The following is a 72,089-nucleotide window of genomic DNA, read 5'->3' as shown; positions in this document are numbered from 1 at the left end:
AAAAAATGAAAAATCTGTATATGTTAGGGAAGTTTGCTTTATATCACTTTTTTCCCCAATGTGTTTGATATATAAACATTTATTTAACATTATGGAATGCTTTTTGTATCTATTGAGCTGATAATCAAATGTCTAGTCTTTTAGTGTAGTAGATTATACTAATGGATTTTTCTATATTAATATATGTTTTAGATAATTCCATTTCTTATCCAATAGTTTTCTGGGATATTTTTGCATCAGAGTTTTTGGTATGGTCTTATTTTATTTTCTAGTTCTGTGTTTATCTGTGTTTGGTGGTAAAATTATACATCACTTATCAATTCTTATGATTTGAGTTGATACCTTCTTCCACACATAAATTTATTTCTTTTTAATGGAACTATTTAAGTATCTAAAGAAAGGGAGTAACATCATATTTGTTTCTTAAAAAAAATTAAAAAATATATATATATATATATATATATATATTGATTTTTTACAGAGAGGGAGAGAGATAAAGAGCTAGAAACAACAATGAGAGAGAAGCATTGATCAGCTGCCTCCTGCACACCTACTGGGGATGTACCCACAACCAAGGTACATGCCCTTGACTGGATTCAAATCTGGGACCTCTCAGTCCACAGGCCGATGCTCTATCTACTGAGCCAAACTGGTAAGGGCTCATATGTGCTTTTTATAAAGATTTTTAAGATATCAAAATAGCCCTTAGTGGTTTTCTCAGCGGTTAGTGTTGGCCCATGGACCAAAAGATCTTGGATTAGATTCCTTTTCAAGTGCATGTACCTGGATTGTAGGTTTGATCCCCATCAGGGCCCATGAGGGAGGCAACCAATTGATGTGAGTCTCTAAGATTGATGTTTCTCTCTCTCTCTCCCACTTCCCTTCCATTTACACTAAAAATCAGTAGGAAAAATATACTGAGGTGAGGTTTAACAACAATACAAAAAGATATCAAACTGGAGCCAGGGAAAGCAGTTGTGAGAATGAGGAATTTGTTTTGTGTTTTGTTGTTCATGGTATGAATTTAAATGACACAGCACAAACAGAGATAACAATTTAAGAGTGGTCAGTAAGATAAGGTAAGATTCATATAATGTAGGGGCCAGTAGACATGTGGGGCAAGGGCTAATGAAGTTTACAAAATCTGGTTGGGAACCTATAAGATAAAGTCATTGCTTAGGTAGGAAGCATAACACAAAAATATTGGTCACAAAAATGGTTCATGATACTGTTCATATGCCTATGACAGTGGTAGTCATTTAGAATTTACAGGTACAGGGCTCTGAGGGAAATTTTATATATATATATATATATATATATATATATATATATATATATATATAATTGTATATATATATATATATATATATATATATATATATATATTGATTTTTTCACGGAGAGGAAGGGAGAAGTATGGAGAGCTAGAAACAGTGATGAGAGAGAAACATCTACCAGCTGCCTTTTTCACATCCTCCATTGGGGATGTGCCCACAACCAAGGTACATGCTCTTGACTGGAATCGAACCTGGGACCTTTCAGTCAGCAGGCTGACCCTCTATCCACTTGAAATAGGATGAATTCAAATTTTAAGCAAGGTTACAGGCAGAACTTCTTTTTTTTATTTTTTATTAAAGAGCCAGCCCTATGTGCACTTAGTGGTTATCTCGATGCTGGTCTTGAAAAACAATTCTGTTCTATCCAATTGAGAAGGTGCACCTGGCATGGTATTGAGATTGTGGGCATATCTGGTCTCTGGCCTACAAGGTCAGACAGCTAAGTTTATCTTCATCATTCTTCAAACGGGCTAAAGCAAACTAGAAAGCAACATTTTATCTATGATAGGAAGAAAAGCAGAAAATTCCAAACAACAGTTTGTTGCAAAATAGGGGTTTACCTTCTCAGAACCTTTAAAAATAACTACCTGACCCTAAAAGCCTCGCAGTCATGTAGGGTCCACATGCATGTGGTACTCTTGTGGCTGTCCTGGCCAGATATTTCAATAAATCTTTGCCTGCTTTTTTTAATAAATCATCAGCCTCTGGTGGTCTTATTTTGAACCCAGGGTTCGAACCCACAACACACTGAGCCAAACCGGTTTTGGCAGGGAAATTTTATTCTAGATATTCCTACCTAAGAGAGGCTACAGATCATGAATATAACCATAAATATAGATGAAAATATTCAGCTTTCAGTTAGCCATTGGGTAGGAAATGAGAGTTCTGTGAATTGAAAGTAAATTACAGAAAGTTGTGAAAACTGTAATTTAACCTTGGATTTTATTTATCTTGCCATAACTAGTTGCATTACTTCTTACTGAAGCCTATTTCAGGGTCAACTTACTAGTGGTTCCAAATCTGAGACCTCAAAATGAGGACTTTAAGAAATCACCCAAATTCACTGCAACTGAGTGGTATCAGCTGGTAACTGGACTGCGGTCTGCCCTCCACACAGGCACTCTTGGGTTTCAGGCTATGAAAGAGGTACCTTAACAGATGAGCACAAATGGGATAGAGGTTTGTTTTGTTTGTTTGTTTGTTTGTTTGTTTGTTTTTGCAGCCCAGAGGTCTAATTTAGGGCAGAATTAGTTCTGGAGGATGTAAAGGACACTAGTATAAAGGGTAAATATAAATGCATGATCTTGTTTAGGATTCTCTGCACCTTTGTATTACAGAGTAATAGATACCCTCCTAGGATTGTCATGCTGGCAGGGAAATATTGTTGAGTCTGAGCACAGCTCTGGTATATGCCTTTGTTAAATAGTTTTACACCTTGTTATATAAAGAGAACCTCATCCCTATCTTTACAAAAAAAAAAAAAAATGTATCCAAGCAATTCTTGTTCTTGTGCAAATGAACATTAATGCTTTATTCTTTAGCTTTCACCTGCAGAAGGAGTATCTTGTAAGTGGCTTTCATTTCTCAAAGTGGCTGCTATGGAAACGAGTCCCGATATGTGACAGAGGAGGAAAGCTAGCTGCACTGAGCTTAGACAAAGGAGAAATTTCCACTAGATTTCCTATTGTGTGGGGAGCCAATAAAGAAAGGACTGGGAATTACACCGCACAGAGCCTCTGAGGAGGAGATTGCTAATTCAGCCTTGCTGGCTACCATTTCTCAAGGCCCATAATTAAAAGGGAGCTTCAGGGCACTGAGCAGAGATCAAGTTCCTTCCCAACCTGAGGGGCTTGCAAATTGGCTGCTTTTGCAAACTGCTTCCCCTCTTTTAGGTCAAGAGGGGAAGAACGAATACCTTTATGTGGTGGAGAAATACTCCCATAGTGCCTTGAAAGATTTGCCTCCACAAACCTCTAAAATCACGTAGAAAGGGAGTTTTGGCTTTGAAAGAAGTGCTTGCTGTGAAAAGTAACAGCTATACTAGATTACATCCTTTGCCACATGCCCTTTAATGTACCTGCATAATTTGGAGCTTACCAAAAATAGTTATTAGTTTTTACCCGAAAGCCTATACCAATATATAATGTAGGCAGCAGAAGTTATCTGTATGCTCTAAGAAATGGAGGTTTTCTCAAAATTCCAAGTCTTGGAATCAGTTTCTTTAGGACTGTGGTCGGGAAACTGCGGCTCTTTGGCCCCTCGAGTGTGGCTCTTCCACAAAATACCATGGCCTGGGTGAGTCTGTTTTGAAGAAGTGACGTTAGAAGAAATTTAAGTTTAAAAAAAAAATGTGGCTCTCAAAAGAAATTTCAATCGTTGTATTGTTAATATTTGGCTCTGTTGACTAATGAGTTTGCCTACCACTGCTTCAGGATATCACAGCATTGGTTTACAATCTAGTCATTTTAATACCCATAAACCATTCTGCTAAGCTTCCATCTCTTTCTGATACAGTGCATCTCTGTGGCAAGCAGTTTGACAGGAGTACAACACAGACAGCTTTTTAACTTTGGCTTTTCCATTGAAATTGCTTTCTGAGGGTTTGAGCAGGACCTTTTGCTGGGTAAATGAGAGCCTGGGCTTGGAAAATAAGGGTCACCTGGCAGTTTCTAATCTTCCTGGAAAAGGGCAACAAGACTTTCCCTCAGGGTCCAAGGGGCTGCCTATGTCTGGCTGGCCCAACACAGGCCACCAGGAATCTTTTCTGATCCCTTTAGGCAGGGCTCCCATCTAAAACACCTTTTCTACATATTCTTTAAGGTCCCTGAAATCAGTAAGGCAACCGCTCTCAACATCTACACTCCTTTAACCACCCTTTCTTTATTTCCAACTTCTATGAGAGCCTCAGAGACATCAAGGGGCGACTGCTCTCCTAGGCATCCTAAGGGATCAGGGCTTTTGGGAGCATGAAAGGCAGGGCAACAAGTCACTAGCCCAACAATTGGAAATGAGAGTTGCAGGATGAGTTTTCCATCTGAGGCCACGGAGATATTAGGTGCCCCTTGTATGGGCAGTTACGATGGGGGTTGGGAGGGAGGTACTCTGGTAAGGCTGGCTAAGTCCAGAAACAGGCAAGCAGGGACGCCTCACTTGGGATTTTGATAGTGTCCACCTGTCTGAGCAGAATAAGTATATCATTGCAACTGCTGATAAGTCTGCCCTCGGGACATTGAGTAAAACTGTATGGCTGGGTGGCATCTGAGTGCCAGGATATGCCCATGGAGTGGCAGCCATCTGACTAAGCAGAGTAAGTTGGTCCTCGCTGTGACTGGCCATCACGGGGATCATTGATAAGCTTACCCTTAGGACCCGGGGTAAAACTCCATGTCCCAGACATGCCTCGGTAAAAAGGGACCTGAGCTGCTGACAGCCCAGGGCAGCGCAGTGGCTAGCTGGAATGCCTCTAACTCGTGTCTGGAACCTATCTATCCCCCTGTAGATGGGGAACCAGTCCACAGTGCCTTGAGATGTCCCTTGGGTTAAATTTGACCCTAAATTCCTCAAGCTTCTTTCGCTCAAAGAGTCTGTGGCAATGGTTAGAAAAACTGAGTTAGATGTATCCTAAAAGTCTTTCCTTCTAAAATGTTATGAGACGAAGTTCACAAAGAAAAAAACAAAAGCATTGAGAAAGAACCACTAATCTAGTCTCCGGCCTACCACCCTGAGCTCGACTGATCTCAACTGATCTCAGAAGCCAAGTAGGGTCGGGCATGGTTAATACTTGGAAGGGAGAAAGAATCCCTAATCTAAATGTAAGTAAAGCTTCATTGCAATTTCATTAGTAGTCTTTTTTTTTATTAATAAGCTTTATATTTTAAGAGCAATTTTGGTTCGTGGCAAAATTGAGAAGAAAGGACAGAGATTTCCCATTACTCCCTGTTCCCACAGATGCACAGCCTTCCTTCCCCACCATCAGCATCCCAGGACCCTGTCATAGTTCATTTGTTAAAATGAACACATCATTATCAACTAAATGCCCATGTTTAACTTTCATTCTTGCTGTTGTCAATCTATGGGTTTTGACAAATGTTTAATTACCTGTATCCACCATTTTTAAGAATAGTTTGACCAGTCTAAAAAAAATAAATAAATATCTCTGTTCTATTAAAACTTCATTGTCATTCCATTAGTAAACTTTTAAAAAATGAATCACACTTTAAGTACATTTCTAGTTTAGCTTATACATTGGCATCAGTGAACTCTAATGTTTTAGTCCTTGTGTTTGACATGTTAAGCAAGAACTTGGACAATTCTAATGAACCCACATTATCTTTTATTATATAATAATAGTGCTATGTGGAAATTTAAATCAGATGAAGTTAATTCACTAGACTTAACACATCAGTTGCTCATCATTTCAAGTTTTTAGCTATGTAGACATTTGAATACCACCAAAAAAAGAACAACTATTATTTTTGATCACATAAGATATGATTTTTAATTTTCAAAAATTTCTCAAGTGTTCTATACAAAGTTTCTCTAGTTTTCTAAGAAATTACAGCCAATGTGTTCTGATTGATAATTGATAAATTGGAATTGGCTAATTTTGAACATTGCAGTGGCCCTGTAGCAACTCCTAACTCATTTTATTGTGCTCTGGTTACCAGCTGGACAATGTCACACTCACTTCAGCGAATATTAGTAAATAAACTCTCAGGAAACAAGGATATCTATCTGGAAGTAAAAGAAGTCTCTAGTGTTCTCTCACCACTTTCTTTCACTTTCATATCCTGATCTTTCCCCCATTTTATTACTCATTGTCATATTGTAAAGTTTATATTCAATTTAACCTAAGGGTACTAAAGATACTTAGGATACTAAAGATTGGCTCACACTACTTAGTACTTTGACAGATATGCAAACATAGTAAGATTATTGACTCGTAGTCTGGAAATGTGGTTTAAGTATACTCACATGAATAATGAGAATTTTGGGCTTTGATAGCCTTTAGAGTGGAAGCACTCTGTTTAGAAAACAGCCGGTTTTAGAATTATACTTTCTGTGTTCATTTCTTATCTCTATCCCTTGATTGCTTTTTAAACCTGGGAAAATTATTTCCATCCTCTTATATCAGCATCCTCATCAGTGTAAAGAACATGATCATTACGGCACATACCTCGTAAGGTTTTTTTGAAGATTAAATGAATTAGATTAAGTAAGAATGCACAAAACATTGCCTCTCATATCCACAAGTTTCAATAATTCACTATGTAAATTGGGCTCAATTTATTTATTAATTAAATATAAGGTTTTGGATATCTTAAGTGCAAGTTACAATGAAATTGCTAATTATAAAATGTTACTAAAGGTGTTTGTGCGGTGTGAAGTATTCTATTATCAGTTTTGTTTTGTTTTTTTCACTGTCACATGCAGTCCTTCTAAAAAGTTGAAGCCAGACTTTATTTTAAAGTACTTTAAACATTTTACTGAACTAATTTAATGTATTGGTATTAATGGAATTCTTATGATACAGAAGAATAAATGGGCTGTTAAGAATATTGAAAGAATTAGGGAGCTGTGAATTTAAAGTGCTCTCTTCAACTTTTCTCAGACGTTATAAATGTAATCATTAATATGCCATTTCCAACTAAAGTTCAGCATACTTGAAAGATCTTTTTTTATGATTTAGAAGTGGTGGTTATAATATGTTGGAGAATAAACTTTATTTATTTTTATTTTATATAATAAGCAAGTACTCCCAAATCATAACTGAGCCAATTTTTCCTGTAGCTCTAAATTACCTATTTAATGTAAAACCAATGAAAAGTGGCATACAGAACTGGTGAAGTGTCAGTAAATATTTTGGAAATCTTTTCAGTGTATAATTGATAAGTATATACTAGGTTGCTTTGAGAAACTATAATACATTAATTTTTTTAATACCTATATACTAGGATGCTTTGGGAACTATAATACATTAGAATTTTACCTTTGTAATAATATTACTTATTAAATATATATTGCATATAATATTACTTATTAAATATATATCACATGCAATATATATTTAATAAGTAATATTGCTTTTTAATCTTATGTAATAATAGGGGCCTGGTGTACGAATTCATGCACCAGTGGAGTCCCTCAGCCTGGCCTGTGGAATTGGACCAAAACTGGCTGAGAGTTGAGGGGACTGGGTGCCCCCATCTTGTGGCTATGAGCACCACCATCTTTGAGGGTGTGACAGTCAATTACCATATTCCCTCTTTATTAGATAGGATTTCTTAGGCTGTACTTTACATCCCCATGACTAATCTGTAACTACTGTAACCATTTGTACTTCTAAATCTTTTCACTTTTTACACTCATTCCCCTAAACCCTTTCCCATCCGGCAACCTTCAAAATTTTCTCTGTGACTATGAGCCTGTTTTGTTTGTTTGCTTATTTTGCTTTTTAGGTTCCCCATAGAGGTAAAATCACCTGTGATTTGTCTTTTTCTGTCTGATTTATTTCGTTCAGCACAACACCCTCTAGGGTCTATTCATGTTGTTTCAGTTGGCAGTATTTCCTTCTTTTTTAATGGCTGAATCATATTCCATGGTACATACGCACCATTTCTTTATCCATTCACTACTGATGGATACTTAGATTGAGTCTATTTATTGGCTGTTGTAAATAATATTGTAATGGACACATGGATACACATCTATCTTCAATTTAGTGTTTTGGGTTTCTTCAGATAAATACCTGCAGTGGAGTTGTTGGGTCCCTTTTATCTCTTGTTATTGCCTTTGTTTTAAAGTTTGTTTTGTCTAGTATAAGTATTGCTACCCCATTTTTTAAATTTTGTTTTGATTTGGTTTGATTTGATTTGCATGCAATATCTTTTTCTATTTCTTTACTTTCAGTCTGCATTTATCTTTCAGTCAGAAGTGAGTCTCTTATAGATTTGTAAGAATCATTTGTTATCCAATCAGTTACTGTATGTCTTTTGATTGAAGCATTTAATCCATTTGCATTTAAAGTAATCATTGACAGATATGATTTATTGCCATTTTATTATTCATATTTTTATTAATTTTTCATTATTTTAAAGAAAACCCTTTAACATTTTTTTATATTTAATACTGGCTTGGATTCTATGACAATGAGTGTCAGCTGCCTACATTTCTTCAAAACTCTGTTGAAAGATTATTGTAATGAAGGATTGTGATTAACACAAGAAAATGAGTAATACACACTAGCTAAAAATATGTTTCTTACTACAATGTTATAAATCTAATGGAAAATTACTGTATTCTATTAGAAAGGCTGAAAAATAGTTAAATAGAGTAAGTGTGCAAAAACTGGTCTGATAGAAAGAGCTCTGGTCTGAGAGTCAGAGGATGAGGGTCTTTCTTATTGTCTGTTCTGCTTTGACTCTGCATTTCTATCCATAAACACAAGTGTGTATGAGATCATTGTAGGAAACATGTGATTGCACCCTTGTATCCACATTTTTCTTTTCCCTTTGCAAAAAACTCTAGGCATCTCTTTGACAATTCACAAAGTTCTGAAGAAGTTGACCACATCACCAGCTCCAGGGACATGGCATGTTATCTTTCAAATTCAGACAGTATATTTCATCTCTTCTGGCCACACGTATAGGCATAAGGTCCAAGCCATACGAATAAGAATTAATGTTTATCATTTTTGCTTGAAATTTTAGGGATAATTACCTTCTCTATTTATTGGAATATGTAATATTAATATATGCAGGTAGGGCCAGGAATTGCATCAGATATTTTGGCTACTATTTAAAAAAAATGCAACTGAGTAAAGGTCTTATTAGCTTTTTTCAACAATTCACAAATTGGACAGCATACGATTGAGCAGAAACGAAAGGAACTCCAAAGAGCTATCCTATATTATAAAGAGGTAATATGCAAATTGACCCTCATGCCATAATGCCATCACAAGATGGCAGCACACTCATATTACCTCTTTATTATATAGATTAATGCTAAGTTAAAAGATTTCCAAAATTTCTGGGCTCAGTGTGGCTTTCACACAGTATTTCACATCTCTGATATTGTGTGTATTTGAAGAACATGTGTAGACACTGTTCACTTCCAAGGGGCCCTAATCACAAGTACTGAGAACAAAATTATCAAGTTTGCATTTCAGCTGGAATTCACTTCATTCCCCCCAAGCTAATATCCCTCTGAATTTGTCAGAAATTGCTCTGTTTTGCCCAGTGTACCTCAGTGTAGTCCTAAGCTAATAAAGGCCTGACTCAGGGGCAGCAAACAGCAGCCTCCTTGCCTAATGATCTAACTCTTTGGGGTAACATGTACTCAGTCCCCCCTGGATCTGGATGAGGTCAATCATAAGTATTTTCCTTCCCATTCCCTGTTACCTCATCTCCCCTTCTCCATCGATTAATCATGTGAATAAGAATCTGCATCTCCACTCAGCTTCTGCATAACACTTTTCTCAGGATGCAAGAGTATCTGCCTGGGGAACATGCCAAGTTGTCTAATCTCCTGAAAACTGTAACCACTATTTGCATTTGGCAGTTTCTCTGGAATTTAGATCCCAGTAACTTACTACCTCTTTCTGTGCTTTCCCATTTGTTTCTCTGATGCTATTTGCTCCTGGATTCTAAGTTATTAGTTAATATTTGCTTTATATCATGAGGTTGGGCCCAAGAGAGCCTTAGTCCAGAAGAACGGATTTTAAAAAATCATTTCAAATGCTACTGTGTTCTCTTGGGAGAGCTCTATGGCTCTGATACTGAAATGATTGTAGAAGTAGAGATAAAACAGTAGAAATTTAAACAAAGATTGTTAAGTGTCTACTTATTTTCCATCTATATGTCATGTACTGGGGAGGGTACTTTCCTTCTACTTGACTAAGTGAACTATTTCCTAGAACTACATACTAAATGTCTGTGTCTTTGCTGACACCGTTTTATTTTTAATGATGAAGTCTCTTACAGTTGGACTTAGAAGGCACTGAAGGTAATTACCCCTCTGAGGGATTCTTCATTTTCTTCTTCTTCACTGTGTGTTTGTGTACACAGCATAAGGATATAGATCCACCATCTAGCATCATGCTATGTCGCTGCTGTTGTGCTTTCTTCTGCTCTTGCTTTACTTAAATCCAGGATGCAAAACATTTATAGGAAGTAAATTTGGGTTAACATAAGCAACAGCTTGCCAGTAAGAGTTTTTCTAAGTGGACGTACTCTGTGTGGTGAAGTAGATAGGAAAATAAGCCAACATTTGAGTGAAATAACGTGAAAGGGACTAAGCCATTAATGGCAGCACCAGAATGGGTGACCTTAATGCCCCTTCCAATTCTGAGATTCTCTTATTCCCTAAGATGATAGAGAATAAAATAGTAAAGATTCCAAGTGGGAAAGCAGGGTTATTTTTATTTTAAGTTAAATAAAATCTGAACATTTTCATCTTTTATATTTCTAACAAATAGGAGATTTGGTGACACTTAAGTTTGACCCAAATTTCTTAAGTCTTTTTATATTTCTCTTATTGTGTTAACTTTTTTTTTTAGCTTTCTTCAATTTCAAGAGGAACCCAGAATGTTTCTGATTATTTTTCCCTTAAAGAAATGATGTACTTTTAGAGAGCTATATTGTGTTTTAAAAGGTCTGATAGAGTTTCTTATTAATTCTGTGGAGAGTTCTTTTTTGAAATAGGAATTCATATTTCATCAGTTCTTGTACTGAATTTATTGTTCTTGCTTATATAACACTTTGCTATCTGTGAGAAATTCTAAAATCCTTGTTGTTTGATCCCCCTCTTTGTGTTAAGTCACAGTTAACTCAATGAGTATTTCCCTTTTAAAATAAACAAAACTGAGATGCAAACAGGTTAATTAACTTTGTAAAAAGCCACAAAAAAAATGGTAATGAATTTTAAAAATGCAATTAATTTACTTCATTAATTAATACTTCCAGCTTCTGGGTATAACAAGTTACTTTCCAGGTTTAAAATGTAAAAGATAAAAAAACATGCAGGTTTGAAACTGGGAAAAATACTTATAAAGTATATTTTTATGTATATAAAATGGGTATATTTACTTCTTTTACATTGTGAAATGTCTCAAGTTTAATTTCCACTTCTGACTTACATTGGCACAGCATTATGTTCTACAAATAAACATATACAGCACCTTAAAAGAAGCATACAAGATATGTCGATTGAAATAACTTTTTATATAAAATATTACAAGCAAAACACTACAACTAACATAGTTATAAAAATTTTAAACTTTTTTATACTTTAGAAAATTATTTTACTATTTCAAGGTGATGTCTGTGATAAATATATTATTTTTCTTCCCTCCTTTTTTAGAGTAGAGATAAAAACAAACAAAAAAAACCAGAATAGTTAAGAGCCTGGCACAAAGTCACATGAAATTAGACTTTAATTCATGTTTTGTCATTCATCCATGTATTTATTCATTAAAATTCATACTTATTGAGCACCAATCTTGCATCAAGCAATAGATTGTTTGAGATTCCAAGAACACTATATTTCCTATTCTGTTGAAACATAACAAACTGTTCAGATGTTCTAGAACTTGAATACTAGGGACTTTTTTTTCTTCTCACAAGAAGTCTCCAGAAAAATAATAAAGAAAAGATTTGCTAAAACGAAATCATAAGGAAATTAATTTATCCCTCTTCCTCATGGACAGGGCTACTGCCTGATCCATGATTTCATTACCAACACATGGCCTATTGAATAGACTCCTAATTTGTTTTCTTGCTTCATTTCAATCTCCTATGCAGTTCAATTTTCACTGAAAACTCAGTTATTTTCAGAAATATTAGTACAATCATAGCACGTTTATACCCTTGGTATCACCTATTATATAAAATAGAAGCCTCCAAGTTATTAATCCAGGATGTTTTAAATTCATCACACAATAATTCCAATCAGTTTTCCAATACTTTCCTCAAATAATTGAAGTTGATATATTATGATATATATTTTGACTCAAATGGCAGAAACTGATCCATAATATCATCTTTTCTGAATGTCAACTAAGACAAAAGTACATGTTATGTTAGGAAGTTGGGTTAAATAAAGACTTTGAAATGTTCTCCAATTAACTTATACTTACTCTCTTTATCTTACAAAACAAATAACAAAACCTTGCTGCCTACAAAGGATTCTGGCTTTAATCTAAATTTTTTTACGGCAGGTTATAAATTATGATTTATATTGATTTTATATATTTGCATCTTTTAATATTTGAATCCACGTATATCAGTAATTATTGGTAGGTAAACATAACATAATTTTCTATTAAAAGGCACATTTAAATGATATACAATACAAAACTAATAATATGTTAAAATAGTTTATTGTTTGCCTACATGTAGGGTAAAACCCGGTTAGTGGCACCAGATTTTCTTTTTGTAGTAAATACTTAGCTAGAGTGGAACCCCTCTTACTGCTTTTTGAATTTTGTATTAATTTGTTCGATGAAATCAATGTCTTTCTTGCTAACATTGTTACTCCTTGGGGCAGGGGGTGGATTTTGACAGAAAAAGTAATGAATTTATGCTCAAGCATATGGAATGGTTGCGTTTTCCTGCGCAGAAGATTCCTCATCAATTCTATTACCAATCTTAAAAAGAACCAAGTAAAATTGACTATATATGTACATAACCTATTCAAATAAAAAATAATTATGCCTTTACCTTCCCCTGATTTTACAGCAAATGTTTTAAACATACAGATCTCATCATTACCCACTAATTTTTGTTAAAGTATGTTCACTTGGTTTAGGTAAAGCTAAAAGTAACTTGACATTTGCAGTGCATTGAGCTGGTGGCTAGTTGAAAAAAAATCCCAAGATGATTTCCTGCAGGAGAATGCTTTTAGATAGTAAAATGTAACTTTCTACAAATAATAATATGTAAAATGAAGTCGCCTTCTACAGTAAAACTTCTGGTGTTATTTTTTGTTTATCACAGGAAGATGAAGTTATTTACAATGATCTGGAACACTGTATGATCAAAACGTTGATCAGATTCATTTTAAAAGTATTTCGTATTTAGGCATTCACCAGATGGTTTGTCTCTTAAAGACTTACTCATATGAGTGTCAGGATGGCTTCCACTTCACCCAACACACAAGAATTCTGTAGATTCACCAGAAGTACAAATTCCTCATTTCAACTCCAACTGTATTTATGGCAGCTGCACATTCCATTCTGATTAATAAAAGTCCAAAGCCAGAAGTAATTGCTTCCTTATTTAATTTGCTTTCTGATTCAATGTTCTAGTGAGATTCTTTTTGAAAGGTCAGTAATTTGTCTCTAATTCATTCCACTAAATATGAGAAAAGAAAGGAACAAATTGAGACAAAAAAGTGGAATCAATAGTAGCTTCCAAAGAGTGGAGCTGAAGTTTTGTAAAGGGGTGTAGGGGTACATCATTAAGAACAGTAAGTGCAGATAACATTGTGGGAAAAGTTGAGGTAAGTGAAAAAAAAAAAAAAAAGGTATATCAGTCCCTCGTTTGAAATAGAAGTACAAAGAAAGAGGGGTCCACCATGGATGCCCAACAGAGGAGATGGACAGGGTTTGGGGATGCTTGTGTGAATAAGGGAAGGGAAACTTAGGGCAGCCAAAGGGGAGCATATGTAATCGACTCTCTGTTTCTGTATATTGGGCCAAGTCAGCAGATTTCAACGTTGTGTTCAACATTTGGTGGGCTAATATAAAAGGTATAATATCAATGGAAGCTTTCCAAGACTATTAACTCCTTGGCATATCAAAACAGGTCTGCTGTTGGAGATGTTTGCTACAAGAGAGTAATGAAGCACATTTCATCTTTCATTGTTTCTTTTCATCTGGCATAGCCACCAACACATAATACATGGTCATTAACTATCTGTTAGCAGTTTTACTAACCAGACATGTGTTTGCGCAGGCACCTGGACAATTCCATGGTACACTGGCAAAGGTTGTTCAGCTTATCTCAGCTTTTAAAGGACTTTTCCCATCAAAGAGAGGCACATGCTTTTTGGAAGTCAGTGTGGGAAATATAATGAGAAGGCAAAGGGAGTGATGGAGGAAGTGTCCCTGTGTCCAATGCACTCATGCGGAAAATTAACTGTTCCCCATCTAGGTCATTAGGATGACTTGGGAAGACTCAGGTAGGCTTAGTGATTGGGTTGCTCTGATAGGAATTCAGAAACCTCAGTTTTGTTATTAGTTTTCTGGCTTTTGACCTTTTAAAAAAGTAATTTCAGATCTCATTTCCTCTGGCTCTTAAATAGAATCATACTTGTCCATAAGGCAATTTTGTGATACTTCGATGAATGATGTTACACATCTTTAAGTGCAGTTCTCTACTGATTAACTGGAAGACACATATTTCTTTATTTGGAAAGTGTCTTATATATTTCATTAGCCCTTACTAAATGTCTGAAATAGGCTACAAGTAAAATTCCCACTTTGCCAATATGTAAACCAGGTAACTGAAGTACAAATAAAAAGGTCAGGAATCAGAATTTAGAGACCACATATAGTAATTTATTCCAAAAGTGACAGTGAATAAAGAACTTCAATAAATCATAATGATGAGCCATAAAACATAGTAATGTCTACTATATCTAATAAGAGTGGTTACCACAAAACAATGATCATGTGCAGGCACTAAGTGTTTTACATATAAATTCAGGTATCTTGACAACCGCCCTGTAAGGTAGATACTATTGCTGGCTTCATTGTGCACTTGAGGAATCTGAGAAATAAAAGATCTGGTGCACTTGGGATCAATAAGTGACAGAGCCAAGATTTGAACCTGGGAAAATGGATTCAGAATTTGGGCTCATACTACGTTGATATGCTACATATCAAGTTGGATAGTTTTTCATAACTTTTGTTAGATCACAGGTCCAAAAAGTTATCTCTACTTAAACATTACCTACCTACTTCATTCAACTATTTAAAAATTGGTTATAAGTCCCTTATTTTGCTTATTAAAGCATTAAATAACACACATTTAATTTGTGCCATGTGCAAGGGACTAAGTTTTACACTGGTTGGATAAAAGGTTGAAGAAAACAGTGTTTGTTTCTTGGAATTTTCTGTATTCAAATCAGACACAGAAGACAATATCAGTATGAAAGGGAAAAATAGTACAGACAGATATTTGCTATTTGAATCGTCAAAGTTAACCCATGCTCAAGACTATATGACAATACAGAACAGGACCTAAACACTATGAAACAAATTAGCAGTTCAATAAGATTTTGTACTGGTTTGTTTTTAAGACTAAATGTTTCCACTATTTCTTCACACACTTAACACACATGCACCTCAACAAAATTACCAGGAGAGAAACTACATTTTAGAAATATTCAACATAAACCAAAATATTTATGGCTGATATGTTAATAGGTGATTCAAAACACCGTGAACCCTAAGCACTTTAACAAATCATTGTAGAGTCAATGTACTAGAATGTTCAGATCCAAAGTCCTTAACCTACAGCTGATTGAGCCACAGGACATTCCTCCTAGTCAAGGCTTGCTCTCATATTCTGCTAAAACTTGCTGATAGATTTAAAGAAGTATTATTATGTAGATACATGTCAACAAACTCTTGTAAATTCATTTGCTAAATGAGCCCATGAATATCCTTTATTAAAATGCTTGTGGATTTTTAAAAAACACTCTAATCATAATGGATGGCTCAGATGCTTTATAAACCACGTTTTCTAAATCACTTTAGTAAGTGAAAGGTCATGTTTCAATGTAAAACAATGCATTGTTTTCCATCTAGTTACTTTTATATAGAATAAAAGGGATTTAAAAAAATATCCTCATCCAAGGATAAGTTTTTTTTTTTTTTTTTATTGCTTTCTAGAGAGAGAGGAAAGGAAAGAGAGAGAGAAACATCAGTTGGTTGCCTCCCAAATGCACCTTGACAGAGGATGCAATTTGGTTATGTGCTCTGACTCGGAATCAAATCTGCAACATTTTGGTGCAGAGGGTGATGCTCTTAGCCAACTTAACAACTGGCCAGAGTTAGATAAAATAAGATAAAAAAAAAGATTTTGTTTGAGGAAGTAATTTCACCAATTTTTAAAAACCATATATACATTTTATATTCCAAACTATAAGAAACTGTAATGGTTGATTTTCCATTTTGAAATCTTATAAATGAAGAAAAACTTTTTACTTTTTCATTTGTTTGTTTTCCCCTACAAACTGTGTATAGCTATTTACTTATGTTCAACTTTCTAGAAATGAGGTATGATTAATATAACTAATCAAAATTATATGCATATTTGTCAGCCAATGGCTACAGTTTGTGCTTAGGATACTACCTAAATATTTTGGAAGTATTTTCTAGAGAAAATGAGGAACAGAGAATCACAATTTCTAAACAACTTAAACTGCAATGTGAGGCAGATACAGGTATTTTTAGGGTAATATGCCATATGATAGATGGCCAGTCTTTTGCTTAAAGTATAGATGAATCCATGAAGTATAGTGCAATGGAAGTGGAATACTTTGATTCAAAATGGTAATTCATTTATGATGTGATGAGTGTACATGTTGTAAGTGTTGAGCTTAATAATATAAAGACAAAAGTAAGCAGAAAACTTATCCTATCTATTTTTCTTTAATAATTTATATTGAGAGAAACACAAGTGTAATGTAATAAATACTCAGTGTCTATAACTAAACTCATCAAGTAAAGGCATAGGAGTAATAGACATAGAAATGTAACTAAAATAAATAGGAAAAGACATGCAGGTGACAATTATAGAGGATAAGCTTACCGTATTTTTTGGACCATAAGACGCACTGGACCATAAGACGCACCAGTTTTTAGAGAAGGGAATGAAGAAAAAAGATTCTGAAACAAATAGTGTCCTAAAATATTTTTGTGCATTAAAACCCAACATCACAGTCATAAACACATGTAATCAACCCTGTAAAGTAAACAGCAGCATTGAGAACCATTTTAGAGCCGGGCAAGCACACAGAGACCACACAGAGCCGGGCAAGTAAAAAAACTTTTTTTAAAAGTATATGTGTAGGCTATATTTGGACTATAAGACGCAGGGACATTTTCCCCCCACTTCTGGGGGGAAAAAAGTGCGTCTTATGGTCCGAAAAATACGGTAATTGTATAAAGAACAGATGGAATAAGATTTAGGTTACAGTACAAAGCCATCGAGCCTAAATTAGCCTTAGAGTCTAAATTCCCTAGAGTGGCTTGCATAGTTGAAGTAAATGTTTATTTCCTCTCTGTGAATAAGGACATGTCAGAATTTTCTAAGCTGCATCTGGGGAAAGTGACACGCCTTTTCACTTCCATTAGATGTTATGACTTTATGCCAGTGAAATAGAGAGATGTGCCTTTTGTGGGTTTTGTCTGAGAGTATGAGCAAATATAAAAATACCAATAAAGAAGTTCAAGCCAATGATTTATGTTCCTTAGCTCTTTCCACCATTGCAACGTAATAAGTCTTGGTTTCCAGATTGAATAGTACTAGCTCCTCAAAGGTAATACATCATCATTCTCAATCTGCTCTCTGAAGGGGTATGTTGAACAATGTTCCTTCAACTACCCTTAGTTATAAAGAGGAAAAACAACAACACATCTACCAATTCATACAGTGTGGTTATGTTGACCGATGTCAACCCAATCAATTTAATAAATGAAGAATAAAATAAATCAGTAAATAAACCCTTTACTCTTAAAAAAAAAAAAAAAAGAATGGGGAATTCTATCAAGTTCAAACACCTTTAGAGTTGCAATCTGGGAAAAATCAATCACAGAACTTCAGGACAACACAAATAATATCACCACAAGGAGCCAGAGCCACCAGGCACCAGATTTTTAGGTTTTAATTTTAAGGAACATGTTCAAAATCAACACTTTTTTTGCAATGCAATAACTGGCAATTATTAATAGGGTTTATGTGTACCATCAGTATTATAATCAAGGGTCATCCCAGCCAATAGTTCCAGTTCTAAATAACAAAGAGAATGGAAATAGCTCCAAGAATTTGCTTCAGGAAGCCAGCCCTTCAGGTTATGTAGGTTTAAATTTGATGCTAGTGGTAAGCACCATAGAGGGGCTTGTATAGTTGAAGTAAATGTGTATTTCCATTCTGTAAATAAGGACATGTCAGAATTGTCTACAGAATTTTTCTTACAGCATTTAGAATCACAGAAAATATAATTGATTTCATATTACTATTTTACATTATAAAACCCTAAGCATGGGAGTTTAGATTTTTAAGTTGAAATCTTTCTAAATTTAAAAGCAGTGCTGCAGTGTTTAAGATAACTTAGAATCATCTTGTTAAAGGTTTAATGTATTTCAATTTTAAGAATCACCTGTTTCTATAATATAAAGGTTTTTCAACATAATAAGGGAGGAACTTAAAAATAAAAATAAAATCAAGTATTTCAAAAGTTTCTAATTAATGGAGAGACTCTATGTAGAACCAAGCATAATTTAAGTCTTTTCACATTGCCATTTAAATTGTGTTGGACACTATAAACCAAATTTAGAAAATTCATTATTTTATACATCCATAGGGGGTGGGCAGGGGGGAGACAATAATTAAGTGTAGTCCAAAAGATATCAGTGTGCATTTCTTAAGGAGGCACATGTTAATGCTCCTGACAACGTCCAACCCTACTCTTCAGGTGTGATCACATAATGAAGTTTAAATATTTAAATGTAATCATAAATCAGACAGTCTACTAGCCTCTTGTGAGCAACAGGGATTTGGCAGCAAGTATAATCTCCAGGTAAAACGTTATATTTTATTAGTAGCAATAGATAATTTTCAAGGATTTTTTCAACAATAAATGCAACCCAGAGTGAGAAGTTTAAAAGTCAGACCTTGAGTACTCATCTGATGGAATATCTAATCATGAAATCAATATTTTGCGAACAGACAGTCTGGTGAGCTGGGCGCACCTGCAGAGAATATTTCCATGGCTCAGTGGTGCTACTGAGTAAGGGAAAGTCATTGAGGCATGACTTGAGAAGGAAGTTTGTTGTGAAATAAAACATTCGGCTTTTTTTTTACGTTACTGGACAGTGCCAATTATTTTGTCTAAACTCTGATTTTTAAAGCTTGCTGATTCCTACGCAGTGGCCCATCAGGGTGATATAACTTGGAGCTGTGTGTGCTTTTTATCTCCTTGAGTTTATTGATATGTAATTCCACACTTTGAGTCACTTTGCATCAGTACTACATAAAGATTTTAGAAAAAGAAGTTACTTGTAGTGGAGAAAATGGCATTTTTTACAAGAGAGGAAACAGCTGTGTGGGTTTCTAAAAGCATCCCAGGCCACTGGGGCAGGAGGACTGACATACTGACATTGAAACATTCCCATACTTTCAACAGGAGACTTCTGATATTCTCCATAACCGGAGCCTGCACACCGGCCACAGAGCTCTGCAGCAATGAGGCATTTTGGTTCTGCCCAGTATTCTTTTTTTTTTTTTTAATATGTTTTTTATTGTTTTTTTACAGAGAGGAAGAGAGAGATATAGAGAGCTAGAAACATCTATGAGATAGGATCATCGATCAGCTGCCTCTTGCACACCCCCTACTGGGGATGTGCCCGCAACCAAGGTACATGCTCTTGACTGAACCCGGGACCTTTCGTCCGCAGGCCGATGCTCTATCCACTGAGCCAAACCTGTTTCAGCTGCCCAGTATTCTTGGCTGGTGACTTCCCTGATTCTAGAAAACAGAGCAGAGAAATTATAAGAAAGACATATATTTTTTTTTCTGTGAAAGAAGTGATGTTTAAAAATGAAAGAATGAATATGATTATAGGCATTAGGGGAAGTTTAGTCAGACAACATGCCACTTAGGAAAAACATCAAATAATTAAATAATTCATTGCTGCCCTAACCAGTTTGGCTCAGGGATAGAGCATCGGCCTGCAGACTAAAGGGTCCCAGGTTCAATTCCAGTCAAGGGCATGTACTTTGGTTGCAGGCACATCCCCAGTAAAGGTGTGCAGGATGCAGCTGATCCATTGCTCTCTCTCACCGGTTTCTAGCTCTCTATCTCTCTTCCTCTCTGTAAAATAAATAAATAAATAAATAAATAATAAATAAATAAAGATATATATTTAAGTAAGTTAATAATTAATTAAATAAATAAACAGATAATTGCCTTTTCTAAGCAGATAAATGGCTGTGTCAACATGATACAAGCCCCGATTCTCCTACTTTGTGTGTGTGTGTGTGTGTGTGTGTGTGTGTGTGTGTGTGTGTGTAGGGGTTTCTCTTTTTCTATTATCCCCACTATTCTTCATCTGGGAATTCAGGGATCTAGGCTTCCACAGTGGGCAAGAAGCACCACATGCGATGTAACTCACCAAAGAAAGAATGTGCTTCAAATCCCGCAGCTAATTGTGTGTCTTTTGCTGTCTCATTGAATCTAAGCCCGCTTCCCTCTGCAGACACAGCTGGTTAACCTAAGCGTGGTAGACACGGATAAGTGCCTGGGGGTCTCCCGCCAGAAAGCACTGCTCTGCTGCGGGGCTGTGGCCAGTCAGCTCTTCTGAGATCAGCCTCAGCTGCAGAGAGCATTCTCCCCAGAGGCTGGGACTTCCCCTGGGGAGTCCAGACTGAAAGAATGAGAAGGCGGGGGTGTGGGGGAGTGTAAATGCTGCCACAGCTCCAAATACAACAAGTCTGGTAGATAAGCTTGCTCCAGACCTCTCCTGGGTTGGCCATGTCTTTGTAGGACCTACATCCCAGTTCAGCTTCTTCCTTTTCCCCATCCTGTTTCCTCACTTTTTCTTCCACGGGTGCTGATCTGTAATCACCTTGCACCCCAAACTCCATCCTACTGTAAGCTCCCTGACACACCAACTTCTGATGCCAACTGATTCCTATTAGATTGTTGGTAGCAAGTAATGGCTTAATGTGCTGTACTTCCCATGTGTATGATAGCTGGAGAAGAGATGTCTGAAAACACAAAGGCTTTAGCCCCAAATAGTTATTCTAAAGCCCTAGGGTTCTCATAACTTGGCAGGCTTAAAAGTTTTTGCAGATGTTTGGCTGGCAGGTAAGACTCCCATTTTAATGCACCTTATTAGGAGGCTATTCATTATATATATATATATATATATATATATATATATATATATATATATATATAATTGATTTTTTTATAGAGAGGAAGAGAGAGGGGATAGTGAGTTAGAAACATCGATGAGAGAGAATCATTGATCAACTGCCTCTTGCACACCCCGTACTGGGGATGTGCCCGCAACCAAGGTACATGCCCTTGACCGGAATCGAATCCGGGTCCTTTCAGTCCACAGGCCAACGCTCTATTCACTGAGCCAAACCAGTTTTGGCAAGAGGCTACTCATTCTTTATCAACCATTTTACCCATATAGACAGAGAAAACATCGAAGTAATTATCTTTGAAAGGACAAATGATTTCACTTGATTACATATGTAATTATTTTAAAACCAATGTGTCAGATACTGTTCTAAATTATGTACTTTCATTGTCACCGATCCATTTGTAGAACAGTCCCTATCTAACTGTACGGATAAATAAACTGGGGCTCAGAAGATAAAAGAATGAATAAATTAATAAATATAAATAGTGAAGCAAAGCAAAGGGATACAGCCAAATATGTCTGAACTTCAAAGTCTACAATTCTGGCTTTTGGGAAGGGGAAAAAAGGATTAAATTTTGGGGGGGAAAAATAATGCTGATGCCATTACTAGAGTACCCAGCAGTTGGGAGCAAAGACTCAATAGAACAGTGATTTTCATCTGGTCTGATGCAAGAATTTTTAAAACCTGCACTACCTGACTATTTGGTCAGGGACATTACCTCTTTTCCCTTAGAATATCAAATATAAAGATGACAACAGCTAATGTAACAATAGCTGTTTGGTGTGAGTGAATAAAAATTATACCTTTTTTTTTTTTTGTCAGATCAGCAAAAATATATTTTTTGGCGTGCCACAGAATTTTAGTAATTGGTCAGATGAGAAAGGTTGAGAATTGCTGCAATAGAAAGATAATAAAAGTTTAGAGACCTGAGAGAATTTCATGACTGATTCTTTTACTTTGAGATTACCCTAACCAATGTCAAGTGCTCCATAAAAATATTTTTGCATATAGTTTGACATAAAATAATAAAATTGACTACTTTCACTTGGATTCTCTATTTATAAACTAAAACTTTCAAGAAGGTCGCAAAGATCAATATATTCCTATCAAGATTTTTGATAATAACCGACTAAAAATGTAACAGAAGCTCACCATTCCAGCATACTTACTGGAAAATACCATGTGAAACACGAAGACCCATTACCTTGATCACTTTTATTGTCTACATGCAGTCAAGGTTTTCAGGTATCTAAGGATAAACTCCTAAAGGCAACACACATCAGGATGGTTGCCATGGTGACCGAGACTCACCAACCACAGACATTTTAGTATGACCGCAGCACAGTCAGTGATAAACAGCCCCAGTTTGACACAGGGATAAAATTGGCCCACGGAACGTGAACAGGGCAGGGACCCACATGATATAGGCACACACAAGTGCTGCAGAAGGCTGTGTTCTAAAATTCTATTTGAAACCAAAATCATTACTGCTCAAAGCATCCCCCTAGTTGCCAGGGGCCGTGTGATAGGCTGCTGTGCAGAGAGTTCTTATACAGTTGAAGCTGTGGTTGGCCTGCCATCACCTTTAACATAATATGAAGGGGGACCTGAGGCTGTGCCCCTCCAGCTGGCAGGGCTTGACGAGGGGCCTCCGGCCATGCCTCCCACCCAGTGGGGCTTGACAGGGAACCTCAGGCTGCATCCCGTTGAGTCTAGGCACATAGATGATATTTCAAACGGGGCTCTCAGGGCACTAGAAAACTTCAAGAGTTTTCGATGAGTGCCTTTGAAATAAAGGGACACAGAGGTGGCACTGTAAGGTCGAAGCTTCACTCATGGGTCCCGTCTGTGAGGCAGGGGTGGAGAACCAAGTGAGAAGGCTGTGTTCTTCCTCCTGTCCCTTCAGTCCTATCCCTCAGGCGTTTCCAACTTCCTTGATGTGTGAGGCCGAGTTCAAGTTGATGGTCTTCTGGGAAAACTAATTGGATTGTCATTTTTTTTCATAGTCAAGACCAATACCTTGCATTCTGGCTTTGGCGCATGGGGTAAGGTAATTCAGTGTGTACATAATATACTGAAGAGGGAAATAAGAATCCAGCCGTGTTTTCAGTACATTACAGGCAGCTGGCTTGCAAACACCACAGTTTAGTGTTCCTTTGCTTCGCCTGAACAAATACAAGCATAATATGCTCACAAATTGTACAGGGTATTTCTTGCATTGACTCACTGGGACCTGTTAGAGAGAGAGAGATACTTTCAGTGGGGCCTCTGCTGGCCTGACTCCCAGGCCTGGGCTGGGCACCCTTATCCTGTCTACCTAAGGACTCCTATATTATTTACCACATTATTTTGTGATTTCTGTGTACTGGCTTGTCTCTTCTTTTAAATGAATCTCTTTGAGAAGAGTAACCCTATTTGAGGAGGTGTAAATGTCGTATATACCCGGGATTTTTCCAGTGGCTAGCTCAGTGTAAGTTTAGAGTGCATGTTTTTTGACTGATTCAGTGGAGAACACATGTGAATGATCATTCATTTTGCTCATGGAACCCCTGTTGACTTCTGGCCTTCCCTCTGAGGCAGCTGCCTCGCACAGGCACTTGGTAACTGGGGCTTTTCTGATCTCCCAGGCAATAAACTGGAAATGAGAGGGCAGTTTCTTTTTCTTTTTTTTTCTTTTTTTACCTTTTTAATTAGACTCAGACTCATTCTGAATATTCAGTGATCTAATGTTTCCAACCAATCTTACCTATGGGACTTCTCCCTGCCCAGCCTCCTCAAACATAAGCACCATATCAAAGATCTGACTTTTTTTTTTTTATTATCACATAGACAGGTGCCTTCCTGAACTTGTTTCGACTCCCTGCTTCCCAGGGAAACAGCTAACAGAGCTCTGTGCAGACTGCCCAGTCTTAGCCTGTATCTGCCTCTAACTCTGCTTCACGTAAATAGTTAGCATGGTGAGCAAATTTTTTTTTTTAATTTTTGCACTATTTTTACACAAAGACATATCCAGGAATCTCATACGTTGACATCACGAAAAGCCAATGACATGTAAGTGATATTACACAGCTTATGTCCTTCTGTGATTAATTTCACTTATCATAGTATCCTCCAGGTTCATCCATTGTTATTACAAATGAATAATGCTATAATCAACATGCATGAAATGGAATTGCTGGGGAACCTCCAGACTATTTTCACAAGGTCTTTACCAATTTACATTCCCACTCACAGTGCACAGGGTTCCCTTTCCTCAGTACCTTGCCAATATTTGTTATCTTTTGTCTTTTTTTATAATAGCCATTTAAACAAGTATGAGGTGATATTTCAATGTGGTTTTGGTTTGCATTTTCTGATGATTACATTTTCTGATGTTGAGCATCTTTTCATATACCAGTTGTTCATTTGTATATTTCTCTGAGAAACATCTATTTAGCCCACTCATAGAAGCAGAGGCTAGACTGGTGGTTGCCAGGGATTTGAAAGTGGGCAGGATAGGAAAATGTTGGTCAAATGGTACAAAGTTTCAGATATGCAGAATGAGTACATTTTGGAGACCTAAGGCATAGCATAGTGACTACACTTAATGATACTGTGTTATTGTACACTTGAAATTTTCAGAGTAAGATAATAAATCGTAATTGTCCTCACCAAAATAAAAATAAAAAGTTAACCATGTGAAGTGATAGATATATTAAATAGCTTGATTATGGTGATCACTTCACATTATATACATGTATCAAAACATCACCTTGTATACCTTAAATGTATGGATTTTTTAACCTCAATAAAACAGGGAGGGGAGCCTACCAATAATTTGATCATCTGTTTGAAAACAAAATGTATAGGCCCACTCCATCTCCACCTTCCCTCCTCCTTCTTGCTAGAGAACCTTGTCTACTTGGATAGTATCACCTTATGTTTGTATTAAAAGTCCCATTGCACTGGAGGTACATAGTATATCCCTTTGTAAGTGAGTAAGCTGAGACACCAGGCGTTGTGTGTGACCCGGCATTACCTGAGGTCCAGACAAAAACTCAGCTTTACTCTCTCCTTAAGACTCCTTGAGGACTACACTAACATCCCGTCTCGGGAAAAGAACAACTTTCATTAATTCCACTTGGGTCACAGTAAAATGATGTATTTTTCATCTCGTTCTTTAATAAAAGGATGTTGTGAAGTTGTGAGAGGATTTATACTTAGTAGCAACAACATGGTGGGCCAATGACAAGCAAGAAGCCTTTTGAGTCCTGGCTGGTTGGCTAGTTGGTTGGGTGTGTCCCATGCACCCGAAGGCATCAGTCTGATTCCTCCTCAGGGCCCTTGCCTGATTGGGTCGCAGAGGCTCTATTCCCAGGGGGATTATGTTCTGCTCTCACCTCTCTCTCTCTCTCTCTCTTCTCTCTCTCTCTCTCTCTCTCCCTCCCTCTCTCCCTCCCTCTCTCCCTCCCTCCTCCCCTCTCTCCTTACCCCCTCTCTCCATCTCCCTTATTCTCTCTTTCTAAAAGTAATAAATAACTCATGCACACCCCCTACTGGGGATATGCCCGCAACCAAGATACATGCCCTTGACCAGAATCGAACCCGGGACCTTTCAGTCCCCAAGCCGACGCTCTATCCATTGAGCGAAACTGGTTTTGGCTAAATAACTATTTTTTTAAAAGAAGGCTTTTGAGTCTAATTTTTCAAGCCGTTGTTTTCTCAAAAGGTGAAAATGGCTTTGTTGATATATATTTACTGAAAAACAAAACAAAACACTGACATATATACTTTGTTGTTGCATAGTGGCATAGTTTATATGTGTAATATTTTCCTACTTGAAGATAATTCTTGGTTTCTCCTTTGGTCACTCTTGTATTAGAAACTTATCTTTATAAATTTATTCATTGTGTTATTTCTCCTAGTAATCCATGCAGTTCTTTTGCAGGAAAACATCTTAAAATTTGATGAGTTAGGAAGCTATGTCATAATAGGCATCTTGATACACATTTAAGTGTCTATCATAAAGACAAAACAAATATCATACTTTAAAAAAAATCACAAGATGACCTTTTGAAACAAGGCTAACAATCTTGTGCCAAGATGCCTAAGTGATATAGATAACATCGCTTCTCATTTGTCATGATCTACAGCGCACAAATGGCATTTGTATTTGAAAATGTCAGGATGGATGATGTGATTTTTTTACTAAGATAAACACACACTACAATTTAAACTAGATATTTTGCAGTTACATTATTGAAAATATTTTAAAGGCCATGAGAGACAATCGGTGATACTTGCATCCGAAATTTTTGCATTTGAAAACTACCAAGGTCTTGTGTGATTGTCTCTTTTTGAGAATGGTAAACATGTTAGCCCTCAGGACCTTTCTTCTATGGCATACTTTGGGTCTGCATAAAATTATCTCTGGACCCACCCCTGCAGAACCCCCAGGGCCTATGTTTTAGTGGTGTATCTTCACTTTTAAAATAGCATGACAAACTCGTATTTTGGTCACTTGGTTGTTAAAAATATAGGAATCTGTTGTGGGCAAACTTTCTTTTGTACAGCACCAGTTAGTACTTTCTGTATACTGTGTGTGTTACTCATCTCTACAGTTGTAGCATGAAAGTAGCTAAAAAAAAATACACACAACTATTCAGCCCTTTGTTCACAGCAGCATTGCTCACGGTGGCCAAGACATAAAAACAAGGGAAGGAAAGGGTCCTTCAATAGATGATTTTATAAAGAAGATGTGATGTATGTATACAATGGATTACCACTCAGCCATAAGAAAAGATGAAATACTGCCATTTGTAGCAACATAGATGGACCTTGAGATTATCATGCTAAGCAAAATAAGTCAGACAGAAAAAAAGTTAAGAACCATTTGATTTCATTCATATGTGAAATATAAATCTGAAAACAATAAATGAACAAACAAGAAAACAAGCAAGTAAAAATTCATAGACACAGACAATAGTATCGTGGTTACTATGAACAGATGAATGTGTCAATGTTCCAAAATATATTTACAAATCTGATGGCTGAATGGGCTGTAGTTTGACTCCTTGTGGCATATTAGAGTTGTTTTGATAGATAAAAATTACTCTGAACATTTAATATACAAATTACCAAGTAAGTTTTTGTGAGCAACGTTGTTCATACATACATCATTGCAGGAAAGACAGCCCCTCATTTCATCAGCTTCCTATTTATCTAGGTCTTTTCTGAAGAAAATAGTACTTGATGGAGAATGTAGTATACTAGAGGGAATAAGTGTTTTGAATTCAGACAGGTCTGGGTATTACTCATGTCTCTAACACTCACTAGCTAGTTACTTATTTTGCATGATTTACTTAACCCTCAAGCCTCTGTGTGCCATCAGTATAACAAAGTTATAATAAATAAAATACTGTATATACCCTCAGTGGTCAGATTATTATGATCTCTGAATGCATAATAATCAGGCCACTCAGTGTGTGTGTGTGTATTGGAAGCCCGATGCATGAATTTGTGTATGAGTGGGGTCCGGCCTGCCTGTTGGTCGAACTCCTGGTCAAGGGGACAATTGACATATTAGCCTTTTATTATATAGGATATACACTGATTGGCCAGATTATTATGCTTTCAGAAAACATAATAATCTGGCCACTCAGTATACTTGAGCAAGATTTTCTAACCTAATTTAACCTTTGGATTCAGAAAAATCTGAGAACTTATGTGTCTTAGTTAGTTGGACGGTTATACCAAAATAGCATAGACTGGTAGCTTAAACAGTAGGCATTCATCCTCACAGTTCTGGAAGCTGGGAATTCCATTATCAAGGTGCTGATTCCATTCTTACTCAAGAGCCTCTTCCTGGATTGCAGATGGCCCCCTCCTCCTGAATCTTTACATGGTGGGAAAGGAAGCTCTGGTATTTGTTCCTCTTATAAGGGTGCCATTCCCACTGCCAGTCCCTGGGAATCACCATTCTACTCTGTGATTCTGGGAGTTTGCTTTTAATTCTTTAAAAAGCTGGCTTTACAACATAACATATAGCAACCACCAGTACATCTTGTTTAATAACTGTGACAGTAGTTCTTTCAAATGGTAGAAATAAGAATGTGTGATGGGATATAATCGTTTGAAAAATAAAAGTGGACTTTGTTGGAAGAGTCTCCTGGGAAACTTCCTTATATGAGAAGAGGCATTTCACTGCCCTCTCCTTTTACTTACTCCTACCTGGAATGCAGATGAGATGTTGGCAGTAAAGCAGCCATTCTGTAACTGTGAGGTAACAAGGAGGAGGATGTAAGCCACATTCCCAGGATGACAGAGCAGAACTTTTGATGCTGCCTTGTCTCTGATCACATTCTCAAAGCAGAGTCTCTGCTCCAGATCTGATGCTTTTCAATTCTCATTACATGAGAAAAATTAAAACTGATTTAGATAAGCTCATTGGATTTTCTATTACATTCAGAAAGGATTATTGCTAATTAATACAGAAAGAATGTGTTGTTTTATTTTAGTGTGTTTAGCAAGCACAATTGTCAGCAGTTATCCCCTCTATCTTCTCACCCAGGTTGTCCCTTAGAATATGTTAGTTCCCTGCAAACCATATCAAGTTTCTCTGATAAATCAGGAAAAGACTTCCCAGAATTTGTTCCCAGCATGCTCAAGGCAAACCTAGACTAATTTCAGTAGTATCCTTCTGAGAAAAGATTCATAAAATCATAGAACTATTTCTTCAGTTTATAACAAAACTATTTCTCCATCGCTTTTTAGAAGTTTGAAATAATGTCTATTGTTCTCCTCTGTTCTGTTAAAACATATTCCTGGCTATAATTCAGCTAAACCAATATAGCATTGCTATTTTTAGTTGGAGATAAATTGGCTTTAATGTGATTTTTTTTTTTCTATAATAATCACATGTCCAAAAAAAGTAATTCTGGGGGAAATTTCATAAAGATTTTTATCTTAGCTTAAGGAATAGATGGCAGCCATCCAGAGAAGCAGAGAATCTAAAATACTGCACATTTCCCAACAAAAGAAATCAAGATAAAAATTAGTTATGATCAGATACTTTGTCTCTTTCCTGTTAATTATCCATGTTCAAATCCAGTTAGAAATATATTGTCCACTATGCTCTTTAATCCTTATTTTCATCCAGAGAATAATTAATGTCCTAATCTGCCACAAAGACTGCTATCCTATATTTTTATATAGGGATGAAAGCCAAAAACAAGGTATAAAAATGATTTGTTTACCTTGGTGCGAAGTAAAATTGTTTTAATTTTTCCAGCTGCATTGCCACAGTAACTTAACATCTGAGCATGTCTTCCAGCATCATTAAAACAAAACTGGAATGAAGACACAGTCTACTCAACCCATATCATAAAGCAGTCAGGGAAATGCTGATGGTGTTTGAACTACTAGTAGTTGGTTGGATTTTTATGAACTAATGTTGTGTATATCATCATCAGTTATGGGATAAGGATTTGATGACACTGTGCTTAAACAATGAAAAAGGCTGCTATTTGATAAATCTTTTCTTTTAATTCACATTTAAAACACAAATATAGATGAGAAGCTGAGGTCCCTGAAATGAATGCTTACCTACAATCCAATAATTTTAATCCTGCATAGAAAACTGGGGACACTCTGGCCTGGGTATGTAGGAGACATATGCAAGAGTAGTCATGGCAGCAACTTTTATAATATCAAAAAATAAAAAAGGAATCAACTTACATGTTATCAATATTAGACTGAATAAATTATCAGTTATTTACTTACTGGATTGGACACACAGTGAATATTAATCAACAATCTATATGTGTCGATGGGTGAATCCTGAAAATATTAAGAAAAGTAGACAAGTTAGGTTTGAATCATTATGATATGTTCCCAAGTACATAAAGTTCAAAAGCAGACAGTCAACAATATAACTCAAAGGATGAATAACTTTAATTTAAGAGGAGCAGTTGTTCCAAAGCAATGATGAAACAGAGGTAGAAAAAGTTTCCCAAAGTACAAGTAAATATTCATTTCTAAACTTGGTTGGTAGAAATAGGAATGTTAGATACAAATTTTAAATTATGTACAAAGCATAAAACACTGTTATTGGCTCTTATTTCTTGAGCTTTGTGTCATAGAACTTTTCCAAAGTATTATATTTACTGTTGTCTCATTTTATATAGAGGCAATCTTGCACATAGTTAACTGGCCAGAGTTGCACAGAGTAAATTATTCACCATAACACAGATAGCAAAGTTCAGAACTGGCATCCAAACCTTGGTGGTTTGACTGCAGAGCAAATATCCTTAGCCACATAATTATAGATCCTTTGCTCCCATTGCCTTACGCAAACATGGTTTTAACATGGTTGCAGTCATGTCATATCCTGCATTTTATATGTAACATTGCATCCAGGGAAATAGCCTCAGTCATTATCTTTTGAAAAATAATACATATTAATGGTTACATAATATTTTATCCTGTCACATCATACTTTCTTTAAACAACTTGAATGTTTATTTCCAGTGTCTTAATCTTTATGTATAAAAAGGCTGTTAAGCAAAGTGTCTGCTTGGGAGTTCTACTGGGAGACCAGGAGTTCGAATGCTCACTGTAATGTGTGCTGACCACCAGGAAGCGGCAAGCACTGAAGGAAGGCCCCAGCCAGTAGCCAGTAGCTGGGGAAGGAAGGACCCAGCCAGCAACCAGAAGGCCCCAATCAGCCCTAATCATTGGCCAGGCCTAAGGACCCTAGACATGCATACATTTTGTGCACTGGGCCTCTAGTGTGAAAGAAAAGAGCCACATGCTAACCTGACAAGCTCAGGGAAGGCCTGCTTGGCAGTCTTGCAAACTCAGAGACCTAAAATAACCACAAAAGATGGTTTGAAAATTAAATATCTAACTACAAACAGGTTACAGTGGATAGTCATGTCCCGGATATTTCACCTGACAAAGATCAACTTAGATTTCTTTACTGAGCCCATCTGCCTTCCTGCCTCTAAGATAACATATCTGTGAGATGTCTGGGTAACTTGTAACTTCCTTTTTACCCCGGACCCCCTCAGGGCACAACAAATGGCCTTGAGACATTCCCTCATTGTTATTATCATCAAGTTAATTGTCAACTGTTAATTACATTAAAGTATCCTGTATCCATCTCTGTAAAAAAAGCTCATGTCCATCATTTCACCTTTTACCCTATCCCAGAGGTTTCCCCGCTTCTCTGTCCCACCTCCCTAATCTATCACCAATGAATTTCATGTAACTCACCTATGTCCCTTTCCTTTGATTGCAATTTATAAATATAGAAATGTAACCAACCATTCTTCAGAGCATTGTCTCAATCCATTGAGATTCTACTTCCCGGCATATGCCAACAGTTTGACTCAAACTCACAAAAATTCTTTACAGGTTTCAATGTTTTTTTTTCGTTAACACTAGTATAATTATGTTTGCTATCTCATTTTGGTTTTGATTTGCATTTCCATGGTGACTAATAAAATCAAGCTTCTTTTCAAATACCTGCTAAATGTCAGTATGTCTTCTTTGGGAAAATGTCTATTCAAAACTTCTCAGTTTTACTTGGATTATTTATTTATTGCCATTGAGCTGTATAAGTTTATTATATACTTTGGATATTAACCCATCATTAGATGTAGTCTTTGAAAATACTTTTTCCCATTTAGTAGGTTGCCCTTTTTGTTGATGGTTTCCTTTGCTATGCAGAAGCTTTTTATTATGATGTGGTCTATTTATTCTTATTTATTTTTTATTTGTTGTTTTGGCTTTTGCTGTTAGATTTTAAAAATCATCATTATTTTATGTCAATGATCTTACTGCTTATATTTCTTCTAGGTGTTTCATGGTTTCAGGTCTTACATTCAAGTCTTTAATTTTGAGTTAATTTTTGTGAGTGGTATAAACTAGTAGCTGTTTCATTGTTTTGCATGTGGCACCATTTATTGAAGAATCCATCCTTTCCCAGTGCTTGTAGTTTTAAGAGAGTTTTTTCACAGTTCCAAATGTGTACAGAAGGTCAAGAAATCCCTTCTCATGTCCTTTGTGGGTCATGAAAGTAACTGAAAAAGTGTAGTATCTAAAGTGTCCATGTAGTAAAGGTTAAAAAAATTACATCTGTGATTTTAGTCATCATATATTGTAGCATTCATGACTCCTTGGATGCTAGCTTGTACCAGCATAAACAGTGATAATAAATACCCTCTTTGTAAGCCATTCCCATCAGCAAATGTAATTTGATTGTAATTTGAAGAGAGGATGTCATGAGAGTAAGTTCTTGGGTATGCTAAAAAACAAACAGAAAACTTGATTAAATTAGATTAAGTTATTTTTTTTTTCTGGTGGAATTAAGGTTTGAATTATAAATTAGTTTTAGTTACCCAAAGAAAAAAATCACAATGTTTATTAAAAAGCTGAGTTTTTTGCTTGAGAAATTTTATGCCCAATCTAAAGATACTTGATGCATAGAAAATTTGTTTGTTGTACTTTTTATCTATAAACAAAGCCTGACAATAATTTCCTCTTCCAATGTCCTTAGGTTATTTTGAACACTAATAAAAACAAAATTCACAATGCTTGGACTACCTAATGATTTCTGTTTATTCTACCCAGTGCCATTTATAGCCACTCCCAAAGCTCCTAGAGGATACATCCTGTGATCACTTTTTGACCAAGCAGCTAACATGACACTTCTTTCATGTTCAAACCCTCAGTTTTTATATGTCCCCCAGAGGCCTGGTGCACAAAAATCTGTGCACTTGCAGGGGGTGGGGGGGGGAGGGGTCCCTCAGCCTGGTCTTTGCCCTCTGCAGTCTGGGAGCCCTCAGGGGATGTCTGACTGATAGCCTAAGCCACAGGATCTGGCCTCCTTCCTCGGGAGGCAATGTGGTGGGCCAATCAGGAAATGTAGCTGATCCAGCAAGCAGTTGGCCCCACCTGAATCCCTGGCAGCTGTCACTGGTGACCTCCCTATGTGGGAGGTGACCACAGCGGGCTGATGCACCAGTCCAGGGAGCAGCCAGTCACCCCTCCCATCACCCAGTCACTGCTGCCACCAGTAGGAGGCAACTGGATGGGCCCATCAGGGGGCAGCACTGGCTGGCAAGTGGCTGGTGCCACCCCCCCAGTTGCCCCTTTGCCACTGCTGATCGCTGCTACCCCCCACAGCCCCATCCATTGCTGACTCCTCCCTCTGCCCTCTGGCATGTGCCTTGGTTGGCCTGGTGCCAACTGCTTGCCAACCCCACCCCCCACCAACCAGCAGTTCCCCTGTTCAATCAATTTGCATATTACACTTTTGTTATAAAGAATTTATAAATAAGTTTGAAAAATACAAGCTTGCTTTATTGTTTTGAGCTTTTAGAAACTGGAAAGCCAACAAATTACTTTTAATTGAGACCGACATCAATTTTAAAATGTAAAAGTTTTGTAAAGTATTTTCTGATTATAATTGCTAAGGAGACTAGCTGTGACTAGTTTGTTCTCCTTCAAATTACCCCTGATATGGGCATAGAAACACTTGAAACGCTATCACATTTAAACAGTGTTTGGTATGGGGAGAAGTATACAGTATACTTTGTCACTAGAATATCAAGAAGGCTGGAGTGACTAGAACAGAATGAGAAAAATGGATAATTAGGTCAAAATGCGGGGCCAGGGTTGGGTGGTCAGATCCTGTGGAGATGTGTATGAAATGCATGGATACTCTGTATATTTTAAACTAAATGAAAGCTGTTAGCAGTGCTGAGGTAGATAAGTCAATGAGGATATCATTACCACAGTTCAAGAAAGTGATGATAGTAAATTTGTAGTGTTGAAGTATAGTCAATAAATCTAAAATCTAGTGAAAAAATATTTGTAACATAGATTCACTTTACCCATATATTAGAAAACAATGTGGTATTAGTTCAAAAATGATAAGTCAATGATTTAAAAATATCAATGAGTAAGAATTGATAGAGAAAAAAATGAAGAAGAATGATAGCCCAGAAATTGGCTATTTTTTACAATATATTATACATATGCATGTTTTAAAATACCCAAATTAATTAAAAGGATTAAATATTAAAAATCTATAGAAATTCATAAATAATTTTAATTAAAATGACATTGTAATCTTACACTGAGAATATAATATACTTTAGGTATAATAAGAACTTGTAATCTTTAAAATATAAAGGAAATAAAAAGGTGTCTATGTTCCATTTTGTGGTAGAAACTATTTCCTAATATATTTAAAAATTTTGAAGCCATGCAGTCTTATGAAAAACCTGAAAAAAAATTAGGTCAAAAATAAAATTAAAATGTGTCTATAGAATGACAAAACATTTAAACAGATATGACAAAGAATCTATTTCTTTTTTATAGAAAATTATTTACCAAACACTAAGACAAATGCTAATATATCTATAGGAGAAAAGTTAATGTTCATTAAAAAACAAACAAAAACTTGATTTATAAGAATATAAAAATCCCAAACCATTGTTCATTATATACAGATTTAAGCAGCAATATTGTGTGATCTCAATGTGTCAAATTTTCAAAATGCTTGTTCTCATTAAACAACTGCTAAGAATATCACTTGATATAAATTAAAGAGTAATTAGATGGAATGCTTTAAAATAGTATTTCTATTTTTATAGCAATCACACTAATACAGATTTACTTTATGAAAATAAAGAATATATTGAAGAATGCTTCTCCTAAATTTGTGAGAATTGCTATTATCAAAAATATAAAAAATAACAAGCCTTGGCTAGCATGTGGAGAAAAGGGGACCCTTGTATATTTTCTCAGGAAAATACACAGATGATTAATTCCTTTCTTGCTATCAGACTTCATTTTTCCCTACCCTTTCTCTGTCTGGGTAAGAAAAGTGGCTATTACTAAATAAGCATTCCTCTATGCTCAGTATAGTTTATAAAGTGCATTATACTTACATTTATTCTGGGCTGTGGCTTTGGTAATCAAAATATTTTTCTTGAGAAATTATACTTTTCTAGTGATTTTCAAATTCCACTGAGAAACTCAAAAGCCATCAGTAGGTAAATTTTTTTCTTTGTATCTTTATGTGGTACCTTCCACTGCATGGCCCAATTAATCATTCTGAATAAAAGAAAGAGGGCAAACGATAAGCAAAATGAGAATACCAAAGAAATGCATCAATATAGAAAAATATTCTCACTTTAAGATGAAACTACTAAAGGAAATAAAATCAAAGATGAAAGCTTCTGTTTTCCAATTTCTAGTATACAGCATTGAATAAAACTGGCTTTGTTGGAATATGGATGGCCAGAACGCTAACTGAATTCTAGTCTTATTTGCCATCTTTTGAATTATCTATCTTTCTATCCATTTATTATCTATCTATCTATCTATCTAATCTATCTAATATAATTTCTATCAAGAGCCACCTACCTATGTATATATGAATAACAAATATATACATATAAAACTTAACATTTGTGAATTGCAAGTTAGTTGATGAAGTAGACCGTTACAAGTATTTTTCAAAATCCAAAAGCCTTTTGTTTGTTTGTTTGTTTTATCATAAAGACATGCCCTCAAAATGGTACTGTTACACAAATATTGGACTAAAATACATTAATACTTTCCACATATGCCCCTTTGGAAATCAGATTTCCAGCAACTTTGAGCATTTAAAAGACTGACCTATACCTTAAAACAGGTAAAAATCCTCCCATGGGCAATGAGAAAAATTGTTCTTATTACACATAAGTGATGCCTTTTTTTATTGAATGTATTGGGGTGACATTGGTTAATAACATTATATAGGACTCAGTTGTACAATTCTACAAACATCATCTGTAGATTGTATTGCGTGTTCACCATCCCAAGTCAAGTCTCTTTCCTTCACCATTTATGCCCCCAATACACTGTTCTACCTCCTCTTGTCCCCCCTTATCCTCTGATAATCACCATACTGTTGTCAGAAGGTGGGTTTTGGGGCTATGTGAAAAGGTGAAGGGATTAAGTTAAAACAAACAGACAAAAACAAAACAAAACAAACAAACAAACAAAAAAAACACCACACACAAAAACTCAAATAGCCTTTTGAAACTGCCTTCCCTCTAACATCAAATAAATTTCTTAATTTTGCACTTATCACTCTTCTGCTTTCCCAAATAGCTTTACTGCAAATGGATGTGTTTTTAAATATGATACTGTTATACCTCTCATGTTTGAATCTTTTTATTAATAATATTATACTAAATGTATTATTACCATTAACTTTTTTTCACTCAACATTGCTTTTGGCATATATCCTTGTTATTTCTCACAGATAACACTTGGTTTTTTTTCTTCCAATGTCATAAGTATTCTATTTGATGCATATTCCACAAGTTTTATATTCATTCCAACATGAAACTCTTTTGAGATGTGTTGTTTGTCTTAATGTCCAATTAAATTTCATTATTTTGTTCCTGGGCAAGGATATAGTTGGGCAAAGATGTTTGCATTTAACTGTCAAAGATTCTATTCCTCCATGCTCTGAAAGCATCCCGATGTGTTTTATTCCTCCATGAATGTGGCTGGACAGATATCAGTCCTGCTGCCACAAGTATTCCAACCTATTTGGCAGAATTGCTTTTCTTTTTGTAACCAACGAATAGAACTTGTACTTTAAATGTCAGTGTCTTGTGAATCTTATGATTTTGGACCAATACAAACTGCTCCAAAGAAATAAAATCTATTTTCTGGAGTGGCCAACCTGAGGATCAAAACCCTGAGTCTAAAGCAATTCTGTTTCCCTAGAAGACCTTTCATCTCTCATGTTACTCTGCCATGCACTTGGTCAGGGATTCCTTCCCTGAAAACCATAGAAACAGTGATGCCAGTGCTATACTCACTAACTAAATTGCATATTCTAAGGAAAAATGTATAATCAATGCAGTGGTATACACTGAGTGGCCAGAGTATTATGATCTCTGAATGCATAATAATCTGGCCACTCGGTGTATATCTTCCTCCTATATAATAAAAGGCTAATATGCAAATTGTCCCTTTGACCAGGAGATCAATCAGCGATCAGCAGGCAGGCCAGCCAACTGCCCATAACTGCGTATGTCCCCTCCCACTGGCCAGGCTGGCCAGATCTCACCCATGCACAGATTCATGCACTGGGCCTCTAACACCCACACCCACACCCACCCACACACACACACACACACACACACACACACATACACACACACTAAGTGGCCAGACACACACAAACACACACACACACACAAACACACACACTAAAGTGGTCAGATTATTATGAGTTCAGAGATCATAATAATCTGGAAACTCAGTGTATATGACCCATTAGTTTATTTTTATTGTCTTTCTTTGTTAATAATTGAGAAACGTTAATATGGTTTAAATTTAAGGTATGAAGAGAAAGAAGTAGAAAATAATCTATTTTAAAAAATTCAAACGTATTGTATTAATTTATCAGATAAATAATGGCAGAAATTTGTAGAAACCTAATAAATAATGTCATGCAACAATAATTGGTGGAAGACAATTTAATTTCTAGTTAACAATTCATAATTAAATAAAAACAGCTAAAGTTAAAAGTATGAACTACAAAAAAAAAAAAGATTTTATTTAAAAGAAGCATATTTTGACTTCCAAAGCCTAAATTCTGTCAGATTTTTTTAAATCTTTGAATAAACGAACAACTGGATTTCCTTGTGAATTTAATGAAAATTATTACCGTATTTTTCGGACCATAAGACGCACTTTTTTCCCCCCAGAAGTGGGGGGGAAAAGTCCCTGCGTTTATGGTCCAAATATAGCCTACACATATACTTTTAAAAAAAGTTTTTTTACTTGCCCGGCTCTGTGTGGTCTCTGTGTGTTTGCCCAGCTCTAAAATGGTTCTAAATGCTGCTGTTTACTTTACAGGGTTGATTACATGTGTTTATGACTGTGATGTTGGGTTTTAATGCACACAAAATATTTTAGGACACTATTTGTTTCAGAATCTTTTTTTCTTCATTTCCCTTCTCTAAAAACTGGTGCATCTTATGGTTCGGAGCGTCTTATGGTCCAAAAAATACGGTATATAAATATGATGCTAGTTCTTGATGAAATTACTTTTCAAAGGCTTTGCTTTATACTAATTGTTTTATGTTTGCCTAAGGATTATATTTGGTTTTTATCACAGTAGTCTTGCTTATTCTGATATTCTTACACTGCCTACTTCTTCATATATATTATTGCTGTGAATCAGATAAGCTGTGTCATTGCCGTGGGCAAAATTGTATGAGCAGCAGAACTCTCAAAGGAGATTTTCTCAGATCACTTTAATATTATTCTGTGTCTGCCTCATCCTCTATATGTCTGTCGGTAAATATTTAAAATGTAACTTCAAGGTGATTTCTCTCCTCACAGAATTGTTTTTCAACAATCTTGAAATCAGATTTAAAGAATTTCATATTTTTTTATAATTTTTCTGTATTTGAGTATTTTTCTTTGTGCAATATCATTTTGTATAAAACATGTGATGATAATATAGAATGCCCAGATTAAAGTTTGGTGATTATTCAAAATAATTTTACATTATTAAGTATGAATTATATTTATATAGTAATGCAAATTCAATATTATTAGTAGTGACCAATTCTGCCATTTTATATTTTGTTATATTTATTATCATTTGTTCACTTAAGCATAAGATTAATGAACCATATACAATTGATATTGAAATTAGGAAGACTTGTCATGAGGTCTAAGTGTGTGGTCCACAACACTGTTAACTAAGATGAAGTAGGCATTCTGACTCTAAACTTAAGTATTTAAATATATATTCATTTTCCAGACTAACATTGTCAGATTCATATAGGTATTAAATGCATGAGTCACTCATATAATCTACATACATTTATGTATATAGGTGTATAAATCGATATTAGATGGATATACTCATTATTCACTGATCCCATATTCATAAATTTTCTTACTCATTTGTGATGCCAAAATCAATACTTTAAGTAATTTCACTATCACCAGTGGAGATGTGCAAGAGTTTTAGAAAATTTTCGCCCAAGGTGAATGTTTCTAGCTGAGGTCAATCAAGATGATGCTCTGTCTTAGTTTAACAGCTCTCAGATGTTAAACAAGTGCCCTTTTTTGCGTGCTACTTACTGGTACACTTTCCACATTTTTGTGCTTTTTGTTGGTTGATGATATGGCTGTTTAAAATGGCCCTCCAGCGTAGTATTGCAGTGCTCTCCAGTGTTTTGAGCACAAGAGGCTGTCATGAGCCTTAAGAAGGAAATGTGTGGCAGGGAAGCTTAGTGCAGGCATGAGGTATAGAGCTAGTTGCTCATGATTTTAATGTTAACGATATATATTATATCGTGTGTCTTTAAACCAAAACACACATAAAGCAAGGCTACTTATAGATCAGTTGGTGAAAATGTACCTAGAGGCTCACAGGACCTTGTGTTTCTCTTAGGGCAGTGGTCAGTGCTCACTAATTCAGAGTTTGCAGAGACTATAGATTGTAGCTACCATTAATAATAAAAATGTAAATAGATGATAGATAGGCAGTCATGTCTATATATATGTATACATAAAATATTAAAAATATAAGTGTTTCAATATTTTTGTACCTTCTAACTTTTCTACAATGAGCTTTAATATATTTATGACAGACACTCAACATTTTGCCTAAGTAACAAAAAAATATATATATATTTTTGATTGTGTAGGTTGTTCAAGCACATGAATATATTTGTGCGTATTTTTAATTGTTTCATTTACCAAAAACTACTTTGTAAGCTTATTTGTGGTCCTGACTTTCCCTTTTAGCCCAGATAAAGTGATCATTTATGTCTTAGCATAGATCTGTGGTTTCCAAAATATGTTATTGCTGGAAATTTTTCAAGCCTCACCTGAGGTTTAGTAATTCAGTCTCTGGACAGCAGCAATCTGTGTTTTAACAAGAGCCAGGTGATTCTGACACACACCAAAGTTTGGGAAGCACTGGTATAGAAAACAGAAGTGGTGACACAGATATCTGACAAAATATGTTACTAGGATTCAAAAAGAGAATCTTCAGGTGAATGAAATGGTTTATTTTTATCAAGTTCATTTGTGACTTCCCTTCTTGACTATTGTATAAATATCAATATATTGACACCCTCAGAAAATACTGTTAATATTATCTCAAATATATGATTCCAAAATATATTTCTCTTTTTCATTGCAGCTAAAATTCTCAGGAGAGAATCCTTATAAATAATCACAGACACTGTTAGTCAAGCATACATAATGACATACCACATGTGTAATAATGCAGCATACACAAGCACACACACAAACATACATCTATGCACACACACGAAGTCCTTACTCAGGCTATTTGATGGCAGACACTGTCTGTGACTAGTAATTTCAAAACATGTATCTGTGCTTATGTTACATTAAAATGTAAAATATATTTTGCAAACTACTTATTTCAAGAAAAACAAACACATTAATATCACATTTTTCATTTTATGGGCATCTTTATATATGAAATAAATTATAGTTCATTTATATTCTACAAACATTATTAATATGGGATTTAGAACAAGTCAATTAGAAAAACTACCCCAAAAAGAAATTCAGACATTCAAGGATAGTATCCACACAATATGTCCAGGTATAGAAAACAAACATGCATCTGAGAGTTTGGTAAGAATATATTTTTAATGTCCTGGTTTTTTTGTAAGAGAACACTGACTTTAGAATAAAGCACAACAAAATCTTCTTAAGTGCATCTACTTTAGATACCACCAACAACTGCCAGGAACTTATTTTTTAAATATTTTATTCGTTTTTTACTACCTCCATCAGGCCAATGGCTAGCATATGATGAAACCAAACCTTAGCAACTTTTTGGACTAAAATCAGTAAGTGGGGGAATCCTTTTGTGACTTCATCCAGGTTTTAAAATGTCTTGTGCAAGATCATCAGCTTCAAGTCTAGACTTCTACCGGTAGGTGCCTTCTCGAAATGTATTTACACAGACCTAAATGGAGAATAAAGACCTGGAGTAAATAAATGATTCTGGAGGCTAAGGTTGCAGCAAGAATGATGTTAGCTCTGTTTGTCTTTGTAAGATAATCTGCCTTTTGCTCATGACATTTTCAGGTGATCAATATTTTTCAAAGGATTTAAAGGCAAAAATTAAGACTTGGAGAAGCAGGGCACATGTTGTGTTTATATAAGAAGAGGCTGTGATTTTGACAAAGCTTTAATATTTACAGTTTGAAAAAGAATAATTGGAAATTTGCTGTCCACGAATGTAATGAAAATTCCACTATGTTGTTTAAACTTGTCAGCTTTTTATTCTTAAGTGGACCACGTATAGCTAGTTTAAGCAACAATCTTCTGTGATTTTGCTGGTTTTGATTATCATCAGCATTTGTCCAGAGCTCAAAATCTACCTAAAACATTTCTGGGCCTGCATCCCAACCAACCATAATTCATACATATTTGTAATTCATGAAACCTCCCAAGAACCATTATACCAACTAAACCTATTCTGAAGCTTGTTATGCATATGAAGGGGGGACTCATGTTATGTGTAGCAAACAAAATTACTATCTTCGGATGATGAGCACAAACACATTTTAATTTATTTGAAAGAAACTCTCTGTTAGAGCAGAACTAATAAGCAAATGGTACAAGCTAAATCACCTACTTGCTTAGGTATAGTGCAATAACTGTTTCAGGCCACTAGGGGAACTCTTCCACTGTTCTGAAAAACTCCAATGGTCAGAGAATATAGCTGTGCTAATTAGAATGGTCCAATAAATATAACTTGCCTGAAAGCTAGGAGTCTATCAGGAATTATCAGCCACTTAATAGAACATGAAGTAATAATACAATCAGATTTTTCATATATATGAGGGCAATGTGAGAGTAAGTAAGAACTGAGAAGGGGGACATAGAATAGTAATATTTTCTAAATTGAAAATATCTTATTTAATTTTTTCTAAAGCTCTTAAAATATTAAAACTACCTTAATAAGATGTCTAATGACACTAAAGTTATTAATATAAATAGTAGATAAGGACTGCTTTACTTTCTATAGTTTTTTGATGCTATGAAATGTTTTAGATATGTGGTTGTTTTATTTCTACTCTGAGAACATGAGTTCCTCCCTCCTCCCATTGCCTGTGGGTTGAGTGTTGGTGTGTGTGTGTGTATAGTAAAATACACATAAAATTTACTATTAGCTATATTTTATACATTCTATATAATAATAGGCTAATATGCAAATTAACCAAATGGCGGAATGACTGGTCTCTATGACATGCACTGACCACTAGGGGGCAGGTGCTCAATGCAGGAGATGCCCCTGGTGGTCAGTGCACTCCCATAGGGGAGCAGGCTTAAGGCGTCAGTTGGACATCCCCTGAGGGCTTCTGGACTACAAGAGGGTACAAGTTGAGTTGAGGAACACCCCCCGCCCCAAGTGCACGAATTTCATGCACCAGGCTTCTAGTATACAGTATTATGCAACAATTCTCACTATTGAGTTTGAGAACCTTTTTTATTACCCAAAAAGGAAATCACATTCTTCTTTTGCTGTCACTCTCCATTCCTCTCTCCCACTAGCTCCTAGAAACCACCACTTTGCTTTCCTATCTCTATAGATTAGTCTGTACATTTCATGTAAAGAAAATTATATAATATCTGACCTTTGTGTCCAGTTTCTTGCACTCAGCATATTTTCAAGCTTCATCCAGGTAATAACATATAAGAGTACTTCATTTCTTTGTATGACCAAATAATGTGCCATTGTATTTATAATTTCATCAGTTGATAAATATTAGGGCTGTTTTTCATTATTTGGAATAGTGGTATTGTAAACATTTTTGTATACATTTTTGTTTGAAGTACCTGAATGGTAATTCTATATTTAACTTTTGAGGAACTGTTAAACTATTTCCCACTGTGGTTGGAACACTTTATATTTCCATCAGAAATGTACAAGTGTTCCAATTCCTCCATGATTTTACTCAACACCTTTTATTATTTTTTTATTATAGGTATTTTAAGTATATGAATTATTATATCATTGGGGTTTGACTTAAATTTTCCTAATGACAAATTATATTGAGCATCTTTTCTAGTGCTTGTTTTTGACTTCTAAGTCTTAATATGGAGAAATGTTTATTCATATACTGTGTTTATTTTTAATTGATTTTATTAAGGTGACAGTGGATAATAAAATTATGTAGTAAATATATATTTTTATGATACATGATCTGTATATTGCATATATGTCTGCCACCCAAGACCTTTGTCCATTTTTTAATTGAGTTGCTTTTATTCTTGCTGTTGATTTGTAATAATTATTTTTATAGTCTGGATACTAATTTCTTATCAGATTTGAAAATGCATTATCCCATTTAATAGGTCCTTTTCACTTTGTTTATAGTGTCCTTTGATGCACAAAAATATTAATTTTAATAAAAGTCCAATACATATATTTTTCTTTTCTTGCTTATACCTTTATGTCATGTACAATTAACCACTACCAATTCTAAGGTTTTGAATATTTACCCTATGTTTTTGTTTTGAAAGATTAATGATTTTGGCCATTACTGGCATATTTAGGCCTTTGATCTGCTTTGAGTTAATTTTGTATTTGATTTGAAGTAAGGATCAAACTTCATTGTCTTGCATATGCATATTCATTTGTCCCAGAACCATTCGCTGCAAAGATAATTTTTCCCCATTGAATGGTTTTGGCACCCTTTCCAAGAATACTTGATTATAAATGTATGAGTTTATTTCTGAGTACTCAGTTCTTTTTCATTGATCTATAAGTATATTCTTATATAGATATAAGTCTGTTAGGATTATTGTAGAACTTTTGAAATGGGAAGTGTAAAAGCATAGACTGCTTTGCATGGTAGCAGCACTTTTTTCCCCCCTCAAAATGATATCTTCCAATTCATAAGCACAAGTATTTTCCAATGATTTATTTTCATTTCTTCAATGATATTTTGTATTTTTTAGTGTACAGATCTTAAATCATAGATGAATTTATTCTATGTATTTTTGCTGGCTCTATTATAAATGGAATTTGTTGAATTATTAAAATTTGCTTGTTGATCTTGTACTCAGCAGCTTTGCTGAATTCTTTTAATAGCTCTAACAGATTTTTGTGGATTCTTTTTCTGTAGATAAGGTCATGTCTTTTACAGATGAGAAAATTGTGCTTATTTCTTTCCAACTTGGATGCTGTATATTTCTTTTTCTTGCCTAATTTCTCTTGCTAGAACTTTCAGTAGAACATTGAAAAATATTTGAGAAACTGGGATGCTTGTATGGTTCCTGAACTTAGGAGTACGACTGTTAGTCTTTCACATTTAATATTATGGTAACTGTGGGTTACAATAAATGTTCTTTTAAGGAAATTCCTGTGCATTCCTATTTTGTTCTGTTTTTGTCATGTAAAGTTGTTGGTGTTTGTCAAATGATTTTTTCTATGAAAATTGAGATAATTATATGTCTTTTCTCCTTATTTTTTTTAATGTAGTGTCTTATATATTGACTGATTTTCATATATTGAACCACCCTTGAATTATTGAGACAAATGCCATTTGGTCATGGTGAATACTCCATTTAATATTTTGTGGATTTAGTTTGCTACCATTTTGTTAAGGGTTTTTGCATCTTTCTTCACATATGGTCTGTTGTTTCTTGTGGTGTCTTTGTGTGACTCAGTGTGAAGGTAATATTGATCTTATAGAATGAAATAAAAACTATTCCATCCTTTTCTTATTGTGGGAAGAATGTGAGAAGCATTTGATGCTATCTTTTTTTATATTTCTGGTAGAATTTACGAATGAAGTAATCTGGTCATGGTTTTTTGTTGGGATATTTTGGATTAATGAATCAATCCATTTCTAAATCTGTTAGAATTTTCTATTTACCTATATTTAGTTTTAGTGATTTGTATATCTCTAGGAATTTACCCATTTCATCTAGGTTTTCTAATTTGTTAACATTCAATTGTGTATTGTATTCTCTTAAAAATGCATTTATTATTACTTTATTCTTATTTATCTGTAGGGCCAGTGGTAATCTTTAAAAATATATATTGTATTGATGTTTTACAGAGAGGAAGGGAGAGGAATAGAGAGTTAGAAACATCGATGAGAGAGAAACATCCATCAGCTGCTTCCTGCACATCTCCTACTGGGGATGTACCAACAACCAAGGAACATGCCCTTGACTGGAATCGAACCTGGGACCTTTCAATCTGCGGGCCAATGCTCTATCCACTGAGCCAAACCAGTTAGGGAGGGCCAGTAGTAATATCCACCTTCATTTTTCTTAAAAAAAAATTTTTGTGGTTATTTCTGTCTTACCTCTAAATTTTATAGTCAGTCTTCCTAAATGTTTAGCAATAGTGTTGCTCTTTCAGAGAACCAACTTTGACTTCATTGATTCTATTGTGTTTCTATTCTCTAGTTAATTTATCTCTATTCTAATATTTTTATAGCCTTCTTTCTGCTAGCTTTAGGTTTAGTTTGTTCTTTTTGTAGTTCGTTAAAGTAGACAGCTAGGTTATTGATTGGACATCTTTATTTCTTTTTTAATGTAGGCATTTATAGTTATAAATTTCCTTCTGAACACTCTTCAGAGGTGTTAAAGAGTGAAACAGGGAAAGGGCTCTATGGTTTTATTATTAAATCTCAGTCTTTAGTGGCCCTCTTTCCAAGGGCTGTGACCTTTACAAGTTTTTCTTACTCACCATTTTCCCATCTTCTCCCCACTTTAGATGAAGAGAAGTGTAAGAGCTGGGTAATTTTCACATGTGTTATCTCTCTGAGTCTGACTCACATGGTGTTGTGTCCACGGATTCTCTCAGACTTGCTTATGGCTCTCATGCAACAACTTCTGAATTACATACTCCTTATTTCAGCTGGAGTGGCTTGAATCTCAGTTGATGCATGTTGGGCAGGCAGAAAAACATCCATAGAAGGGACACATTTGGGAAAAGAGAATTTTAGAAAATAGGAGATATCAGTATTACCCAATATAATGCAAATATAAAGAAAATCATGCTGAAACCAGTTTGGCTCAGTGTTAGAGCGTCGGTCTGCAAACTGAAAGGTCCCAGTTTCGATTCCGGTCAGGGGCATGAACGTTGGTTGCGGGCACAACCCCAGTAGGGGGTGTGCAAGAGGCAGCTGGTTGATGTTTCTCTCTCATCGACGTTTCTAGCTCTCTATCTCTCTCCCTTCTTCTCTATAAAAAAATCAATAAAATATATTTTTTAAAAAGAAAAAGAAAGAAAAAAAAAGAAAAAAGAAAAGAAAATCATGTTCAAGAGGCTCGGTCCCCCGCCCCCCACACTCCCCGCTGCTCCCTCCACACACACAAATAAAAAATGTCTTAAGAGAGCCGCCTAGTGCTGGATTTATAGATGGTGTTATTGCTACTTAGTCTGATTTTAATAGGTTTGTTTGTTTTTTTGCACATGAAGTTCATTTTCTCCCATTTTGAATGGTTGTATGTTCATAATCACTAATTTGCTTATTTCTTCAAAACTAAAAAGAGTTAAAATAAAAATAATGTATCAACAACACAAAGTAAATAAGGAATAGACAAATACACTATCAAAAAGACCTACTATTGCTTTCATTTAAAAAAACGTTGCATAAAAAATCTTGTGAATGATGGTATCTTTACTTTGAGAAGAGCTTTTGTCCATTTCTTCTCCCTCTCCCAAAAGAAGTTAGAATGAATTTTTTGGAAATGCTATTCAAATACTGGCATCTAAAAAGCATTAAATGATACTTCCCATTAGAGTTGGCACATTTCTAAACCTTCACATATGCCCATAAATATAACCTTACCATGTACTTTTCATGGTCACAAAACGAAGAGTTAGTGGGAAAAGACATTTTAGAAAACACCATGATGTATGATGTCTTAATTTGTACAGCGCTCATTTAACCTTATGTTCATATAATGACAGGGTTCAAACTCAAATAACAATAAAATCACTCTTTCCCGGATATAAAAAGAAGCAAATTTCTGTACCTATTCTACTAAAGATACTAAGTTGACAGATAAGATCAATTATAATTGACAGTAATTGGCTCCTGATCACTATGGCACATCTTCTTTATTATAATTTGTGCAGGATAGCTCTGTACTCCTTAAAGTATTAAAATTATGTCTTATATAAAAATATACCAATGATATCTGTAAATGAATAATAAACACTTTAGCAAAATATTTAGAGGAATTATAATAATGCTATAGATTACATAACTTGTTCTTTTTTAAGTAAATTTTATTATATTCATTAAATGACCAACATAATTGTTAAAAATTATTCTCTGAAGTATAAGTATTCAGTCATAACTATTCTCTATGTTGTGTGTAGTTCCTTCTAGATTTCTCTTTATAGTAATATTTAAGCAACTGAAATATTTGATATGATTTTATAATTTTTTTATTGATTTTAGAGAGAGGAAGGGGGAGGGAGAGAGAGATAGAAACATCAATGATGAGAGAGAGAGTCATTGATCTGCAGTCTCCTGCATGCCCCCTACTGGGAATGGAGCCCACAACCAAGGCAAGTGACCTTACTGGGAATTCAATTGTGACCTACTGATTTATAGATTGATGCTCAACTACTGAGCCATACTTGTGGGCTAGATATGATTTAGTCCTATTTTTTGACCTGAGAAATTCAACTAATAAGCATTTCCCCAGTTTATTCCAATAACATCTAATTGTAATAAACATTTTTAGTGGCTGCATACAATTTTATTAAATGGATTCATCATCATACACCTAGCCTTTTCCCTATGCTTAGAAAGTAGGCTATTTCCAAATTCAACTGTTATTAAAAACACTACATTTTAAATATTTGTGCCTATCAATAATTCCAGTTAATAGATATTTCTAAAATAAACAGCTAAAAAATATCTGGATACATAAAGAAACTTATTGTTAAGTGTCTTGATACCTGGGTACATGTCACCAAACTGCTTTATGAAAGGGTAAATGCACTTAAGATCTTACTCATAGCGGCATCAGTATTTTTTTTTCTTTCTTTCTGATTTTGGTTTAAACTATATTTTCCTTATTACTAGGAAGGCGAGCAATTTTTATGCATTTGCTTGCTACCTGTGTGCCTAAAAGATTATTAGTTCACTGCCTTCACTCACATTTTAGTTAAAGTGGGAATGTTTGTATTTTATTGCTGTGTGCACATTCCTTTTGTAATAAAATATAAATATATGTCACATGGCAATAAACTTATTCCCCATTTTTTTTTTTCCTGTGGATTTTGGTTAGTATTTTGCACATGCAATTTTTTATAGTATTTTTTTAATTAAAGTTATTTAGGTGACATTGATTAATAAAATTATTTAAGTTTCAAGTGTACAATACTATGACACATTTTAAATATAGGGTTAAAATCTATCTGTCTTCTGTTTTATAATGTCTTCTGTTATTAGAATGAAAATTAATCTACCCCAAATAATCATATTTTCATTTATTTAGAATATCTTGGTATGTGTTATAAGACAGAGCTAGGTGTCATTTTCTCAAGTTAACCAATTGCCTCAATGTAGATATAAATTTCCTACAACCTTGATATGTGCTTTCTCTTTTTATCATATATTAAGTTGATATTTAATAGGTTCTGTTTCCTGACTGATAGTTGTGTTTTATTGCTCTTTCCCTCTGATTTTATCTCAGCTTCATACTCTTAAAATTTGGTCTGGGATGGCTAGTTCTCTCATTGCCCTGCTATCTTAGAGTAGTTTTTGCTAGTCTCATTTGCTTATTTTTCCAGATAAGCTTCAGAATCATTTGGTCAAAGTTCCAGAATAAATTCTACTGTTTTTTTGTGTTTTGTTTTGTTTGTTTGTTTGTTAGAGTGAGCGGGTGCCCCCATTTGTTTCAGTTGTAGTTGATCTTGTGGAGTGAAATGTTACTGTCACTACATTTTCTGATTCTTTATCAAAATATTGATAGCATTTTAAATATTTTATTGGACAAAAATTTTATCTTAACATTAAATTACCCGGGGTTATTTAGCTTACCTATTATTGATTTTTTTTTTAATGTTACCTAAACTATTCCTGACCTACCCCAAATCTCTTCTATAACCACTCTTCAGAATCTACTTTCTCATTAGCCAGGTCTTTGCTTAAAAGTCACTTCCTGAGACAGAAATTCTTGGACTCTTTTGTCCAATATACTTGCCCTTAGACTCCCTATCCCATCACTGGCTTTTGCATTTGCCATAGTACTTGTTTTAATACTTATCCTCTCAGTAAAATGCAAAACCCATGAAAGCAAAAACTTTTAGAATCTAAAACATAATAGGGGTGTCGAACTCAATCAGAGAAGGGGCCAAAATCTAAAATCCAGCCTAAATCGCGGGCCGAATGGTTTACTGAACAGTCATAAACTGTCATTGTGATGGAAACGCAGCGGAGTGCAGTGATGACAGCGCGGTGCGGGCCACATTGCAAGGCCTGGCGGGACGGATTTGGCCCGCGGGCCTTGTGTTTGACACATGTGCAACACAATAGTGAATCAAAGAGCATCTGTATCTTGTAGGATCACTGAATTAGAGAAAGGTGAATAGAAACAAGAATAAACCTGTAAATGCAAAATTGTACTGACTTTTTAATTATAATATTTAATAGTAGTTGCTAATGAATGTATTTTAGCATAATAAAATGTTTACCTGTTTTCTCTAAGCATTATGAAATATGAGTATTGAATTTGATCAAAATTTTGAGAATGAGAATAGTGCACTATTTATTTTATCTGATCTTTATATTTTACTATGATATATCCCAGTGTGCTATGCAAATCAGGGTAAACCCTACTTATAGGGTAATAATTATATACACTCGGTTTCTATCTACCATTAGGGGCCCAATACATGAAATTTGTGCAAGGGGCTTGGCCCTCGCAACCCCGGCTGCCTCGACCTGCCCTCTCAGTCCCGGCTGGACCTCACTGCCCCTCCCAGTCCTGACTTTGTCTGGAAGGTTGTCCAGAATGTTGGTCAGCTGTTTGGTCTAATTAGCATGTTAGCTCTTTATTATATAGGATTATTTCATCAAGGATTGTCACATTTAGTCTCAATTTTTAGTTTATATTAGACATAAACAGATTCATCTTTAGTGGTATATCTTTTAAAATATTAAAATATTCTTTCTTGACCACTTTTACTTTGGTTAAGAGTGAGCTAAAAAATGATCCATAAAAAGTAACTCTTGCTATATTTAAGCAGTCAAAATTTTATTCCTTACATTAGCCAATTTGATTGTCATCATAGCTAATATTAGATGACATATAAGAAATATTTTCATAAATATGTTTTAAATAAATATTTGATTTTACAAAGAGCAATTTTAATTAAAATGAATGTTCATTTTTGACCATATATGTAATGTGTGTTTATGTTGCTTGTAGAGATTGTATGTGTGTGTATTTTTTTGCATGTGTCTATTATATTACTTATCATGTCTGAGTAAAGTTTGGAACATCTATAAATAAACAAAAATGAAAATAATAGAAATTGAGACACAACTGGCACAATTATATAATCTCTATAAGATTATAGGTAGAATTATCAGTATCAGTTGCATTCGTTTTTGTCCTACATGCAGTGTTATTTCTTCATACATTTGTAATAGCACTAACAGGGCCTGAAAGACAAATGACATTTGAGTTACCAGCTAGAGGAAACCAGTCATTCTGCTTTTAAACTGGAGGATGGCGTGGCCCTCAGGTTTTAGTATAAATAATTTATTTTGGTATATTCCACAGAGTCTATTTTATTTTTCCTCCATGCCAACCACTTGTACTGTGTTAATGCCAATAAATTGCACCAAATATTATGACAAAAATAGAGTATACTCAACCAGGGTAATAAAATATTTCTTGTCTTTTATCTGCCTGAGCTAATGTTCACTGAAAAATAAAAAATATTTCACTGTGATTCAATGGAGAATCAGTGATTTCTAAAGTCCCAAGTCATAGCATCATGTATATATACTTATATATTTTCTTTTCTTTTCTTTTCTTTTCTTTTCTTTTCTTTTCTTTTCTTTTCTTTTCTTTTCTTTTCTTTTCTTTTCTTTTCTTTTCTTTTCTTTTCTTTTCCTTCCTTCCTTCCTTCCTTCCTTCCTTCCTTCCTTCCTTCCTTCCTTCCTTCCTTCCTTCCTTCCTTCTCTCTCTCTCTCTCTCTCTCTCTCTCTCTCTCTCTCTCTCTCTCTCTCTCTCTCTCTCTCTCTCTCTCTCTCTCTCTCTCTTTTGCCTTGTACTTCCTGATGGACTACTATACAGGAAAAGAAAATTGACGCCATGTTATAATTTGGAAATATTTTTTTTCATTATACACTGATGATATAGCAGTTATAAGTACCATTGAGGACATTTTAAATGCCAGTTATTCCTCTTACCATGTACTGAACCTTAAAGCATACATGTGGAAACACAGGCAATTAAAATGATGCAGGGAATAGTGGAAGTTCCCCCCTGCTGGATACTTCCCTCTGCAGCACTGAAAAAGCAAGTTCACCTCCATGCTTCCACTTCATCTTTCACTTGTGATGTGACAGAGGAAGTTAGCTGCTGTTTGTAAAGAGCTTTGAAGCTGAAAACTGGTGTGTAACCAGAGAATGTGTTTCATTTAGATTTTAAAGGATTCAAACACAGCCAAGAATAAAACATCTCCCCAAACACCTGCTCTGTCTTTTGAAATGAATGTGTTTTTCTATAGTCCATGAGTTCATTTGAGTTAATTTCTCAAACATATGTTCCATATACCTATTTTTAGAGTTCTGTTCTATTGAGGAAATTCACTCAAGTCTTGTATATCTATGGTTTGAAATGACTGAACTTTCTGCTTATAATTTGTCTCCCCACTCAAAGAATAAATAAGTGATAGTATAGACTAAATTAAAAAACAAACAAACAAACAAAAAACACACACACACAAAAAAAAAACAAAGCTAAGAAAGAGGAAAAAAAATCATGTACTGGCTTGCCCTGAGTTGCCTCCGACATAAGGAGACCTAGTAAATACTGGTAACAGTATGCTATATAGTAAAATCTTTAAACTATAAAATGGATCACTAAATGTGAATAGAAATGTATTGTAACATTAAATAATTAAAAATTTCAAGTTGTTATTTCACTTTCTTCCTTATGAAGTACATTAGCTCCTTGTTCAGTTTTAAAGTTTAAAAAGTAAATTCAAGTTGTGGTATTAGTCAATTTATCTTGACACTGAAACTTGTGAGCAAATTGGGAAAGATTTCCTCTGTATGCTCTTGGTAAAGGGCACCTATCTTTTAATGTTTCATTGGATTTTTAAGAGCTTCTTCATTGATGAAAAAAAGTTTGCTCTATTCATATCTATTTAATAGTACTTCAATTAATGCCTATACTTGTATCTATTATACTAGCAAAATTCCTAGTTTGTTCCATAATATTTGCTAAAAATATTACTTTTTTTTCTTTTAAGAAACATTTATACTTGAACCATTTTGTCAGAATCTCCTTAACAACAAAATTTCTGGAATTTTGTCCCCATTAATGGATTCTTAATCTGTGTCTGATTTTCTTGAGAAGGACTTTCAATTCTTGCTTTCTGGCCTTGACAAATTGACCTTGCAGAACAGAATTGTTGATACATTGTCACCTTGCTGCTCAGAGATGTTTCTCATTAGTGATTACTGCTATCCTCACACTATGTCAGTCTTGCTAATAATTTAATTTGTTGATCTTTTCAAAGATCTAATATTTTTCTTTGATTTTCTCTATTGTTTTTTCACTCTAATTAATTGCCACTCAAATATTTATTATGTTATCCTCCTCCTTGCTTTATACTTACTTTATTTTTTGTATTAAGCTAGGTTAGTTGATTTACTTGGGATCTTCTTTTTAATATAAGCATTTATACTTACAAATTCCCATCTAAGCACTGCTTTAGTGTTAGTGGCATATGTTTATTATGCTTATCTTTGTTTTTAATTTATCTCAAAATATTTTCTAATGTGTTACATGATTTCCTTCTTGATTCATTTGTTTTTTTGAGAATATGTTGTTTGCTTTCAATGTATTTGTAAAATTTCCAAAATTCTTTTTGTTACTGACCTCTATTATTATTCCATGGTGATCAGAGAACATACATTATATGATTTTAATCCTTTAAGTGTAATTATTTCTTTTTTTATTTTTTAACCTAGCATACAGTCTATCCTGGAAATATTCCATGTACAGTTGAGAAGAATTTATATTATGCTGTTGCTTTGTTGAGTGTTGCATAAATATGTTAGGTCTACTATAGTGATGTTCAAATATTCTATTTCCCTTCTATGTAGTTGTTTTATCCATTAATGAAGTGCTGTATTAAGCCCAGCCAGTGTGGTACAGTGGTTGAGCATGGACCTATGAACCAAGATGTCACTGGTTTGATTACTGGTCAGGGCACATGCCTAAATTGCTAGCTGTATCCTCATATGGAGGTATGCAGAAGGCAGCTGATTGATGTTTCTCATTGATGTTTCTATCTCAGCATCCTTTTCCCTCTCTTTCTAAAAAAATCAGTAAAAACATATAAAAAAAAAAGTGGTGGACTAAAATCTTGAGCTAATATTATTGAATTATATAGGTCTCTCCTAGATTATGTCATTTTTTGTTTCATGTACTTTTGGACACTGTTGGTAGGTGCTTACTTATCATTGTTTATTTTTTATAATTGTTCGTTGTTTTACAAGGTTTATAAGTATATTATTTAATGTTTATATTCATCAAACATCCCTGGTGCAATAACTTATTATCATTATAATATGTCCTTTTTACATCTAGTAACATTTTTTTCAATTTTATTTTGCCTGATATTAGCATAGCCACTGCACCTTATGGTTGTGTTTGTATGGTATATCTTTATTCATCCTTTTATTTTTAACTTGCATCTTTCAATAGCAAACATGTCCTTATAAACAAAATACATTTGGACCTTGTGCTTATGTATGTTCTTTTAATCCAATCTATCTCTTTTTTTTTTTCATAGAATTGTTTAATTCATTCACACTTAATACTATTATTGATATAGCTGAATTTGCATCTACCACTTTTGTCATTATGTCTTACTTTTTGTTCTTTGTTCTTCATTTCTACTTGGAGTTCTACTCTCAAATGAGTGGTACACAGAAAGTGTAGCTACAAGGGAATAGTGCAGCATTAATTCCCCAGACACAAACCTAAAGGAGATTATTTAATACTGGCATGTTACATTAAGATGACATGCTACTAACATACATTAGAAACTCCAGGAAAAAAAATAAAACAAAATTCCAAAAAAACAACAAAAAAAACCAAAATGTTATACTGCCAAATAGCTGGTGGTTGGGCCGTTAGATGCCAGTGAAATCCATATACTTTGCTAAGTGTTTTAAACACATTTCTTGTGCAATGAGCAAACAGTAGGATGCTGATTGCCTCTCTTATCCTTGCTGTCCTTGTATCACACTTTCAAAGAAAACTGTCTTTTTAACTGTAATTTATAATGCATTATGTAATTTACTGCTACAGTGAACATGCAGAAAGTATTTGTTTAATTTGGAATTGGGAGACTGCTGAGCTTAGACCAATTATATGGCAAAGCAGAAATCCTTTAGTTTTTTTTGAAACACTATATTTCACCCTCAATGCTCGAGCAAGCTTTTTTTTTTATATATGTCATTTTAACCATATTTCATTTCCTTTGTAAGTTGAATTCTATTAATCATAGTTAAGATTCCCATTTATGAAAACAAACTCGTATAAGGACTCACATATATCTCAGCTTGTATTGCAGGTATCCCATAATAGTCAGTCATTTCCTTTTATTCTTTTGCAAATGAGTGAATAATTGGCATTGATCAGTGATTTCTGTCTTTCAAATCTTAGCTAATAAACAATGATGAGGTTACTATGTGATCCTGTGTATCTGAAAACATTTGTGTTAATTTCATATAATTTGTGAATAATCATTAGTCCTATCTGAAGCTGACCTACTCTTTAATATATGTTGCCAAGAACCTAAGGATGTTTCTTAGGATTTATCTTAATAATTTCTCCAGATTAATCTTTGAAGCCACAGAATTTAAGTCATCAGTAATTGGCAGAGGAGTAAAAATAATTATTTGGCCCCTAGCTGGTTTGGCTCAGTGGATAGAGTGTTGGCTTGTGGACCAAAGGGTCCTAGTTTCAATTCTGGTCAAGGACACATACCTCGGTTTCAGACTCTTCCACAGCCTAGGCCCTGGTCAGGGATCATGCAGGAGGCAACCAATCGATTTTTTTCTCTTGCATTGATGTTCCTCTGTCTTTCCCTCTTCCACTCTCTATTAAAAAAAAAATCAATAGAAAAATATCCTCTGGTGAAGATTAAAAAGAAGCTTATTATTTGGTTATTTAGTAATCACTTAAACCATAGCCATTAATATTAGCATATACCCAAATGATAGTGGATAACTCAAGATCTCAAATAATTAGCAGCAAATCAATATTGACAAGAGAGGACTACTGCTTCCCAGTTATTCTTCAGGAAGTCTGGACCAGGGGTCCTCAAACTTTTTAAAGTGGGGGCCAGATCACGGTCCCTCAGAGAGCTGGAGGGCCGGACTATATGAACTACTAATTCCTACTGTAACACCTCGGCTGCGCTCACTGCCCAAAAAACCTGGCGGGCCGGATCAGACTCCTCTGCGGGCCGCATGTGGCCCGCGGGCAATAGTTTGAAGACGCCTGACTCTGGACCCTTGCATATATTTTCAAAAGTTATACTTTACCCAATATTAGGGCCTTCTTTCTGGTCACATCATAATTTGTGAACACCAGCCACTTCCAGTTGAACTCCATCTGTGACTCTACCACTGGACCAGCTTCGGGCAGGGCTAACTTCATTTTTGTGAGGGAATTTGTTGTCCATAAAATAGAGATATTCAGTCCCCTTCCCTGTCCTGCTTCCATTTTTCTCCTGATGCTTCACTCTCTGGCTCCATATTTATCATTTCCCAGTCACAGATGCCACACCCTGACTTAGGCCTTAATTTCATTATTCTTTATCACTATAGCATAACTGCTATAAATATCAGGAGATTTCTTATCCACAAAGCAAAAGTTTCTTAGTCTGTTTTCAGCGTTCTTCTTTGAAATATTCGGTTAATTTAATATTGGGCCCTGTTCCCAGCTGGTCAGTGAAGATAAGCCTCTTCAATGCCTGGCACATTTTATACTTTTTAGCCAGTGTTATCTGCCTTGCTTTCATTTCTCTGAATAATTTTCCATTTTTTACTCAGATTGAGGGAAATAGAGATGGCATAATTCAAATAAACCTCCCAACAAGACTGGGAGATAGATATTATTATACCAATTTTATAAACATAGTGATCAAGTTTATTAATTCACCCAATGCCAGGCTACTGGGAAATGTTGGCATTATAGCTTTATTCTAGTTTCTAAACTATTCCTGCTTTTTAACGGTCCCTCAAGATTTCTATTCATGTCAGTTGTCCTTTTTCCATATCTTTGACTCTTCATTTTTTATCTTGTTTGGCAGACTTGAATAAAAATATCTGGATTAAATGTTTCTTTTTATAAGGCATGTGTATTCTCATTATATTTTCCTAAATTTTATATAAATACTCTCTATGCTATAATTTCCATTTATTGTCCTTACCCTTTTATAAAGCTCTGATTAAAATTACAATATTGGCTCTGCTCTCAGAAAAGAGGAATGGGTTTATGCTCACACTTGAGGTGAAATAATATAAAGAAAAGAGTAGTGCCCTTTTGCCAAAGCCCAAAGAGGATAGATTAGGGGTGGACAAGAACAGAAGACAGCCGAAACCGATTTAGCTCATTGGTAGAGCATCGGGCTGTGGACTGAAAGGTCCCAGGTTCGATTCCGGTCAGGGGCATGTACATTGGTTGCAGGCACATCCCTGATAGGGGGTGTGCAGGAGGCAGCTGGTCGATGTTTCTCTCTCATCGACGTTTCTAGCTCTCTATCCCTCTCTCCTCCTCTCTGTAAAAAAATCAATAAAATATATTAAAAAAAAAAAAAGAAAGAACAGAAGACAGCCGTGGCAAGGAATTGCAAGGAATTCCTATAAGGAAAATGTTCTCTATAGCAGAGATAGCAACAAGGCTGCATCAAGTTCCCTATCTCATAAGAAGCAGTAACCTGGGACATGTGAATGCTTGTGCCTCTGTGACTGGATATAGGAGAACATTGTACAAGGCCTGGGTCATATTTAAATCTCTCTGCTTCTTAGTGTATCTGCTCCCATTGAAAGCACTCATATCTTATAGAGCATCTAGGATAAAACATAAACATCATAGCATAACATGAGACATTCTATGTGAACTTGACTTCATAGGTGGACATAATATTGACATAAGCTTATTACTGAAATAGAGTGTGTGTCTTTTCTGATTCAAGACAGTTTTCCTCAGTTCATTAGTGGAACCCAATATCCAACAAAATTTTAAAATCACGGCCTTACTATTATACCTTGTTTTCTCAGTTATTCCCATTACTCTTTACCCTCAATCACATCATTTATAAGTCTGAAAATGTTTTGTTCTTCCACATTTTTATGCCTTTGTTTATGGTTTTCTCTGACCCTGGACTCTCCTAGCTTTTCTGTGTGCCCTCAGAAATTATGCACTAATGTTCAGGGCAAGCCTACCTCTTCAATGAAACATATCCTGATAATTCTTAGCTCCTGACAATTCTGTGGTACTATAGTGTTTACTCCTTGATTATATGGACCAAATCTTACATTCATCTCCAAGGAAAAATAGCAGTACATACCTCTAAATGATTAAAAGGGTTATATAATATCACCCTAATATTTTAGATGCAGAGCTCCTTATTGGCTCTCAATACTGTGAAATTTTGATTTTGAAGAAACTTGGCAAAATCAAAAATTAATCCATATGTTCTTCTTGGGATTTATCTACATATTGAATGCTGGTGGTATTCAATGCAACCCAGTATTACATAGGTTCTTAAAATAATGTGTGGAGTAACCCCAATAATAATAATCTTTCCTGGCATATGTTTTGATCAAATAAAAGATACCATAGCAAATATGCTGCAAAAATTCTTTGGTTTAAATTGTTATTACCGTATTTTTCAGACCATAAGACGCACTTTTCCCCCCCAGAAGTGGGGGGAAAAAGTCCCTGCGTCTTATGGTCCAAATATAGCCTACACATATACTTAAAAAAAAAAGTTTTTTTACTTGCCCGGCTCTGTGTGGTCTCTGTGTGCTTGCCCGCCTCTAAAATGGTTCTAAATGCTGCTGTTTACTTTACAGGGTTGATTACATGTGTTTATGACTGTGATGTTAGGTTTTAATGCACATAAAATATTTTAGGACACTATTTGTTTCAGAATCTTTTTTTCTTCATTTCCCTTCTCTAAAAACTGGTGCGTCTTATGGTCCGGAGCGTCTTATGGTCCGAAAAATACCGTACTTTAGATTATCTTTTTCCAGGCAAAGATAAACATGACTCTAATATGTTTCACCATTAATTGTATTTTTATTAATGTAAGTTGAATTTTTTCCTTTGTATACTAAAAATTAATAATTTGAGGGATTGAAGAGACATGTAAATGATATAATAGCTAAGAAGAGACATATATAATATTATCTAAAAGAGTAGAGTTTTCATAATATGTTTTCTTCATGGTATACAGCCATAATAATTATTTTTAATGCTCATAGTATGAAAAACTATTGTTTTCCTCTTTTATAGTAAACAAAAAATAGCATAGAATTTGATTCTTCTTTGGAGTGTTATTTCTATATAGATAATCAAATAGATATTTAGTTAGGGGCACTGACCTCTTTTCCTTTATTTGTTGTCAAATAAAATGACAACAGCCAACACAATAATAGCCATCTGGTGTGAATTAATCAAATTATACCTACTTTTTATCAGATTGACAAAAAATATAATACATTTTTTGGTGTGTCATAGAATTTAAGTAATTAGTTTATGTGTGCCCTGAGATGAAAAATGTTGAAAATCACTCTCCTGAGAGATATTCATATATCTTATCCAGTTTTAGAGAATCAACATTGAAGCAGAAGGATGATATGATCTATAAGACCAGAGACATAGAAGCATCAAACAGACTGTCCAACCTATGAGGGAAGGTAGAGGGTGAAGGGGTAAGAGATCAACCAAGGGACTTGTATGCATGCATATGAGCATAATGAATGGACACAGACAGTAGGGGGTGAGGGCATGTGCTGGGGGGTGGGAGCGGCCAGGGAGAGGTCAATGGGAGAAAAAGAAGACATATGTAGTACTTTAAACAATAAAGAATTTAAATTTTTTAAAAACAATCTGTTTCCATGTGAATGTACTCCTGATAAATCATATGAAGTGTTTGACCATATAAGGCACTTAAAAGTCCTTTCTGTTTTTAGTTCATTTGTAAAAAAACAGATTGATAAGTAAGCATCTAATGAAGCAATTATTACACTGGGATGGAGGGTGCAGAAATGTTTGCGAAAGGAATGTAATCATAGTATGATATGTATCTCAGTTATAAATAATACTATGAGTTATTATATATTTTATAAAAATAAAATAATGCTAATATATCCACAATTTTGATATCAATAGATTGGGAGAATAACTCATATGTGCCTTTAATACGGAAGGAATTGGTAAGAGCGCTAAACCCTCATTGTACTTATTAGAAAATCAATAGGTAACATGTGTAATTGAAAAATAAATATAAGCTTATGAACAAAGTAGAACCAGAAACATAGAAGCATGGAACAGACTGTTGAATCTCAGAGGGAAAGTTGGGGAGGGTAGATGGGTTGGAAGAGATAGGGCAAAGAGACAATAGGGTGGTGAAGGCCTGACGTGGCTGGATGGGGGTGGGCTAGAAGGGTCACTGGGAGAAAAAGGAGGACAATAAAGATGTAAAAAAAAAAAAGATTTATAAAGAAAATAAATATGGTAGTCCCTCTTTATTTACAGGAAATATATTCCAAGATCCACTGTGAATGGCTGAAACCATGGGTTGTATTAAACACTATATATACTATACTATGTCTTTTTCCTATGTGCATGACTATAATGAAGTTTAATTTATAAATTAGGCACAGTAAGATATTAATAATAATAAAATAGAAAAAATATAACAATATACTGTAAAGACAGTTGTGTGGATGTGTTCTCTTTCAAAATATCTTATTGTACTGTGCTCACCTTTTTCACTTAATAACTTTACAGCCCCTCTTTGTCGCACTTTGGGACTTCTGTTAGCTAAAATAAGGAGTACTTGAACCTAAGCATTGTGATGCCTTGACAGTCAGTCTGATAACCTACATTACTACTAAGTGAGTAGCTTATACCCAGAGTGGTTTGCTGGGTGAGAGAGTGATTCATGTGTTGAATGGGACAGAGAAGGACAGTGTGACATTTTATTATGCGATTCAGAATAGTGTGCAATTTAAAACTTCTAAGTTGTTTAATTTTTAGTTTTCAATGTAATATTTTCATGTCAGTAGGCTGTGGATGAGTGAAACCATGGAAAACAAAACCACAGATAATAGGGAGATAGTATTAGTACACTGCATTACAAATACGTAACATAAATAAATGGCAAATACCTCCTAAAATAGTTATATATGTGTTTTTCTCTATGATTGAGAAAAAGGGGTTAGAGGGCTGTGAGTAGGGACTGCTGACTTCTATTATGTCTTACTGTGCAATTAGTCTAAACAATAAAACATTTCTCAATCAAGGGAAAAAAAAGATATATAATTTTAAAAAATTGTCTAGTGTTTTATCATAAACAGAATGATGCTTAGATATTATGTGTGACTAATTTAAATAGATGATGTTAAAGATAAAATCTCTATTTGTATCTTAAATAAGACAGTGGGAAGAGAGATAAAGAATGTGAAAGAATAAAGACTAGGTTACATCTGTGCATGTGAATGCAATACCTCTAGCACTTACTTTTGACAGCACATATGTAGCTAAAAATATATGCAGACATCTAACAATGCTAAGTGTTTCTCCTGCCATATGCATATGGTACATATTCACATCAAAGTTAACTGATGTGTTCGCATTCTAAAAATAAGTACCAGATTTTATGAAATTCATCTACCTTATGTGTTTCCCCCTTCTAGTCTTCAAGGACTCCTTGTGCCATTTTTATCCTTTTAAGCAATTCCTACTAAGAGCAATATGCTCTGTGGATTGGCAATTAACAGCTTAAATAGCTTACATTGCACTTACTCAGAACTTCTCAGCCTTGCACACAAACCTCAGAGAACAATGTTTCTTGGAATTTTTCTTCAGATAAATAATACAACAAGGTGCTCCTTAAGAAGTGTATTCCTACGATAAATAATTTGAAAACACACACACACACTTCTTCTGCTCACGTCTTAAATATTGACCAAAGTGGCCTTACTTTTATACTCATTTTGACTCACTTTAAACAGGTTTCTTCCTGATTATAGGCTCCTCCTCTCCCTTTTCTTAGGCCATTTACTTTAAAAATGTGCAATTATCAGTTCTTTCTTTGCCCCTTGGATATAAATCTTCTCTCCCTCTCTTGCCAGGTTTGCTATGGAGAAATGTCTTTCTCCAGTTCTGGGAGCCATTCTTATGAAAAGTAATCATCTAGAAAGGTAGTTCTCAGTTTCTGTTTAGAGTAAAAGCCTAATTTGGATAAGCACAGACCACTGGAATACAGAGAAAGGCCTCGTTACGTTCACCAACCTCCCCACTAAAGTCAGCTAGTCCTTCCCCACCAGCTCGCCCCCCATGTTTAAAAACTCCTACTTAGACTCCAACTCTGTCTCGCCACTAACACTCCTGGAAAAAGTCTCCCTTGCCTGTTTAACCTTGTGTGGTGCAATATTCCTTTGGCACTATTTTCAGTGCATTTTATATGAAATGTCTTAAGAAACACTGCAGAAGAAAAACCTACTTGTTTTTTTTTTTAACCCATTGTCTATTCCCCACCCACATTTTCAACATATATCTTTAGAGGTAATATTTTTAACATTGAGGCTGAAGGAGCTAGAAATGTGGGAGTGGGAAACTACAATGCACAAGAACTAAGGCATGCTTAATGGTCACAGTCATAAAGATATAAAGCCCACCTTTTATAATGACATGTCTAACATTGTTACATGTGCATAATTATAATAGGCCTGAGGCATTCCCCTAGGTGTGCATAATCAATCTTGGACTTATTTATTTCCTTTCATTTGCATTCATTAATGTTGGTTTGCTTTGTTTTGTTTTGTTTTGTTTTTTATTATTTCAGGATGTATGGGCTGGAATCCACACACTTTCCAATTTGTTTCGTTAGAACGTTTTCTTTGTCACCTGTCACTACAATACAGATGACAACCACTCCCAATATAATTATTGCTGACTAAAACCTGAAATGTGTATCCCATTGAAAAGGACTATCAGCTGGAAAAGGCTACTTATTTCCAGAAAACTAAATGAAAGGAAAATGGATGTCAAGTGCTCTTTTTTTTTCCTGGATTTTTCTAGAAAATACTTACTGAACCAGTGAACCATTAGGGTAAACTTTGCTAGGAGACAGGGACTTGTGTACATGAGTGCCATTAGAAATCTTGCTGGACATGGCCTCTGTTTGGAGAAACATGTTTGAAGGTAGAAGCTGTCAGCCCTATTTATAACCATTAATCCCGTTTATATTTTGGAAAATATATCTTGTCTCCTTTTCTATTTTCTCTTGTATCTTGAAGGTGCTCTGTACACCAATTTAAAAATTATAGGGGAACCCCACTTAGGTTAATGAATCGCTGTAACCAAATATGTTGATGCCACAAAAACACTGATTGGCAGTGAGTACTGTTGAACACTTTTCTGTCTTCTCTAAATCCCCTATCGTACCATTTGCTGTTTTATTAGTCACATCGCTGTGTGGAGGCAAACCTTCTCAGTTTCTATTTGCACTTGTTGTTTACTGTAAATTACTCTTATGAAAATATTCCCACAGATTTGCCTGTGCAGCTGTACATGTAATTGCGTTTTGGCAAGAGTGAAAAAAACAAAAACAAAACACACACACAAAAACACACACATTCATTTTGCAAATCAAGTCTAAGAGGTGCTTTTACAAAAAGATGACATTTTCAGCTTGACTCTTAGTTGAAATTTCTTTTATATTCATAAAACTGACAAGTTGACAGTCTTGTCATCTGAGCTTCTCCAGCCACAAGATAGGTACAAAACAGATGCTTCAGGTTTTTTTCTGACAGGGAACCTTTTTCAGACATGTCACCTGTAAGGATAAAGTGAAAACTCTTGTAAACCTCTCACACCCTGCAGTGGGCATGCTCCTGTACCTCTCCAATCCCATTAACGAAGTCATATGCAAATATATCCCAAAAGGCACTGTTGCTATTGTAATGGGAGGTGAATTAGAGGTTCCTCCCAGACTAATGTCAGAAAGTTGGCTGAAGGATTACTGTCTAGATCTACTAATCAATAACTTACCAAAAGGCAATCGGCTCATTCTTGAGCCAATGACAGCTGTCTGGAGTTTTAAATCATAATTACTAAAAAAAAGAAAATTCCTGAATTTTACATATAGTTTGATAAATGTATAGCCACTACAAGTCTACAGAAATATTATTTTTTAAAACCTGTATCATAAATATGCCAAGTTATTTCTCAGAATAAGAAGTACTTTTTACGTGGTGTCTAGGGTTTTGTGTGATCTTTTATTATTCTTCTTTCTGTTTTTTTTTTTTTTTCCTAGCAAGATTAGGAATTTTGCAAGTGAAGGCAAAGTGATTTGGCGATAATGAATGGAAATAATAAAAAGTGAGAAAAATGGGAAAAGTCATGGTGTTTCTGTTTTCTGGCTTATCCTGAATCCTGCTTTTGACACTATTGATCTATCCTAGCATCCAATCCCAAATTACCTGGCCAAATATTTCTGCTACAGTGTTCTCATCTAGTCAAATATACTGTAGATATAACCTTTTTTTTTTTTTAATGTGTCTCTATCCTCTGTGCCTTTAGTTAATTGTATTATTTCAGAAGGCCTACTCATTGCATGAAAGTCTATCTTAATTGTCCTGAGAGAATTGTTCAGTAACTCTTCTTGTTTTCTTAGATTCCATTTGTACTTAATGGAATGAATATCTTTTACTCTTAAATCTTCATAAGTGAACTGCTCAGGCCTTTCAAGTGGTGGTTCCCTGACTTAAGCTTCTTTACATTCTCTGTTGTGCTTTGCACAAAGAGTAGGCATCCACACTCCTTACAGAGTGTCTTATAATAGGTTAACTGACAGTAACATTTAATAGCTCTTAGGAGGGATTCTTCTATCTGATTAAAACTGATGACCACCAATTACCACCATCAAAGAGGGATTAAAACAAAGGTCTAAACATACTGGTGTTTAAAAAACAAGATGGTGAGAGGAAATCATATAGGACACCTGGGTTAGCATATATAATACCACATCAAGAATGAGTTTAAGGGGCTCTGAAAACAGGATAATAGTTATCAAGTAAAAGGATCAGTTTTAGAATCAAAATATGTATTATTTTAATGCACAGTTATTTTCTTCTTAGAAAGTATATAAGTATATATTGGGAAGAAGAGGTCCAAAGGCGGGGGGAGTAGGCATGGTATTCTGACAAATACCCTCAGATGATTCAGAAATATTTCCCCCCCACAGGTTGCAAAAATGACAACATAAGGGAGAACCATAAAAAGAAAAAATATAAAACTCAATTATCCCCCCACTCCAATATTATAAATGTGATAATAACTACCATTTCCAGAAAAAAGAAAAAAAAACACACACACAAAGCCCTTCACAGATGTATATAAATATGGGTATGGGCCTAGGTAGGTTGGAGAAAACTTGTGTTGAATATGTTTAACCAATTTTATACTAAACTAATAATATAAATAATAATAATAATAATAATAATAATAATAAAGAATTGCAACCTGTATACATTTTTACCCATTATCTAATTGCATTTTGGGGCTAATGAAATCTATATAATATTTTTTAATGTTGAATTTTTCCTCTCAGCTACCCTGGAATCTTTTCTAGAAAAAACAAAACAAAAACAAAACAACGTATCTAGTTATTTGAGATTTATAATTTTAAATCAGGAATTGCAAAAGAAATTTATGCAAGAAGATGATTACTGATATATGTGAGTAAAATATAGTCATATGAATCATGCCATTTAAACAACAATTCAAACATATAGAAGAGAAAGAACCCAAGAAGGGCATGGCCTGTGTTTACATTGGGGCCACTGTAAAAGGCTGGTCACAAGGAGACTGTGAAGGAGGTGAAATTTAAATGGCTGCAATAAATGAAGCCAAATGGGCCAAAACCAGAGCCAGATGCCCATCTCCTTTGAGCCTAAGCACATTAGCAGCTGTTCCAGGATTTTTGCTTAAGGTTGAAATATGTTGTCTGTCTGACAGAGGCAGGTGTAGAGAAGACATAAAGATTTTGGAAAGTAATTAGTAAAGAAGGAGTATTTGATTTTTATATTCTACACAAGTTTTCCCAACCTGGTTTACAGTCTTTTCAAATGTTGATGGATTCCTCGAAATGATAAGGAAGACAATATTTGTCTCTGCTTGTTAAATTAGACACCACAGAAACCCATCCTTCAAGAAATTCAGATTGGAAATAAAACACTACCAAAAATCCAGTTTCCCCTGGGCTCCCACTCGTGTCTGTCTGGTGCCTCCATTGTCCTGGAAGCCTACCTCAGTTTTTGCATTCTCCATATGAATAATATTATTTTTCTTTCACATCAGACTTAGCAGCTCTTTAAGGGAAATATCAAACACTTGTACATAATAAGCACTTAACAAATATCACCTTGTCAGAACTTTCATTTTTCTTCTAAGCTTGTATAACATTGTGCATCCAAACAATCACTTCATCTAGCTTCTTCTACCCATCTTCTAAGAGGCAGCTCTTTGGTTAGCAGATCTCTTTGCTATTCTGGGTTTAGAGGTTCTCAGTGTAATTATCTGAGGCTTTCTCAGGCCATTTTCTTTCAACCAGTAGATCTTGTGTCCACTTTTAAATTATTTCAAAATTTGACTTATCATTGGGATAAGCACATATAAAACTCTTTTATATGAAAGATAAATAGTAGATTAAAATGAATACTAGCTGAATGGTAATTCTATACAAGGAATTAACTCATACCATAAATTTATTACTCAGAACTTCATCAGATTATTTCTACTAAATATTCAAATAGACAATTTCATGGGAAATTTGAAGAAAATTGGCCATATCAAGAGAAATTCTGACCTTTTACACTCACACACTGTATTATTCTTAGAATTCTTTGTTGCTTTCTTAAACTATGTCGAAAATAACTTTCTGGGGGTCAAAAGTAACCTTGGAAGGTAAATAAAATAAGCTTTAAACTCATTTAGTAGTATGATAAGCACAGAAGTACACTAGGGACAATAGTTTAATTACAAGCAGGTGATGTAGCTGTAATTGTTTGGTTGCACCCTGGTGATCTGCTTCACCTGCTTCAGATAACCAACTTCAGCAATGAGCTTGCCATATGCCAGTTACTGAGAGTCAGCCCTTTAGACAGGGAAGGCACTTGTTTCTGCATTTAGTGTCTGTTGTAAGCCATGCATATATTTTTGATTTGACATATTCCTCTTGGTGTTTGAAATATTAAAAGGTTACACGAGAATGCTCTGGCTAGAATATGTTAAATGATGCAAATATCTCAGTGCACTCATTTGCCATTTTTAAAATCATCATCATCACCATCAACGACAACAAAATGGCATTTTTCTCTTTGGTTTTGGGCCCCCAACATGTGCCCTTTCTTTGCATTAGTCATAAAAGGAAGAGATGAAAGAGGGCTGTGACTCGGACACTCTATCTCCTTAAGCTTTAAAGAGATAATGGTATAAACAGTTTTCTGGTGCATTACATTTTGTTTTTATAAAGAAAGCGCAAATGCTTTAATAAAAACAACCTGAACAGCAAGACTTGCTACAAATGTCAGAAGCAATTTCACAAGTAACAAATACCATTTGCTCTCTCTGAAAATGTGTGATTTAGGTATTTGAGGACATTTCTGTTATATCTGGTCTCTTTCTAGTCTTTATCAGAAATAAAGTGGGATTTACTAAATCGCTATTTTCAAAAGTAAATGACATCTACATAAACACCAGAAAGAAATACATTAAGTATTTAGTTACAGATTTTATGAGACTCCAATCCCTCTTTCTCAACGATACCTCTTCCCATAAATAACCTTTATATAATTACTTTGAAATGGATAGTTTACATTCTGGGCACTTTCAAAATCTTTCCTGCTCATGTTTATGTTTTTTTCCCTTTCAGTGATTTTTCAATTAATGGGACAAGAATACAAAACAAACAAAAAAAAAAAACCACAAAGCCATTATCTGAATTCTTCTGTTTTGCAGTAAATATCCTACAAGGTTGCTATCTTTTTTCTGAGTGATAGAATACTGGAGAAACAACCAAAGTAAATATTATTTTCAATTTATAAATCTGTCTTATATGAGCATGATGCTTAATTGACATTATTATCATAGTAGGTGATATTGTTTTCCATTTAACTGTTTTATTAGAGCAAAATCATTTAATGTTTCTATAGTGCATGGATTTTTATTGTTTGACAAGTTGTCATGAAGGTGCAATTTGAATTTTATTAAACTCTAAGGAGAGCAGACCATATTTATGGAGGTAGGAGTGCAGCATAAAGGCAACAAATGCTCATGTTAGTGGGGCTTGTGCAGGATTCAGTGTACACAATCATAATTCCTGACCCCTGGGCACTCATAATCCAGTTAGCATAAATTAATATTCGTATGCATGATTTAATAACAGGGTAGTGTGTCATAAATGCTCAATTAAAGTGTATGTTCATACTGCAGAAGTTTCGAGTGGTGGAGACACTTCCTAGTGAAAAGCTTCCCAAGAACTGTAGTTTGAACGCCCTTGAATGATAGATAAGACCTTTATAAGCAGAGATGGAAATAGAATGGAATTCTTGGTAGAGTGAACCAACATACATAACTAAAAAAATAAAATAAAATTATCTGTTCTATTACTTCCCAGCTGTGTTTAAGGCCGCTTAACATCTATGACCTCCTCTAGTTTCCTCCTAGTATTTTGATAGTAGAAGAGTTATTTCATATGAAATAGTTAGCATGGTAACTGGCACATAATTAACACTGACTACACTCTGGTATTTAACAAGGTTATTATTATTATTTTTTTAATTCAAGAATATGAAAATGCAAAAACTGTTACCCAAGTAAACTCTACAAGAATTTTAATATTCGTCAAGGCAAACTGTCAACTAACCGTAATGAAGGGATCAAAATTCTGCAATCTGAAAGCTGATTTGGGGGATATTGACTTTAAGCTGTTTATGAAGAGACAAAAGATTCAGAAAGAACCTTTGACCTTGCCACCCTTTCCTGTCCAAGAGATTTAGACAGAAAAACCTGCTTCAGGAAGGAGCTCTTGGGAAGCCACCTCAGCTTAAGTGGAATGAAGCAGGGTCAAAAAGAGGGTGTCAAAGTGGGTGCCTGTTAGCTAAATACCCTGTATCCCGTTGTTTCTGAGTCACCTAGCAGGGATTTTCTTACCATTTGTGTTCCCCAGCCAGAAGAACTTAGAAGGTGGGAGGAAAAGTATTAATATATTTTAGCCCCCACAGTTTGCTAATATTATGTACATTGTTTATATGTTTTTTTTACATAATTGATTGGTGGTATGTGACATATTTTCCCCTATTGAAACCTTCCTTTCTCAGTACTGAATAACCAACATTTGTACATAATTTTAATTTTTATGCCTATTTGCTAATGATGTGTATTGAGTCACTGGGCTAGGTAAGGAAATTAATAAAAGCCAAAAATATGGTCTTGGGAAAGTACTGATCAGAATGTTGTTATTAGCATAGAGCATGTGTTTGTTGTTGTTGCTCTTTTGTTTTAATCAATTCATAGCTGGGAAATATCCATTTAAACCTTTTTATATTACATTAGGGGAAACTTGAGTGTCTGAAATCAAACGATGAAAATGCATAAGAATATTACATGTCATAATTGAAGTTACCCAGGCTATATTGTTTATTTCTGATACCAGACTGAAAGGATCCATTTGTCTGTGTGCATCAAAGCCCAATAAGATAGGAAGAGGAGTTTGCAGCCAAGAAGAAAGGATTTATTAAAGAGGGTGCCCTTCCTGAGTCACTCTAGCTCTGTGATGACTTCCAGAGGATGGTTATATAGGAGAAAAATCATTAGTCATGGTGACTAAGGGAGTAGGGTCATGGTCAGGGTGAGGTCTATACTTATTGGTCAGCAGTAGGGTAAGGGGTAGTTGATTATTGAATCTGATCCTGATTGAGGCATCACTTTGTCTGTTTCCCCAGGATGTGGTTGGTGAGGTCATTCTAAAGATGAAACAATACAAATGAGGCCTAGATAATATCTCCAGTTTGACTAAAACTCTGTCTCTGTGGTCAACAGATCTGAGGCTTTGTTTCTAAGACTGCACTGATACTGACCAAACTTCATTGTCCTAAAGGCTTAATGATTAAGCAAGGGAGAGAAAGGTGGGTGAGTCAGGGTGTGTTAGGTTAGCCAGCTTGAGCTAAAGGGAAAAAAACAAGCGAAATAAAAGGGCAGGTTAAAAAAATAATAAATGTCCTGTGTAGTTACATTTCTACACTAGCAAAGTGAGGAATACAGTCCTCAAATTTCCTTGTGCAGGCTGCCATTCCCGACAGGAAGGAAAAGAATACATTTTCGATGTGAAAGAACTGCTAAACTGTTTCTACTAAATTCTCTCTCTAGAGAAGAGACAGTATTTATCACATCATTATCATCTTCAGCCAAGTGGGACTTGTTATCATGCAGAGTAGTTTGTAAATGTACTCCTGAGCTATCTGTGTTCTCTGTCTCTGCAGTTGAAAAGTCCCATTGCATCAAAAGCCTCTGGAAACTGATACTGAGTGGAAACCAACAAAATCAGTTTAACTCTTAGAGGTTTATTTACACATTCTCTGAAGTGGTAGCAGGTATGGGTTTACCGTTCATTTGTCAACTGAGGTAGCATTACATTTACTGTGCTTTCGCTCTGTGTAGTTAATGAAGATTTCTTGGATGAAATTCTTTCTCCCCAGTCCAGAATAAATATACTAAACAACAAGAACAAGAACAATAGTGAAAACAACACTTGAGGGCAAAGGCTAGCCAATCTTCCCTACAGCATAGAGAATAATGCCTCCTTCGTGTCTTCATGCATAGATGCCAATTAAATGAAATCAGAGAGCCATTCTAGTGTTTATCAAAGCTCGGATTTTTACCCTCGACATTCATCTCTTTTTATTCCAAAGCAGCTTGACATAATTTACGAGGTATGATTTGGTTTCTATGACAACCCTGTAATTCTTATTTGATAATCATCACAAGTATACAGTATATTTTTACTCCCAAAGAGAAACTGTGTTTAGGGATGTTACAAAGAATCTCACAAGAACATCTTAAATGTTTTTCTTAACTAACTCAAGATTGGCTTGCTTGCATGTAACTGCCAGACTCTCGAATGAGTGCTTTAAGCTATGGATTCTTTCATTTTTAGTATATGGGCAATTGATATAGTAAACTATGAGCTCCAATTATATAAATATGTGATTAAGGACATTTTAGAATATATATATATATATATATATATATATATATATATACACACACACACACACACACACACACACACACACATACATACACACACACACACACACGCACACACACATATAACATAATTCAGTACAAATAGCACCTTCAAAGCTATTAGAATCCATTGTTTTACAATGTTGGTGAGAGAACTTCTTAATATAAATTTTCAACTCTTTTAGCATTCATATTAGACCAAAATGTGGCATAAACTTTTTTGTTGTTGTTGCAGTAGTAATTTAAAATGAAAATATATCCTACTTGCATATCACTAATTTGGGGTTTCTTTTTTACAGTCCTTAAATGTGTACATATACGAAGATGGAAATGCCAGCAAATAAAGCTAGATTCCTGCTCATAATTCTAATGTAAATATCAGAAACATTTCATATGCTATCATTGAGCCATCTGATATATGTGTAGTTTAATTAAAGGCATATGACTTTTACTTTCAGCTATATTTTTGCACAATTATTTTTATACTAGAGGCCCAATTCACTAAATTTGTGCAAGGGGCTCGGACCCACAGTCATGGTGGCTGCTTCGACCCTCACTGTCCCAGCTTCATCCTGAAGGCTTTCTGGTCTAATTAGCATAATACGATTTTATTATTATAGGTATTTGTATATTATCTGGCAGTAATGTTGTGAAAGATAATTATGCAATTTACATTTCTTATGTAAAATACGAGTCGTGCATGAAGCAAAGGTTGCATTTG

Source organism: Pipistrellus kuhlii, unplaced genomic scaffold, assembly GCF_014108245.1.
Source record: "Pipistrellus kuhlii isolate mPipKuh1 unplaced genomic scaffold, mPipKuh1.p scaffold_m20_p_15, whole genome shotgun sequence".
NCBI lineage: Eukaryota > Metazoa > Chordata > Mammalia > Chiroptera > Vespertilionidae > Pipistrellus > Pipistrellus kuhlii.
Note: the sequence above shows the minus strand (reverse complement) of the source record.